The sequence below is a fragment of the Phodopus roborovskii genome, unplaced genomic scaffold (assembly GCF_943737965.1).
Source record: "Phodopus roborovskii unplaced genomic scaffold, PHOROB, whole genome shotgun sequence".
Classification (NCBI taxonomy): domain Eukaryota; kingdom Metazoa; phylum Chordata; class Mammalia; order Rodentia; family Cricetidae; genus Phodopus; species Phodopus roborovskii.
Window position 1 is genome coordinate 72270 of NW_026126618.1, and position 72089 is coordinate 144358.

Here is a 72089-nt window from a genome sequence, read left to right on the forward strand (position 1 = left end):
ACATGTAGAGGTCACAGGACAACTTTCAGAAGTTCTTTCTTTCCACATTGGGATCCAGAGACCTAACTCAGGTCATCAGTATGCATGGCAAGCATTTGTACCCAATGAGCAAGCTTACTGGCCAAATGATCAAAAGCCCCAGAAGAAGACGGATTGCTGAAGTATTTCCTCAAGACAGGCTCTGTGCAGAGTCAAATCTCTCTTGCCAGGGTGCTTTGCTTTCGATGGGCAGAGGTAGGAGTGGGGTGGGGTATAGATTGCTCTTCTGAAACCAGAGAGAATATGGAGTGTCCTTGGGTGTCTTCCCCCACCCCCAGAGACTTCTGTGAAGATGCTGTCGCTGCCATTTTAGTTTTCTTGCAGAAAAGTTTGTATCATTTTTCTTTTCTTTTTCTTTTTTTAAAAATATGACTCCAATGAGTAAAGTCCAATATATCTTCTTTATGACCATGCCAGGTTCTACATTTTGCAAAGCACTGAAGGTTTCCTTGGGTCTTAAAACAAGTGTCAAGGGTTTTAATTCTATTAAAATATGAAAGAACTGAATGTTCCGAAACCAGACCACATGGTTGCCACTTAAAAGTACAAGTTTATAGCAAGTGGCTGAAGCTTTCTGGGGATGCTGAAATGACTATACGGGGTCCTGTTTCCAAATAGTTTTCAGGATTCATTTGGGAATGATTAAGCTAACGTTACATCTTTTCAGTGTTATGAAAATGATGACTTTCAATCAGAGAAAGATTTCACCAGATCACTAAGGAAATAAAATTGACCTGATCCTCTTCCCCACCCAGGTTTGGGGGGGGGAATGGGCTTTTGATAATAGGGCATGTCAGGACACTCTGAGTGGCTGCTATGTGTCCAAAAGGAATGAAGAACATGGACCCTTGGGAGCTCTTTGAGTAGTTTAGGAGTAACTTTTTTTTTATTTAGAACAGGGGATTGCTCTCATGCCTATGACAATCTCAGAACTCTCAGAAGGCATGACACCAGTTGGCTGCACTGTGCCAACAAGGATATGCTTCATTGAATTATACAAATATACAAATGAGATGAGAAGGACTGGTCAGAACCATCTGGGATGGGTCAAGAGAAGAATCTGAAAGGCATAGTTGGCCAACAGCTGAATAGGTATTGTGAGGACAATATGCCTATTGGCAGGAACCCCTGAATGCATTTGAACAATCCCATGCTCACAGGGAGGTCTCTGAAATGTTTTATGAACTGGACTTACTTCTGTGAATTTTAACAGAAAGTCACTAACACATGATGAAGAGATAGGTCATCCAAGATAGGATGTAAGAAGGGACTGAACAAAGCAGACCGAACAGATGAGCCACAACCCTCCGGGTCAGGCTACTTATTTATTAGTTGGTGTGGGTAGAGACAGGGTGGAGATAAAAATCCTGGTCCCCATTGCTAGATGACATTTAAATACTCATTTCATATTAATCCAGATTAATATGACCATATAAATCCTGATGACACAATGCTGGAGGAGCATGTAAGCAAATGGTTGAGATTATGGAGTCTGAAAGAAAGAATATATGTCAAAATACCTGGGTGCAAATCATGGCAAGTGCTCTGCCATGTTTCTGAGATGAAACATTGAGTAGATCACTGAGCATCTGTATGCCTGAGTTTCCTTACAGGGTTGTGGTATTAACTTAGCGAATCCTTAGACAACATTCAGAAAGGCCCTAGTATATAAGTACTTAGTTAATATTGCCTATTAGACATGTAACTACTATAGCTTTCATCACTTTTCTAAACCTGAATCTTTCTGGAAACATATAGAATTCTGGTAACCAATAGCATGTGTGTATATATAAAATAAACACGATGTATATTTGGGGCTGACACTCTTCCATAGCCACAGACGAAACCACAGCAACGGGGTTAACAGATTGTCAATAGAATGCAGGGATGGGTTAACAAATTCAAATTACTAAGTATAACAATCATATAAATGGACCCAAGGGCAGAAATCACATGATTATCCCAACAGATGCAGAAAAGGCTTTCGAGAAAACCCAACATCGATTTGTGATTTTAAAAACATATGAAGAAATAGGACAAAGCACCAGCCATCTCTCCTCTCTTACAGTTTACAGTGTCCGCGTGGATTCTGATAGCCCCACACCCATGGCTTGTCTCTCATCCAACTGTCTGCCCGTTCTCAGCATCCCTGCCAGGCTTCTCTGCTTCCCACCCATTTGAAGTACCTGGGGGATTCACTCTGCTGCACTCTTCTGTGGCTTTTAATATCACTTGTATGCTTAGAGTGCCAAAGCGAAGGCCTAAGCACTACTTCCCTTTGAGCCAGGCAGGTATCCCTGTATGCCTGACATTAGTGTTGATCCTTAACAGCAATTTCCAACCTCATACACCTTACTATTTCCACTATAAATCCCCAAATCCTCGCCATTCCTCTGGCTCTCCACACCATCTTCGTAATTGCCATAATTGTTAGCTCAGGTACTCGAGCCAAACTCTGAGAGTTTCTAATAGACTTGTCTTTTATTTTTGTACTGCATACCAAATGCACCAAGTTAGCTCTGCATCGGAAACCTATCCGGTATTTCCCAACTCCCATCTATTATTTAGTTCAAGCCAGCATCCTGTCTCCCTTAGATCACTGCAGAACTACTCAGTGGTTTCCATGTCATTGGTGCTGACTCTAAGTATATTCCTTCATCAGCATCAATCGTGAACATGGAAGAATCCAGTAGGAATGTCAGGACTGCACTTGGAATACCTGGGCTTCTCCTAACCATCTGCAGTGACCTCGGGCTGGGTGTATGGAGCCCTTGTTATCTCTGCAACCTTATTGATACCATGTTCCCTCCTTCTACATCAGCCTGTGTGCATGTCTCTAATGTCTGATTCTCCTCTTTGCTCCCAGACCTGGACCTTGCTTCTCTTATGTTTTCATTCCACATTTGGTTGAGCTCTTCTGTTGCAAAGTCACATAAAATGCTCTGGCTCCTGCAGGGTCGTCAACAGCAAACTTATCTAGTACTTCCTACAGTTCCACTTTAAAACTCACCGACTTTTGTTTTTATTTGCTTTCTGCTCATATCTCCAAGACTAAGTGGATTCATTTTGTTTCTGCTCATCAGTCATTTCTTGAGCATTTGCTTTATTTCATAATCTGAATCAGATCTTGAGAGGATAATAGTGAGTATAGTAGAATGTACCTCATTGCAAGATTTCTTCAAGTTTGCAGAGAAACAAACAGAAATTCATTAATAATTGACAGAAATAAATGTATAGCCATAAGAAGTAACAAATGCTAAGAAAGAAAAGCATAAAACATTTTAAAAGGTCACAGGACTTTAACTTATATAGGAAATAAAGGCAGATTTCTCAACTGAGTCATGTCCCCTTTTTCAATGTCAAGTCTAAACTCTCCTGACACTATCTTCAATTTTGACTATAAAACCCCTTGGCCAGGGTTTAGATATTCAGAAGTTTCTGGGAAATTTTTGCTCTTGTTCAACTGTTTTTCTTACATAGCCCAGGCCACAATGAGGTGGGCTCTCTCTCACATCAATTAGTAACGATGAAAATGTCCCACAGACATGCTCATGTTATTCTTGGCATTTTGAGATGTTATGAGAGTCTCTGCATTAACTGCTGCCAACTGCAGCAAGAGACTGCCCAAAGGAAGGCTGAGCACAGCATTAATCTATGGACATTTAGAATTCTGTTTGGAAGCATGTCAGTTTACCTGAACAATAGCAGTAGGTTTTCTTTAGGGCCTCCTGGCCATGGGTAGACTGACATTTTAATAAATGCTAAATGAATGACCATCTGGAATCTTCTTCAAACATATCCATCATTTCCTCTTTGGAACCTCCCACCAGGAGAGACTATCACGTCCTAGCAATTCACCTAAGAATTCCAGCCGTTCTCTATTACAGGAGGAAACCCACAGAATACTCAAAAAAACATTTCCTGGCTTCATCATGAAGGGTAGGTAGACTTAAGGATGTCACTGACTAAGACAAAAGAATGTGCCTTAATGAGAGGCTGGCCAAATCCCAGTGAATGTAGACAGTCATGCAAAGACATTATGCTTGGAAGATGGTGCGTTACGACAATTTCTCCACTGGGAGAGGTGGGAGTGACAAGCATGGAGGAAGGCACGGTTGACAGGATTCGTTTGTAGGGAAAAAAGTAGGAAAGAAAATAATGTGTCAGAATCAAGTATAAGTGACACAAAGATTTGATTGTAATATGACCTGCTTGTGAGGCTCATGTGCTAACAGAATAAGCATGGTAAGGGCATAGCTAAGAGGAGACTAAAGATTTATCCTGATACAGTAGCTATTGTAGGTCTACTACAAGCTATGATTGAGCCAGGTCGATTCTCTAGGGACTAGGAAGACTAGCTCCTATAGTATGCATGTCTAGCTGGTGCCTGTTGGCCTCACTTAGTCAAAACCAAGACAAAACCATTGGGAATCTATACTTTCCCTTGCCTTTGGAAGGCAGGTAGGAATTATACTCTTCTTACACATAGGACACAAAAGATCATCTCCATCAAGTAAGCATTTTAGAGTCACAGCTCTGGTAAGTGACTGAACTTGGAACTTAGATTGAAACCCAGGGCAGCCAAACTCAAGTCACTTCATTCACTGACTCACCCCAGAGTCTGAATCAATGTTAGCTTTCTAAACTGAGCATTTTGGTACACTAATTTACTCCCAGGATCTCTTATTTTATTCACTTAATACCCAGTTAATTATGTTAAAGAGAATTTGAGCACACACAGACTTTTGAGAACAATAAGAAAAAGTCCTCCAGCCTTATACTTGGTAGCTTCATCTTAGCCTAAGGGAGAAGATGAGAGGAGATATATAACAGCTAAGCTGTAACTGTTCAATCTACAATTCTGTCCTGGTGACAACCCATGCACACTTAGCCCTAGCTGAAGTGTACAACCCTATAGTTCATTGTTTCTCATTATCCTTCACTCAGTTTCCTGACTCAGATACAAGACAGTGCTTAAAAGAACACTCAGGTGGAGATCCCTGACCTTACTCCATCAAGTGTCTGAGATGGCAATGTCTAACCATTGGGAGCCCAAAGCCAGGTATATAACAAGGAAGTTGCCAAGTATTCTCAGATGGGGAGAATCCAGCAGGCAGCTTTGTAGCTTGGTAAGTGTTTATGCACCGTGCTGGGTTCTGGTTAAACTCAGGCTTTCTAGCTGCAGGCAAACTATGCTCAATCTAGTCTAGATGGATAGAGCAAGCAACGCATATCGGTGTGTGCTCAGGGAGAGGTCTTGTAGGAAATGCCAGGGGAACGAACATTAAGAAGGGACTGCTCCTATCTGAGGGTGGAGGGTGAAGGCAGCACTAGGTGTGGCTTAAAGGGGAAGCTTTATTTCTTCCCTGGAGACTATCTTGGTCTCTCAGATCCACATGCTATCTTGCCTCGCCCATACAAAAGCAGTATGCCTTTGCAAAATCAATAGAATGTGGCCCCTTTCCACAATGTTCTGTAAGGACTCCCCAGTCTTAGTCTTCATGACCATGCATGACCCAAGTGGTTGGAGACCTTTCTTCAGTTTTCTGGTCTCACACCCCAGTTGCTACTCTGAAACTCCAGCCACTCTGGCTTTTCCTTATGCTTATAGATGTGTTCTGTTTTTAGTATCACACTCATAACAAACTCAATATTTAGGCCTTCAAAGCATTTACCATTGAGAAAGAATCCAATAGCATCGACTAAACATTAAAGAAAGCATTCCCTTGTCTCATCTCTGGACCTTCCATCTTGTCCCTTGTACTTGGATTATGCTACTCCAGATCTCTACAAAGCTGTAGCTCTCTTCTTGAGCTCTCAGTGATGCTCTGTACCAGTTGCTGTGGCATTCTCCACCATCTTAGCTAAGCTCCGCTTTTCACCTACACACTGACTTCTCTGCTTCATTACCTTTTCCGTCTTACGCCACTCAGCTTCAGAATCATTCTTATTTATTTGTGTCTACTCATCTTCGGAGTTATAAAGCCAGGTCCCTCCAAGTCAAAAGCAAATAATCAAGTAGAAAAGATGCAGAGCTTCTAGTAAGAGTTCTTGAAGCCTCTCTCTAATCTAATAAGTTAGGTGTGTTGGTAGCAGAAGTTTAGGGGGTTAAGCACTAAAATACTGGTCTAGAGCAGCTCTAAAGTCCTTGCCCATGTGACATCAGCTCGCTGTAATGTTTGAGAACCCAGGGAACACATTTATCCCCATGTAGATTATTAAAATTATTTTTCAAAGTAAATCTTGGCATTTCAACTTTGTTTTCATTAAGTTTCTTTGATTTTTATTTTCTATTTTTAATCAGCCAATTGTCTGACCCTCCTATAAAGCATTTTAAACACGGTCAACATGTGTTTAGGGAAACTGCAAGCATAAATCTATATTGTCGTAGATTTTCAGCAGTCAGTCCCTACAAAGTCATAAACTCCATGCTCCTGGCTGTCAGAAACCCCAACCAATACCTTATTGTGTGCCTTGTAAACCTTAAAAGACCTTTTACCAGCTTTAAACATAGCCTATGGTCTCATAAAACTCCTATACAATCCCCAAAGAAGCCATAAATGTGGCAAACTTCCTCTCCATCTGCTAGGATTATCACACAGCTTTCCTTTGTAAGGTTCCTGGAGATGCTGACTAATCCCTTGTGTCCCTTGCATCCCTAACCACAGATGAAAGAAGGTTACAGCCTGGAGGAGAGATATCTTCAGACCTGGGGTAAAGAGAAGCAACCTAAATATAGCTTTCTGGCTTGAAGAAATCTCACCACTGTGTCTTTCCGGTCTCACGCCCTTCACTCTCAGTTGAGAACTGGAAGCAAATGAATAAAGAAGATATATAAAGTGATCAGCAAGATGTTCTCTACAGTGTCAGCCAATGGGAGCAACTAACAATTTTCACATAATAGTTAAATGGCACTACTTAATTCATGGCATCAAGATCTGAATGTTGTCTGTGACACCAGCAGAATGGACACGAAAGGTCAGGGGTTGACTTCCAAAGCATCAGAAACTGAAAATTTGCCTAGAGTATATTTGTTACTCAAATGAAGTTGGATGAAGAAGACAGAGCATAGGCTCCTGAATGCCACTTATCTCTGATTAGCTGTGAAACAGTGAGTAACTTTGCTGATCCTTCCCAGCCCTTACTGTCCTCATTTGTAAGAGGAAGGGGTTAGGTTTTATTCTCTCTAAAGGTCTCTTCCAGTTCTAACATTCCATGGCTCTGATAAGCCCAGTTATTAGGATACTCTGGAGCCAACATTTATTTCTCTGCTTGCACAAAGACAAACTGCCTAATCTGACTTACAAGCAGACTGACTGACTGTACCGCAGTTTATCAGTTGTCTTACAACCCAGAAAGTGTGGTGGCCATTGACATAGATATTAGTCAAGTACGGCCCTGATCACTTTGCCCCACTCTACTTACTAACCGCTTGTATGGACGTGGTCAACAAACCATTACTTGACAGTTTAATGCAAAATGGCTTTGTTAGCTTCAACAAATAATTGTTTTCCCACCTACTGAGTACCAAATACTGATTAGATTCTACAGAGACAGAAATATAATGAGAAAAATTAAAACATGCTAATAATAACACACCTTGATTTTTAATACTTCCTCAAAGACATATTTTGCACATAAAAAATAGCTACGTCTGGATATCCGGGTGGCCCCAGGTTTTCTTGCTTTGTGTCTTGTTTGTTTGTTTGTTTGTTTTTGCAGCTGTTATAATAGAATACTTGAGGCTGAGTATGTTGCAATAAGTAGGACTTTATTATTTGATTCCATCAGCTGGATGACCCAATATGAAAAGAATAAGCGCTTGGTGAGGGCCTTCTTCCTCTGTTACTCAATAGCAGAAGACAAATGATGGGGCCAGGGGAGGGGAGGTAGAAGAAAACTGAGGGGGAGAAAAGGAAAATGATCTCCAGGGAAATAAAAGGAGACCCAGCTTCTGGTTCTGTGAAGGATATTCCCCGATAATGAGCCTATTCCAAAATAACAGCAGTAGTCCATTCCTTCCACTCATTTGGGATCACGTTTTAAGCATGGGAATTGGGAAAACACATTGAAATAATACCACAGTATAAGAAAGTTGGTATACAAAATTATTCTTCACAAGGGACAAAGGAGCTTATTTATTTATTCATTTATTTATTTTCAAGACAAGGTTTCTATGTGTAACTCTGTAGACCAGGCTGACTTCAAACTCACAGAGATCTGCCTGCCTCTGCCTGCCGAGTACTGGAATTAAAGTTGTGTGTCACCACCACCCAGCTAGGAGCTTCTTCTTTTTTCTTTTTTTTAAGGAGAGAAGTTATAACATCTTTATCGTCCACAAATCCAGTAGTAAGGATAGCTAGAAAGAATTGGAGAAATGGGACACATAGCTTGGATGCAACTTCAAACACATCAAGGGAGTTCAAGTGATAATTTCATGGTTAAGAGCACTTGCTGTGTAACCATTAAGACTGGAGCTCAGGTCTCAGCACCAAGCGATACACCAATGCCCAGGGTACACCAGCAATCAAGCTCTGAAGGGGTCAGAGATAGAAGGAGCACTGGAACTTTCCAGAAAAGAAAATGAGCACAAATCCAGGGAAGCCCCTGCCTCAAAGGCATAGATGAAGAATGGTAGAAGAGAATATCAGACACCCTCTTCTGGCATCTGTGTACAGGCACAAATATGTGTGCTCACTCACACAAAGACACACATGCATAAAATGAATGAATGCATTTTTTAAAGGGTTGGGAAATAACAGGGTCTTGAGATAAGCACAATTGGTCCAGAATAGAGGTAGGGGGAACCCACAACTTTCATAAGAAGGACTGATATTTGACTTCCACCTTGTGTTTCTAAAGATGTAGAACTAAAATAACCATCACAATTATAGATGATTGGAAAACAATAGAAAAGAATAACAGGTTTGTAACAAATGTCTCATGAAATTTAAATTTTAGTGCACAAAGCAACAATAAAAACCATCTTATAGATTACCCTAGGTTATCCATTTTCTCTCAATGTTTGAAATGAAAATGCAGAAGATTTGGTTTTGGTTGGCAATTAATATGTGATAGCAGTTAACATTCAACATGGGTTACTGAATGCCAGGTGCTGTGCTAAGCTTTGCATGCAATGTTCCATTTGTTTCTGTCACAACTCAGGGAGGATGGTGCTATAATTAGATCCAATTTCTTTTAAGATAAGGGATCAGTGGTATAAAGAATGCTCAAGTCCACAGTAGCTAATAATAACATAACTTAATTTCTAATTCAAGTCTGTCTGATTCCAAGCTGCTCCATTAAATCCCTAGGCTAGGTGATAATCGAGATAGTCTAAAAGTTCATTTCATTCTCAGCAGAGTTAACACTCATTGTCTGCCCTTTGAGTTATCGCCTTCATTTTCCTGCTTGTGATGCATTAAAAATGCTCCTGTGCCCTGTATCTTTATCAACGCGAACTGAATTGATCAAAGCCTGCGTGCATCTAGAGAGGATCTGTATGGTTCAAAACTGAGCAATTATAAAGCCTCTCAGGGAATATAAAGCATCATGGTTCCTGTTTTAAAGATTTTACAAGTATGTTGTGAAGGATGATTTCACAAACAGAGAATGATATAAAAGAATTATGGGGAACAAAACTGAATTAAAATCAAGGAGGTTTGCGTGGTTCATATACTGGCATATTGTTCTGTTTCAATAGCATAGACATGCTTGCTGGTCAAACCAGACCGAGAGGACATAGCTGAACTGTATTTTAAGAAGGCAAGCATTTTGGTGAACTTTAAATAGAAGAGACGGATTTGAAACAAATCACAATACTGGACTCTGAGTGTAGCTAACAACAGCCAGCAATTTTCCTCTTGTGGGTGATAAGGCAAGAGGTCCTTTCAAGATGAAGGGTTAGAATGAATTTCCCAGTTACCCATAACTGTCTTAAAATATGCTGGAAAATGCTGACTACTGTGGCGCATTGAAATCCAAAGAAAGAAGGAAAGCATAGATACAACTTTACCACCAGAAATGAAAAAGCCACCAGCACTCGGTGATCAGACGGATTGGTGAAGATTCCGAAAACACTATTACTCAAGATGTCCACACCAGCCCTTGCAGCACAGACCGTGCTTACTCAAGATGTCCACACCAGCCCTTGCAGCACAGACCGTGCTTAAATTTGGAAGTACTAGTCATATCGATTCTCCCAAGGGCAAGAGATATGAATACATAGATATGAAACCGTACAGAAATGTCAAAATAGTAAGGGATATGGTGATGAGAATGAGCTCCGTACCCCAGAGTCTGGTTGAAGTCTTTTCCCAGGACAAAGTCAGGTTCCTGCGCAATTAGTAATTTTTCTGTGAAGGACTTCCTCAACAGAGACAATATTCTAATTACACAAACACATGTCAAATAAGAATGCTAAAATAGCAATGAATCATACTTAAGATCTAAGTGTCTATGGCCTGTCTCTTCTTCCAGCTGTAAACTTTTGGTTTTCTAGGAATCTTACAAGAAATTCCATTTACAGTAAGAAGATGTGTCTTAAAACTGCTTGTGTAATTCTTGTGACCCATGGTTTATAGTATCAGATTATTCTAGTGCTTAAGACCTATTCAGAGTCAACTTATAATCTTGCTTACAAAGATATAGCCTGAGAGCCATATAAATTGTATTTGACACTGCTTCAACACTTTAGCATAACTCTACTTTGAGATGCCCACCCCATGCTTAGACATGTGTGTTCTTTCCTCAATCTCTCTTTCCATTAAGCTCCATGCATAAATCGGTGTTAAATTTTCATCTTAATAGGTTCCAGATTTGCTTTATACTAGTTTTTCACAAAATTCTTCTCTGTGACAAAGTCAACAATCTCTGGCCAGAATTCTTCAACTGTGCAAAGCTGTGTGTCCAGCTCGTGCCCTACTTTGACTGACAGAAGGAGACATGTCTTCCCCATTTCAGTACTTCAGACCCCTTAAATAAGTCTAATGATATCTAAGAATGAACTGATTTATTTAACACCCATTCCCAACCTCCCTTTACCTTACCTTCCCTACTCCTGAATCTAATCAAAGAATACATACCTGGCCATTGCTTCCCTTGCAGCCATGACAAACGAACGATACAGTCCTAGACAAGGAGGGAAAATAGATGTTCTCAGCGAAGACATATCCCCCCCTAGACAGGGAAACAAAGACAAATCATTAGAAGAGAGCCCTTTTGGTTGTTTATTTAAACAAAGCTGCACGAAGCTGACAGGCACATGTCTATCTGTGGACTAACAAAGCCTAACAGAATAGGCTGAATAATCAAAATGAGGAGTTGGGATGTTTTCTTTGTTTTGGGTTGTTTTTAATGAACAGTTAAAAGGAAGGGACCATAGATGCAGATGCTCCAACAAACTTCTGAAGGGGACTTTTGAATAAGAGGATGGAATCATAGCAAAAAAAAAAGCAACATTTAGACGTTAGTAATTGGGTTCGGGAGATTGGCTGTGTGAGCATTTGGACACAAATGCAGGCATGCTTTCTTAGCATTTTACTTTGTCTCCCTTATTGAAAACTGATGTTAAGCTCTTTCATTTGATTATTTCACATCTATGTACCTTATTTGGTTGAGGACTTTTGCATATTTTAAAATTAGGCTTTCAGCTTTCTTATTGTTTAGCTTTAGAGGATTTTTGTACATATTGAAAAATTTGTACTTTACCTGATACAAACATTTCTCCCTGAGTATGCCTTATTATATTAACACATAGAAATTTTTGATGGAAATTAACACTAATAAAATCCACATAGAAAGACTGAAGAGATTACTTAGCAGTTAAGGGAAGGTATTCATCTTACAGAGAACCAGAGTTCAGTTCCCAGTACCCATATCTGGCATCTCATAACCACCTGTAAGTCCAGATTCAAGAGGATGTGATACCCTTGGTCTCCTCTAGCACCTGAACTCACAGCCACACACCTTCACACAGACATAATTAAAAATAATAAAAATACCCAGGTATGGCATCTCTAGTCCTGGCACTCAGAAGGCAGAGAGAGGAAACCAAATTTTTCACAGAATTCACAGTTGGAGGTCTGTCTGGTTTATATAGTGAGTTCCAGACCAGCCAGGGCTATATAGAGGCAATTTGTCTCAAATAATAATAATAATAACAATAATAAATCCTTAAGCACAAGGATTGTTAAACTGTAATTAGGACATAGCACACATAGCCCTAACACAATGAGAGACAGATCTGAGTAAATGTGGCTAGAACTATATTTAGCTAGACTCTTGATCAAGAATACAGATGAGTAGACTAAAGAGATTTTAATATGCAGGGAATGAAGAAATTTTTAATGTTCATTTACCTTAAGAGAAAGATATTCTAGAGGTTCTTATGGAGTCATAAGAAACCAAACCCAAAAGGATAGAATGGAATCAGGAAAGGTTGGTTAAAACATCACAGCACATCCCTGTGTCTCCAGCCCTGGGAAGGCCAGGTCAGGGGATCATTAATCCTAGGCTAGCCTGCGCTACATATCAAGTTCTTAAACTGAGTAGGCTAATTAAGTAATTAAATTTTCCAAAAATATGGGAAAAGAGAATAAAATATTGATATCAAAAAAGATACATCATTATTCTAGGTAATAATAAAAATGGGAGAGATGTGTTAACAATCCAATGGAATATTTTCTCCCAAAATTTGTAACTTTTCTTCTAATGTTGTTTATTAACAAACTTAGGCACTAAAGAGAATTAAAATAACAGCAACAGCTTCAATATATATTAAATTATGATAGAAATATTTATTTTTATATTTCCCATATCTTTCAAGCACGTTAGTAGCTTTTTGCCAAAATAATTACACTATTTTAATTATGTGACTATACTTTTAAATTTTGTTTAAAGAAATCACCCTTTTCTCTCACCTTTTCCCAAAAATTCCTTGACCATTTTTATTCTTTATGTTCTAAATTGAGTCAGCACGTGTTATTTTTTTAAATACAGCCATAATAAAATTATTATTTTGGAATTTGATAGCATACAATTTCCACAACTGCTCCACTCTTTAGTTTCTCACAAAAGAAACTATAAACAATATGTAATAATTGAGCATGACAGTGCTTCAATAAAGAGAAGGCAACAGGCTAGATTTGGCTAGTAGGCACTTTGTCAAATTCTCTGATTTTCAATTTTCTCAATGCTTTGCTTATAGAACTGGAAACTGTAATTGCTTGTACCAGTTCCCAATGCCTTAATACTTCACACCATGATGGTGTGGTCATCCATCTTCGAAAGCTCGTGTGTAAAACTTACCCTGTTGAGGACAGGGACAATCTCTTCCCTCCTTTGGATGATTCCAGTGCTAAGAGAGTTAGTATAGAATGGGAGCTCAGCTTCCATGGTTAAGCCAAATCATCCAACCATCTCATTTAATGCCACGGAGACATACTGTTCAGATTGAAAAATTCAATCAGAAACAAAATGGGAAACAAATCTGAAAATAATTATAATGCAGTAATCTAAGATCTGATTTGAAGTTAGCCTAAGTTCTTTGGAGCTTTTGAGTGGCATATGGGGTCAGAAAGAAAGTCATACTCAATCAAAAATATCAAGAATGATCAGAATTTAACAGGGAAAGAAAAATGGCCATGCTGGAGATAAGGGGGAATGTACAAACATAAGCACACCTATGCCTATAATGATAACTTGTGGTCTGAGCTCTGGGGAAAGGTATGATGAGGGAGGAAGCCAGAGTTAGATGGAATAATAGACTCAAGTGAAGCAAATACCAGGCAGCAACCTGACTAAAGCTCTAGCATCAGGGACACACCCATCATCCATCAGATATCTCGGGCTGAGCAAGAAAAGCTGTGACCAAAGCAAATGGTATAGCTATAGCTAAGCAAACAGATGCCAATCTTGTGTAAATTGTGGCTAGCCTGGAACACTGAGACAGGGAGCAGCACTGGGGTAAGGAGCCAGAGAAAGAACAGCCAGTTGTCCAGTCAGAACATCTGCTCATGACTGGAATGGGAACAAAGAGAGGAGGAACACACTCACGCCCAGAAACTTGCCTGCCAAATGGTCATCAGTGTGGGATTCTCTTACGCCGCTCATACTCTCCTGATCAAACACACAGCAGCAACACGATGTGCTCTCTGGGGTGGAGAAAGGTTTCGGCAATTGGGAGTTGAGGTGGGGGGGATTGAATGGGAACATCTGCTCTGTGAAGCCACTTGAAAAGTAATCTAATTGCTTGGGGAAAACATCTGGGCTGCACACCCCAGACCACCAGTGGTGCAATAAGTGGAGAAAGATTGAGGAAGGAGAAAGAATGGATGTAGGATATGCTGTGAAGTAGAGGGTCAGGAAACGGACTCAGGGAAAGTGACCTCTATACAAAAGCCAGGCTCTTAGAAACTCTGTCTATGAGGTTCACAGAAAAGGCTCACTCTTTGATAGTCTCCACGGACTCCTCTGTCCACAAGATGCTTCGATAGGCAGAGAGGAATACAGCCTCTGACAGCCCCTTCCCTTGGTGGAAGGTGAGATTGGCCCTCAACAATCTTCATATGAGCCGACAGTATTCTTTGAGCATGGCATGCTTCTCTTACCTTACCTTTCATCTCCAATCAACCTACTAACTTAGGAAACTAAAGCTGACTCATAAAAGGGTTGGAATAGACTGGGTTGCATTCATCTTGCAACAGCATTTGAGCATCTATTGGCTCCTCTCGCCAAAGACTGTACGAGTCTCTGAAGAAAATCATGAGAGATGCCTCTTAACAATTAGGAGTTGTATAGAACTTTCCAACTCTCAAAAATCAGAGGTTTAAGGAGAATGACTCAGAGGACTTTTTAGGGTAATATGACTGATAATACATAGACTCTAAGTGAAAGTAGAGTTTCCTGACTTTAATTCTGATTTTTCCATCAGCTATTTATGTTTAATAAGAGATACTTGTTTCTAGTCATGTGATCATTCAATGTAGTATATTGACAGGGAAAGATTATATTGGATGAGTATAACATGGGTAGAGTGCTCAAGGCTAGAATTTCCTTAAATGTGAAGAAGTTTTGGTCCACGTACCTTTTTATGTTCCCTTGTCTATTTTCTGGGATTCCAAAATCAAACAACAGGGCCCCTTTATATACCTGGAGCCTCGTGAGACAGGAAGTAATGGCTCCAACAGAAAATTCTAGCTCCAGTAAAAGGCATAGACACTCAGTATGGTCCAATCATTGGGAACAGAGTTCTGCTAAGTTCTTTGTATCTTCAGAACAACCACAGAAGGTGGGTATTATCTCCCTCACCTTACAGAAGAAGCTGAAACTCAACAAAACAGCTAGAGGAGATATCACAGATGGAATTCACATGATCAAGGCTAAATTAGAGGTTCTCAGAAAGGTAGGAACAGCAGATGTATACATAGACATGCAAATGGGAATAAGCCTATTAGTGGACTTAACTCATGTGAATATGAATCCTTGGAAAACCCAAGCAGGCCATCTGCAAACTGGAAACCTTGGAATGAAGTCATGATGGCTCAGTCTAGGTGCAAATAACCTATGAGATGTGAATATAACACCTGGACAAAGAAGGCTGGAAGGCCTGGAGTTATGATGTCTAAGGCTAGAAGAGTGTCCCTGGTTTATGAAAGAGAAAACCAAACACATTGCTTTCTGGTTTTATTCTATCCAGCATCCCAGCCAATTGACGATACCCACTCACATTGAGGGCAGATATTCCCACACTTATTCTGTGGAGACTTGCATGTCAGCCCCTTGTAGAAAAAAATCATCTATGGGAGCTACCATAGAGTACTTCTCAGCTACATAAAGAGTTCAGGGTCATACTGGAATACATACATACAAGGAGATCCTCTTGAAGAAAGAAGAAAAAAAATTGAAGGAAGAGAGAGACAGAGAACTTCACAAACACACGCTAAAATGATCCTTCATCAGTTCTGTAGATATTCCTTAATCCAGTCATTTTGGCATAATAAAAAAGTAACCATCACTAGAAACTATAATTAACACCATTCCTGATGGAATTCATTGCATATGGTTTCTTCTTATAGAAATGCAGACCCAATTCATATATTTTCATTTTATGTAGCCCTAGTTTGTCTACCCAGAATTTTACAAGGGAAAGACCCAGTTAAGGTGAACCAACGGAGGGCAGCAGAATCATACAAATTCCCCAGGTTGGGAGCAGTCTGGCACGCACTTGAATGTTATGCTTTGTAACTAGTGGTACAGACTGCTTGGGCATGGGGCAAAGTGTGAGTATCACCTCTTGTGAAGCATGAATTCAGAATAATGTCCAGCTGTAGGAGCTTTGCTGCTATAGCATTCAGTCCCATGTGTGGAACAGCATTCTGACCAAATGGCAACTGACAACAGGTGTTTGTGAGTCAGTGCATTACTGGACACCAGAAAGAGCCAAGGCACAGCACAACGTGTCCTAAACCATGGAAAAAGCATAATGGAAAAGAATGTTGAGAACATGCAGAATGCACACTTGAACTTGACTGACTAAAAGATGGGACTTCTGCCTAAGCATGCACAACTTCAAAGGAGACCCATTTGGAACAGAAAAGAGTTAGTAGACTACAAGTACAGGTTTCCCAGGAAGCTCAGCAAGGAGGTAGAAGCAGCTGGAACGAGGAAGAAGAGGTCTGCCCTCTGAGGAGGAGCACTCTAGGTTTTGAGGGACAGCCAGTAAACCAATGAAAGGCCCGAAGCAGTGGAGAGATTCCCAGCCACAAATGGGATAGGAATACCCCTAAAAGACGTTTACCTTCCTCACCTGCATTTAGTTCATCCCTAAAAGTCTGTTGGAGACTAAGCTTTCAGATAAAGGGAATCTATTATTATTATTATTGGTAGTAGTAGTGGTGGTGGTTGTTTTTTGAGACTAGTTTCTCTGTGTAACTTTGGAGTTTTTCCTATAACTCACTTTATAGACCAGGCTGACTTTGAACTCACAGAGATCCACCTGTCTCTGCCTCCTGAGTGCTGGGATTAAAGGCATTATACATCACCACCAACTCACTATAGTCTATTGTTTTAAGAGATAATAAAAATGATGACTACATCCACTCCTCTTCTTTAAATATCAACTTCCTGATGTCAGTAAGGAGTCACATTGTAACTAGTTAATGATTTCAACGTAATATCAAGTACTTTAATACTTTTCCTGCTTTCTTGTGTATAGAGAAATTCAAGCACGGCCTATGGGGTGAGGTAATGGTAAACAATTTTTTAATAATCACCTCTCAGAATTCTATATGGTTTTCACCATTTCACATTGCCAATGAAAGGTATTCCAAAGTACCTGCAAATGTCTCCATAGGATTTTCCACTGTCTTAAAAGCTATCACTTAATATGAAGGAAATGACCATGGTAATACATAACACAGTTAAGTAATGAGATGCTAGTTTGCTAGGAGAGCTGAGCTATAACTGTGACTCATTGTGCATGCTCTCTCACCCACAATCACATCAAACTCCAGAAAGTTTCCTGACATATACATCCTGATCATTTTGGTTTGGGATGATGAAAATTCAGAAGGCAGAGGCCTCATGTAAAAGCAAGTGTTCTTAGAGACTGGTAACAGGTGAAATAGTAGTTTACAATTTTTGTGTTCTTTTTATGTGCCAGATATAGTGGGCGACAGGCATGCCTAAAATCCTACTTCAAGCAGAGTCAAGAAAGCTCACCAAATGCAAGATTGAGTACGCAAATCAGCCTATCCCGAAAACCAGGATGACTGCATTAGAGTCACTCTTCGAACAGCCACCTCTGAGCCAAAAGAGCAATTGTGCCTTTTTAACTATGAGCACAGAGTCTGCTATACCTAATATTATCAGAGACCACTTTCTCGAGGGTTTGCATAGTCTATGCACTCTTCAATCCTTTCACTTTGAATCCATCTATATCATTACACTCAAAGCAATGCTTCCGTGTATACTAAATAGTTGTGTCCTCTGATTGATGTGACCATTTGCACGTTAACATATTGCTGATAAATGGGTTTATTATGTAATCCTTTTTCTGTTTCCTCTCTGAAGACTTGTTATTTTTTATTGCATGATTTCTGAATATTTTAATTATTCCATTTTAATTTCTATATTGGCTTTCTAAATATGCCTCTGTATTATTTGTATAGTACCTGACCGAGAGATAGTGACATTTATAAATAGCCTTTCACAGTATGTGCCCAGTTAATATGTAAACCACAGAAGGCTTGCAACCAGTTTGATTTACTTATATTCCTGTCTTTAATATTGGCATAACTATCTAGACTATCATATATATTGAGACACTACAGGACAATGATACATTTCTCTTTCAATGGTCATGGTTTTTACTGGTTTCTGATAAGGAAAATTCTTTTATATTTACCCAGCTATTTGCCATTTTATTCCTTTTCCTTTGTTCCCTAGATTTTAAATTTCTGATTCATTTTTTTTAAGTCTGAAGAAATAACTTGAGATTTTATCTAAATAGATGTGCTGGTGACAAACATTTTAGATTTCCTTCCACTGAAAAAGCTTTTGTTTTGGTTTTACACTATCAGGATGTTTTGAATATCAAATGTTCACTGGTAGTTTTTTGTTGTTGTTTTGTTTTCTTTCTTTAAAGAAGCTTTCCACTGTCTTCTGATCTCTGTGGTCTCTGTGCCAAGTTCACAGTTGTTCAAATTGTCCTCCTAGTCATTGTATTATTAAGCCTTTGAATTATTAAATAGGATGATATATTTCAATAGATGGCTAAAATCCTTCAAGCCAGACACACCTATCTAGTCATTCTATTTCTTGTGGGACTTTGTATATATTGTTCCTCCTTTGTGAGTCTGTCTGTCTGTGTATCTATCTATCTATCATCTATCTATCTATCTATCTATCTATCTATCTATCAGTCATCTAGTATCTATCTATCTAAAACACACACACACACACACACACACACACACACACACACACCCTGTTTTATGATTCTCTCTCTCTCTCTCTTTTTTGAGACAGGGTTTCTCTGTGTAGCTTTGGGGCCTGTCCTGGCCTTGAACTCACTGAGATTCACCCACATCTGACTCCCTAGTGCTGGGATTAAGGGCAAGTGCCACCACCACCAGGCATTATACCATGTTACAGCTGTTTGAATCCCTGACCTGTAAGTCTCAAGTTTTAGTCAAGCAGCTCTCTTACACATTCTAATGGCTGAAATGTGCTATTTAAAGGTAATCAAATGTGTGTGTGTACTCACTATATACTAGGCATTGCTTTAAATGGTTTGTACAGATGCACAGAAAACCCTGTAGTTGTCCCTATTTTTACACAATGGAAGCTAAACAGCAGCAATGGTAACTTACCTGCCTGTAATCATAAGACACAACAATTAGAATTTGGACCTAGATTCAACCCACACAATCTAACTTAAGAGCTGTGTCTATGGCTATTTTAAGCTGCCTCTAACTTACCTTATTGTATTATAATGATTTTATACTGCTCTCAGTATTTAGTATTAATCCTATCTATGTATAAAAACACAACAAAATAGACCTACTTCGTTCATTTTGTTATCTAGTTGCTTATCACAATGTGTGACACATAAATAGCAGTCAATAAATATTGACTTCATGGCATAAAATAATTCTGCTTTACTTTTCATTTTATGTGTGTGTTTCCTCTGTAGCAAGCTTCCAGAAGATTTGGACCTTCAGCTCTCAGCCATCCACTACATTTAGAAGCCTGAGATGTGGCAGCATCTCAATAAATGTTTCCTGACTATGAGTCTGTTGAGTGAAGAGAAAATTCATAGGACCTAAAAGAAGGCAAAGAGAGCCTATTGCTTCCGGAATAAACTCGCTGCAAAGGTCATCCAACTCTTCAGTGATATAACTGTCAGTGTTAAAGATCCTACTCTCCATCCGCACTAAGTTAAGGAACTGGAAGTCAGGGGTTATGACATTATGCACGAGCTACCGTGTTTGTGGAGATTACAAGTTGTATGTTTGTGCTGTGTGTTATTTAAAACACCCAAACAATAGTAAATGTAATTACCTCTTTGAGAATCAATTACCAAAGACTTCCTAAAGACAGAACAAGAAAAGTGAGCTAAGATGTAGATGCGCACTTTAGTTAAAATGCTTTAAAACTCAGGCTCAATTGGAATCATGTCAGCATTAAGGTTTTATTTCTGAAGACATGGAAGTGTGTTTAGTAAATAGCTATATTTTTTTTTAAAAGCACCGAATAAACTATCTTAGACACAGACAATGATTTTATTTGCCATGAGTGGTAGAACTGTGAGTGATATGGATTTTCTTTTTTATGCTTCACTGTCTTTTTCAAACTTTTCAACCACTGGCATGCGTTTTTTCCTTAATCAGATGAAAACAATAAATGCTACCCCCAAAACTGCAAACTAAGTTCGCAGCTGACCACAAGGGCCGTCACAAATAAACAAGCTGGAGGGAGCCTTTTCAAGAGAACAGAATAATAACGGACAGGGCGGTGGGAAAGCACTCCAGCCAAAGGTCCTTCTCCTTCAGCAAGGAAAGATTGCGTTGCTTAAGACGCCCTGGGAAGAGTTACAGTGTGAGCATTGAGGGACGTGAGGCTCCAAGAGTTGCTGGAAGGAGAACATATAGGTTTACATCTGCCCATTAAACACGTCTTGGAGGAAAGTTTAAAGCAAACAAATCCCCACTCTGCAGTGGTCTAAGTAAGCTGCCAATCCCCATTCTGAGCCAATTCAAGCTTTGGACCCTTGTCTTGAAGGCTCTTAGTGGAAAGGGAATTAGAGACTTGAAAACTGAATTCATAGCCCACACCTCTTTCATGTATACGGTGTTTGGCCTGAGTTCTACTGAGGATCCGCCTGGTTGAGATTTGGGTCATTGACTTTGTGTTCCTAAATCCCAGATCTTCTCTTGCAGCCAGGACATCAGGGTGGATGATGAGGAGCTCTCTCATCTCTCTGTCCTTGCCCTTGTACTGTTTTGCAGGGAGCTAACGTATCTCCATATGTGAACTTCTGCCTCGTTAAAAAGTGGATCTCACTTCGTCTTGGATCTGCACTGCAGTATGACTCCTTCTTAACTGGACTAGAAGCACAACACCCACAGTTCCTCCTCATTTTTCTCGTGCTGAGCCTGCATCTGGATAATATTTTGAGTAGAAAGTGATTGGCACATGTTAGTCAATTAACTAATTTTACCCACTCATACACAAATCGGGTGGTAAGTGCATTTGCTATACTGGGTTTCCTATTCTTCCTCCAGTACCAACGTGAAGAAATCATACAGGGCTGACTCGGTCAATAAAATGATTGCCATGCAAGTATGAGGACCTGAGTTCAAAACCCTAAAACCCAGCAAAATATCCAGTGAAAAGAAGTTGGCATCCCAGCACACTGGGGAAGTTGAGGCAGAAGGATTCTTGTAGCTTGCTGTCTAACCCGATTAGTAAAATTAAGGCCAATGAAAGACCATTTTCAAAGTAAGGGAACAGTCTTCCTGAGGGTACCCCCAAGGTTATTCTCTGTCCTTCACATACATGAAGACACTTGCTCATGCACCTGGACACACACATGCACACACATTTGCTTGTACGTTAATATATGTATGATATTTATATGTACATGCATTTGAATGCAGGTCCTTGTCTACTGCACCATACACGTGGAAGTCAAGGACAAACTTTGGTGTCAGTCCTTGTCTTCCACCTTCTTTAGGCAAGGTGTCTCTTTGTTGCTCTTCACTGCACGAGCCAGAGTAGCTTGCCCAGAAGCTCCTGGGAATTTTCTCATCTATCTCCCATGACACCCTAAGAGCACTGGTCTTATAGACAGGTGCTGTAGTTTGAATTTAAATGTATTTTGGAATTTGAGCTTAGATCCTCACACTTGTACAGCAACCACTTTAGTCAAATAGTTTATAAAGCGATTGGGGGGGGGCACCATCAGGCTTCGCAAATGGTGTAGGTGTTACAGAGATAGTGGCACACAGACTGTTGTCTGGTTGACTTCAATTGTCAAACTTTCTAGATTTCAGAAGTCTGAGAGCTGTTGCAGCTTTGATTTACAACCTTGGAGTCTCATCATGTCTGAGGTAGCATTAACATCTCAAATTCAGACTTTCTTTACCTTCAAACGTGCTCACACATTTCAGCATCAGTGTACATGTCTTAGTTTCTCCTGCAACTCCAATGTTCAATACAACACATTCCTACACGGTAGGTGTGTGGGAAATATTTATTAAATGAGTAATTTGGAAATACATGCTAATGAAAAGTATTGGGAACTGATATTTTTCTGAGTTTCTATTTCAAAAATAGCACATACATATCTAAATAAAAATAAAAGTTCAAAATTATGCTAAACTTTCTATCTAGAGGGATTTTTCTGGATAGTGAAATATTTAATATAGTTATGTATGCATGTTATTCAGATATTACTAACATCCGAAGACTCTGAAGACAATAAAATGTACTTACTACAGGATTTAGGCCGAAAGTGATTTCAGTTTTCTTTGATGATTCAGAAGGTACTCATGACCAAATAATACCCTAGGGCCATCATTATGCATCAATTACCCTTCCCAGCAATAACTGTTAATAGAAATTTCTGGTAGTTAAATGCCAAATTAACAAGCTGTTCCTGCCTTTGGAGCCCATGTGCACACAGACTCTGCCAGAGACAGATTGAATGAAGTATTTTTTTTTTATTGTACTGCTTTTAGGGTTTTCCCAGTAGAGTAATACAAAATCTGATTGCTTTTGGGTAGATTTCAATGGATTTCTAACATGGCCAGTTCCTGTACCTGCCTCCAAAAAGTAAGATGTCATTTATTGAACATCATGGGTTGGCAGCAGTTAACAGGTCTGGTCTCTGTTGTTTTTGTGACTGTGTATGGCTTTAAGAAAGTCACTTAGCTTGTCTCTTGAGAATTGGTTTTTAATTTCAGATTTTTAATTATTGCTGTTATAATTATCCTTCCATCAAAAATGAGGTAGGGTTTCGCTATGCATGGCAGCCTGGCTTTGAGCTCATGATCATCCTGTCTTACTCTCCCCAGCACATTATAGGCACATGCCACCACGCCCAGCTCCCCTAATGCTTAGTAGATATTATAAAGATGCCTTCTTCGATGTGGTTAGCTTTCTGCTCACCACTAATCCAACATCCAAACCTACAAAATCGTCTCTTAGCATTGTTCAATTCACTAATTTGGTTTATTCAGCACTTAGCACTAGTACCCACGGTATTCTGATTTCTAAATCAAGCAACGTCTATCTTAAAAGAGCTCATGGTTCAGTGAAGAGACAGATACCCTCGCGGGGTGGGGGGGTAAGTAAAGTTATCAAGTGTATATGTAAATATATAAGCAAGACAAGGATGGAGTGGCCAGACTCAGGGAGGGCTTTCTGGGGGAAATCTTAGCAGAAGACAAGGAGTCAGGAGACTGAGAGGAGAAATAGGAGCAGCTTCTGGGAAGAGCAGCTTCAGGTGAAGGATCAATTACTCCAAAACAGCCAAGCAAGAAAGGATATGGATGCTTGAGCAGAATGGTGGCTTAGAACTGATGAATGATAAAGTATAAGGCAAAGAGTAGAGAGCGTAAAATAGGAGCATGTGGCAGAACCTAAAGGATGAGAAACCTTCTACCCGAGGTTCTCAAACTGTGGGTCACAATCCCTTTGGGGGGTGGAATGACCTTTCCTCGGGGGTCCAATATCAGATATCCTGCATACCAGATATTTACATTACAATCCATAACAGTAGCAAAATCACAGTTACGAAGTAGCAATGAAAATAATGTTATGGTTAGGGGTCGCCACCACAAGAGGTCGGAGCGTTTGGAAGGTTGAGAAGCACTGTGTTGGATCACAAGGCAAAGAAGGGTAAAGCCACCTCACACCACACAGCATCTTCCCTGGAGTCTTCTTGCCCTTTGCACATTAACAAGAGAAGAGCTTGTTCTTTAACTAATGAGTGTCCAGCAGGAAGACTTTGGACTGAGTTTGGATCAAGACTTTGAAAAAGGAAAGACTCCGGAAATGTCCATCTGGTCAGGAATGCCTTGTTCTCTCTGCTAAAGAAAGCCCTGAAGCCAACCAGACAAATGAATGGGTATAGGCAATGATTCTCTAGATCTTGGAAGAAACCCAGAAGTGACCCCTTACTTCACAGAAGCCGTGTGCCCTAGCCTCAGTTCAGGCATGTGAGCTGTGTTTAAGGTCCACAGACTACCCCTTGGGCTCAGGGTCAGCAGGAGCCACAGGATATAGACTTACAGACCAGAAAGGGTGTTTTAACCACAGGTGCCTTAGGCTCATGACCCATGGCTCATAGCCTTGTATTCCAAGAAGTACTGGGTCCCTGTGGCGCAGCTGAGTTTGAACATTAATGTCCCCAAATCAGCAAATAAACACTGTATTGTGGCCAAGGCAACCGCAGCTGCTTCTGAGGGACACAAAGATAAATTCTCTTCACACAGTAAACAAACTGGAATAAAAAATCAATTAAACCTCCAATGCATTTTTTTAATTCTTATAACCTAAAAACGATATATGCACCCCATGTTTGTACAATGTGATACATACAATTGAGTTTTTAATCTAAATTATTTCACACAAGATTTTTTTTTCATATTCATTAACTGTTAAATTTGGATAATTGTGCAGAAACTTCATTTACTGTTTGAATTATCTGAAATCCTCTACCCCTCTTGGGTATATAGACACCGATATGAATTACATTTACCTCAAAGAAAATACCAGAAATGCTGATTTGAAGGAAATGAAATAAGAAAATAGCTTGACATTTGAGAGAAAGAATGAGCCTCTTAAAGCATTCCAAGATTTTTTAAAAGCAGCTTTAGAAAAATCAACAAGAAAGTGAGGTTGATATGGAGTGTGCTTTTAACCACCCTGTCGGTTTTGAGTATGTACAGATCCCCCATCTCCATGGAGTAGAAACATGCTCTCTCAAATTTAAAGCAGACCACCTGAATGGCCACATTTAAATCCCCTTTATTGCAGAAGAATGTGAACGATACACCTGCCAACCCAGAAATAATAAACTTGGTCTCTTGGGCCTAGAGTAAGAAAGTCATCCAAAAATCAAACAAGGATATGGTCTTTGAATGCGGCTGTGTTGGAAGTTGGCCACAGTATGTTAAAGTTCTCAGATACGTTTTCCTGACACAAGCCAGGGCACAAACAGATTCGAATGTTCAGAGAACAGATAATCCAACCACTGAGGGACTTCAGCTCAAAGATTGTCAGGACCAAAGCCAGGACATTAATAATCTTCCCTCAGTATCTCAGGTCATTCACTTATCTCAATATTTTACTAAAATTTCACTTCATGAACAAACATGGAGGGGATATCATGATGGATCACGGGACCTGGTTTTCTGTCTTTTCCATACTCATACTTAAGTTGCCCCATTAATATTCCCACCCCCTCATATGAACATTCACACACACACACACACATACACCAAACAATATTAACAGTTGCAATTACTTCAAACCTTGTTTATATATTATACCAAAGTATAGCATAACCTTTCATCTGTAATCTCTAAGAATCTTCAGACTGTGACTTCAGATGCTTGGAGGTTCTTTACCTTAAACCTCAGCACTGTTCATTAATAACACATTTGCCTACTGAGGTTACACCTAACCAATCAACTGGGTTTTCCAGAAAGACAAGAGACTGGGGTTCTTTTCTGTCATCTCCTCCATAGAAAATGACTGGGTGGTGTATGAGAGCAAAGTGTGTGAGCTGGCTTACCAATGCTCTGACCAGGCACAGTTGTATAAAAAGACATAAATCTACTGATGCCTTCACAACTAAGGAATTGGATTTGGGATTGATTGAGCATCCTCAGTAGACAAGTCAATTGCTTGGTGTGGGTGGAGACCATAGTGCTGAGCTCCCTATGTGGCTCTTACCATGAGCTCTCAGATCACTACAGACATAAAGCTAAGTCACAGCTCAACTTGTAGGAATGGAGTGCAGCAGCCAGGTCTATTTTCTATCTGTCAGATTTGGAACATTCTACCATGAGAACATAAGCACTGAACTCCCCAAAGTAGCCCAGAAGATTAGGAAGCTAATCAACAAAGCTGATCTGGCTTGGTGCACAGAAGGGGATACATCCTGGGGAATTCGCCTGAATATATGGAGTAAGCAGTTCTGGTGATTTCAAAGAGGCCAAGGGAAACAAATAGGGCTTGATTTGGGGTTATATAAAATGAGACAATGTCAGAGCCATGAATCACAGGGGAAATGTTTCAAATCCAAGGTAAACTGTAAGCAACTGCTCTTTGTCTGGACAGCCTGTTCTTCAGATGATCCAACTTTTCTCAAGGTCAAATAAAGACCAAGGTCAGAAACAGGATCTGGAATTAAATTCTTCACTCACAGTTTGCTCCAAACTTAGGCTTAATATTATAACCAAGACAAAGGCAAATCTTCTATCTGAAATATGTCAGCCTTGAATGAAATAAATTGAGTTCATTGAAATAATATAAAGTTTATCTTTAAAACAGCTTGTTTTTAGACTGAATGGAACTTTTACTCTGAAGTGTGAGAAGGGGTCTTACTTGGATGGAAACAGCTTGCCAACACAAGAGCAACACCAAGCAATGCTAAAATGCATTTGCTTGCCCCTGTAGGAAACACAAAAGTCTTCTGGAAGCATTGCCTAATTTAATCCTCACAGGTACTTTGTGAAGGTCACTGTCCCAAATGCAGCATCCTGAGGTCATAAGGAATCAAAGGAAATTCAAAACTGTGCTGGTTAACAAAGGGTGGTGTAAAACTTAGTGTCTATCCACCATGTCCATACAAGTAAATGAGAATTCGGTGAGCTTGCTGATGGGTGTAAAGCACAGCCGGCACAATGGCCTGGAGGAGTGACATTAGGGCTTATAATAAATAATTAAATTTAGGACACTCTCAAATTCTCAAACAATATATTTTTCCAATGGCACTAAAAAAAATGGGGGAAAAACATAAGGGATGCTAAATTGAAGGATGACAAAGATGAAGGATACATCTCAAATTCTGGAATATTGCCATATATATATATAAAATGGGCCTCTTAGAACCCATGAGCTAATGTGATGGAGACATGACAGCACCTGGTGAACATCACCCTTCAGATATACATTTCTTTTTAACCTTGCAGATCTCTAAACAGTGTAGAAAGAAGGTAAGGTGAAATGAACCTGAAGTTCCCAAGTTGAAGTTCAAATTCATTTGCCTTGGCTCATGGGGGTCTATGGGATGTAGTGGCAGGAATAAAGCTGTGTTATTGGGTTCGACTCTTGTAACATCTTCCAGGATTACTCAGTAGGAGTCTCTAAGGAGTGGAGAAGTCATTTGCTGCATAGTATGACCCATAGATTAAGTTACTCTTCAGGGGACTTTAAATCAGTAGGGCTTCATGTTGATATGATGTGTGAGCACTAAACAAAATGAAGTAAAAATAGGATTCAGGGTAAATGAGAACGTGGCATCAGGCATGTTACCTAAAGCTGGAAATGACAACGCACCAAAAATAAACAGAAGTTTTGGAAAGGTCTTGGAGAGTTCCCATATTTTATGAGCCATGGTCATCTTTGAGGCTTTGCAGGAAATCTGTCTCCGTGGCTTTCTGCTAAGAGTCTGCCTGGGCAGACAAAGGCAATCCAGAATCAGTGGGAATAGGAACAGCTTGACAGTCTGGTTAAATAGGAGGGAGGAGAAGGAAAGCTTTCTTCCAAACTGAAGACAATTGATCATTTAGCACTAATACTTAAAAATGTGTTATTTCTAAAAGCAGGCATCACCAGGCATGCCCTTCCAGACTCTCGCCCGGGGGCTAAATGTATCTGATAAATTCTGAATATTAGATAGTCTTCCTGCAGAATCACAGTCGATGTCAATACAGACTTGTCAGTGCCCAGCTCATCTGAGCATTTGAATTGGCAGAACTGGGGTTCAAATCAGATTAATTTTGAATCATCTGTGCTTAACTGCTCTGACATACTCCTTTCTTTTTCATTTTTTTCTTCTTACTGCAAATAGATTATTAACTCACCCAGTATGCCCTGACTATTGTTTCCTCTCTCTCCACTCCTCCCAGTTCCTTCCCATTTCCCCTCCCATCCAGATCCACTCCGTCTCCCATTAGAAAAGAAGAGACATCAACAAAACAGGACAAAATAAAATATAATAACATGGAGCAAAAATATCATATTGAAGTTGGACACTGCAACCTAGGAAGAGAAGAGTCCCAAGAGCAAGTAGGAGTCAGAGACTCACAGTCAGGAGTCTAATATTAATAATAAGCTATTAGCTTCAATATAATATATATTCAGAGGATCTGGCACAGACCCATGTAGGTCCTATGCTTGTAGCTTCAGGTTCTGCAAGCTCATATGTATCTTGCTTAGTTGATTCATAGGACATTGTTCTCCTGGAGTCCTCCATTCCCTCTGGCTCTTACAATCACTCTGCCTCCTCTTACATAGGGTTTCCTGAGCTCTGAGGAGAGGGACTTGATGGAGACCTCTCAATTAGATTCTCTCTCTCTCTCACTCTCTCTCTCTCTCCCTCTCTCTCTCTCTCTCTCTCTCTCTCTCTGCCCTCTTTCTTTCTATTCCCCCCCCCGACTCTTCTGCTTAATGTCTGGCTGTGGATCTCTGCATGTATTCCCATCTGTTACTGGAGGAAGCCTCTCTGATGATGACTACTGGATAAGACACTGTTCTATGAGTATAGCAGAATACCATTAGTAATTTTTTTTTTATTGATCCTTGTTTTTTGTTTTTGTTTTACCTTAGATCTCTGGGCATTTTATTCTCTTGTTCTTAGGGTGGAGGGAGAGAATGTGGGGATAGCCAGTTGTAATTTGGGGTGAAATATAGTACAATGGAAACTTCCTGGGATGTATGAAGGTCTCAACTGGCCATCTCTCATCACCAGGTGAGGCTTCCATTGGTGGGACTGGGTTGCATTCAGTTGGGTTATTGGCCAAGGGGGTCCTGTGGAAATTCCCAAACAACCCAAATTGTTGCTAAGGCAAAGGGTTGCTCTCAGCAAACCCACAGTGGGGTGTGACGGGGAGGGCATTGCCATGGGTAACACCCACACAACTCAGAGAAGTTGGGCTCGTGCTTATGTGAAGTCTTCACCACTATGTTCTAGTGTCTTTGGTGCGGGAAGGTCCTCTGCAGCCTACTGAAAGGAAATTATGGGCGACAAGCTCATCACAAAATCTCTGACCTGCAATCTCTCCTGCCTGCTAAACACGCTAGGTCAATGGTGATGCAGCACTTGTGGGAATAGCCAACCGATGTCTGATTTGACTTAAGGCCACTTCACAAGTGAGAGCCCATGCCGGACACGGACACAGCTTGCCATACTCCATTCTTAATGGTTTTCTAAGCTGCCCCATTGTTTTAATTTTGAAAACCTGAAATTATCCATCAAAAAGAAATAGTGAGTAATATCTGTATGCCCAACACCAGTCATAGAGGAATGGTAACATTTGTTTCTGAATGTTACATTTAAAAGAAGAAGATAAGAACAACGATATAAAGGTATATAAGATGAAATCTCCTTTCTCAGCCTGTCAGGTTCTCCATTTCCTTGCAGCAGTGAATTCTACATTGAAATCGGTATGCATTTTTAAAGGTATTCAACATTACTGCCAATATATGTATTTTACAACACTATAGAGCATTCAACTTTTACAATACTTTATTCATGCCATCTTCCTATATATACCATTCTATTATATTTTTCATTCAATAGCACATTTATGAGAGTGACCTGCAGCTTTAGCTGTATATAAAATTTTGTCACACAAAGAGAACAGGGTATTTACGCATTCTCCTACAGACGACACTAGGTTGTTTCCAAGTCTCTATTACCCAGCAATGCTGCAGTCAATGTCTTTGATCCTCTGCAGTTGAACACCTTTGGAGACAATCTGTAGAAGCCAACTCAATAGAGCATGGAGTCATCATGTTTTCAGTTTTTATAGAAGATTGCAAATTACTCTCAAATTATGTCCTTCCTTTAGTCTGTTGAGGCCACACACTCTCCCAAAGCACAAGACACTTTTTAAGAAAACTAAAAAGTAAGTGAACAAAATAAAAAACTAAAATCGACAAACTTGAACTCCAAGTTCTAACCGTGGCATTCAGGCAGCCACTGAAAATCTCTAGGCCTTAGTTTCCTCAAGGAAATAATGGGGATGATAAATGTTTCTCAGCTTCTTCCCTGGGTTTTGATACAGGCACAAATAAAACTGTGAGAGTGGATGTTCTCTATAAAGCAGGACGTGCTAAGACTTGCTGATTACTGGGTTAATAACCATGCATACACAAAGCAATTCCCGTCATTGTTCAAATCTCAGTGTCTACTGAGAGATGGATGTTAGACAGTTCTGGCTTCTACTTGAAAGAATGTACATGTGAACAGCTATATAAGCGCTAAGAACTTTGTACATACCTCCCACTTATGACTATAAAATTTAAAATTTTAAAACAGAATTTTCAACAGGACAATCTGATGTCCAGGTGATTTCCATCCAAGTCTATAAATTATTTAAGAGAAAAGGAGCTCACATACATGTGTAACCAGTGCTATGCAGCAGAAATCATATTAATTGTTTAATGAATATAATCTCTATCCTCTCTAAAGTTTTACTAATATCACCCCACAAAACAAGGCTTCATGGCATAGTGAAGTTAATTGACCTACTTGAGATCACAAAAGCAGAAGACATTGGAATTAGGTTTTGAACTCAATACTGGTGCTGCAAGTGCTTTAAAAACAAACAAACAAGCAAACAAATACCACACCACATCACTTGATCGCAAGTAACATCACCATGTCTTCTATGGGAAAGTGAACACCAATGAATAAACAGCAAGAAAAAATATCAGAAACTGAGAATGTGTGTGTCCTGGACAAAGCCATCTCACCTCCTACTACCTCATAAGCAGCCAGCAGAGCAACTGAAGCTACTTCTCTTTCCAGCAATGATCTCAGACAGTATTAGCAGAAAGGAGGAGCCACAACGAGCACATATTTCCCTGGGATTACAGACAGAACTGTTTCTCAAGCTTGTCACAGTAGAGCAGCCCACCCTGTAATATCTACCATGTGTCTAGTGCTCTGCAGCTCACATTCGGAAGGTATTTGTAACATGTACAAAGATAAAAAGGAATCTTGATATATGATGGTTATTGAATTAAGAGAAAGTTTTCCCCAAATCTATTTTTCTCCCAAACAAATGCAAATAATTCAAAGTGCATGTCCATATCACATAACTTACTATAAATATGAAGCTTGAGACACCTGTTGAAACCAAGAATACAATAAATAAATAAATTCTCCCCAAGGGCAAGATACTTTTCTATCAAATGTTTATAGAATTTTTTTTTAAATTTAGGGTTTTATTTGAAGCAGCAATAATCAATTGTTTATCCACAGTTCAAATCAGCCACAAATCTGCCACTTACCTACCAATAAGATGAAGGCTGCAAGAAAAATATTGTAGGCCGCTCTCACAGTGAGCATAGTCTGATTTTGACATCACTGTTTAACTTTATAAAATAGATTGGCTAGCCTCCACATTTTTATATTGTTTGGAACAGTTTGCTTAAGCTGGGAGTTATCTATTCCTTGAAGGTTTGCTAGAACATTCCCACAAAAACAATGTCACCTGGTCTTGGTCTTTTCTTTTGAGAATTGTATGGCTTCTGACTCTATTTCTCTTATGCTTATTGAACTATGGTATTGAGCTTATTTTGACAAATTTCTAGCTTTCTTAAAATATTTTACTTACTTGGGTTTAAAATTCTTCAGTTCAAAATGGTTCATGAAATTTCCATATTTTTTTTTTTGGTACAGTTTTATTTCTGATCCTACTGTCATTTCAAATCCTATTTGTGTCTTCCTTTTTCTTCCAGTTATTTTTTTCCCAGAGTTTTAATTATTTCATGGGATTTCTCAAAGAAGCAGTGCTGGGTTTCACTTAGCAACACTATTACTTGATATTTGTGCTGTTTTCTAATTTAAATTGTGGTTTCTATTGATAATACCCATTTTACTGTTTTCTTTATTCCTTTTTTCTCTAGCTTCCAGGGTGGGAAGACTAATTTATTTTTAAATGTTCAAATGTTTTTAAGCTTCTAATAAGCCACTTATGGGCATAAATTTCTTTCCAAGAACCATTTGACTAGTATCATTCAAGTTTTATTTTCATTCAATTCTAGACAGTCATTTTCATTAGATTCACAAATTAAATTAATTCCTTTTTTGTACTTGTTTTGTTTTAATGTGAGAATATATGCTATATTTCTATATGCTATATTTCGTTGCTAATTGTTAGTCTTCTGCTACAGTAGCCACTGAATAGGATTCACACAGTGTTACTCCAGGGCTTTCCTGTATGGTCAGAGTGAATTAATCTGCAATTGTTCTATGTCAATTGTGTTAAAAGTCAGCTCATCCCCACTTATTGAATTCAGAGTCCTCTTTTTAGTATTTGGACACGCTTGCTAATTGTATGGTTTTAACGACTTTAAGTACTGCTCTTTTTTTCCACTCTATTCTTATATCCATTTATGTTTTACCTTCGCTATGGCGCTGCTTCATCTCTTTTGAACATCTGTTTGGATTGTGCAGATTTTATCTTTTTGTTCTCACTGCTCTAACGTTGTGCAGTTCATTTCTCCTCAAACCTTTATGCACTTAGCTTAACCGAGTGTTTGGTTTTTTTTTTTTTTTTTTTTTTTTTTTCCTTCTTCTTCTTCTTTTCTTTTTTCTTCTTTAAAATCACATAGAAACAATTGGTATTTACTTTCTCTCCAATCGCCAATAGGACAAGAACTTTAGACTGTGATTCCACCCACAAATTCTCAAATTTAGTTTTAGTTACAGTGTGAAAAATGAAACTGAATCATTCTTTTAAGTACTAAGTGTTTGGGTCTTTTGTTTGTTTTTTAATCTGGCGACTCAAGATGTTGATTTTCCTGGGTCTTCTCAGCGAAGTTGAGCCTGATCAACAACACTGGAGATACAGGGGCCAAAATTTGTCTACCATCTCTGTGAAGGGAAACAGGACCTCTGGACAGGTTTCCTGCCACTGCCAGGTGACACAGTGCTGGTCACAGTAAAGAAAGAAAAACCAGAGCTAAGAAAAAGATCCACCCAGCAGTGATAATTTGACAGTGAAAGTCATATCAAGGGGAAAAAAATGAGGCATGTCTTTATTGTTAAGACAATGCAAGAGTCACAGTAAACAATAAAGGTTCAATGAAAGGTTCTGCCATCACAGGCCCAGTTGCAAAGGAATGTGCAGCCTTGTGCAGCCCAGGATTGCAGCCAAAGCAAGCAGCATCACATGATTCGACAGTGTATTTGTAAACTGTATTCTTTACAAAGTCCTTGCTTTAAAAAAGAAAGCATTTGGACTACTTTGTTCCTGTCTTAAAATGTCTCTCCTTGTGTGCACACATGAATTGGGAAAGGTGGTCCAGAAGTACAGGTTGGGTGTCTTCTTCTATCTTATTTTAGTGAGATATGGCCTTTCACCAATCCAACACTGGCCATTTTTGCAAGACCAGCTGACTAACACGTCTCTGAGACATGCCTGCCTCCTCCAAGCCTGTGCTATGGTTATAGATAGAACCACTTCACTCAGCTTTTACAAGGGGTTTCTGTGAACTCATGTACTCAAGCTTACACAAGCAGTTGCTCTACCCACTGAAATACCCCACCAGCCCCCACTTGTTATTATTGATTCCTTTTCTTGGATTTACTTTGTTGTTGTGTTTAAGCTAATTGGTTGTTCTCTCCTGTCCCTCCAAGGACTTGGTTGGCCAACTCCATGTACCTTGCTGATTTGAGAATGTCCTCATTTTCTCTTTGTTATTCCATGAGAGATTGCCCACACAGAAACACTCCAGACTCAGCAGGAATCAAGAGGGGAGAAGGAACTCATGAAAACAGGAGGGAGATTATTATTAGGGAAGAGAAAGAGGGCTCAGGGAGGTGAGCAAGAAGGGGTAAATGGGATCAAAGTAAGCATGTCCGTACATGAAATGGACGCAATAAAACTCACGGCTTTGCACAATTAATTTAGTCAAGTACAATTTTTAAGCAGTTTTCTGTCTTATTTTCTATAGGTAAGGTGGGATTTCACAGGTGTGAGATCTGTGTGGCCTGGCAGCACAGTCACATCTCACATGTTCAGAGATGCTCAGTTGTGACTTCGTCTTTTACAACAGAATTCTCACTACTCGGTCCTCATTTCTACCATTTTCTTCACACTGCGGCTGTCTAGCTTGTACTCTTCCAGCACTTGACTGACTGCACAGACAGTCCCAATTCATTCCTTGTGCCTATATCCTGTCCTTTATTGTCTGCAGGTTTTGTTTTGATTGGACAACCTTTCTCTTTCCTGCCTCTTATTTCTACTTAGAGCTTCGCACACCACCCTAAGCTGATGCCAAGATCCTTTCCAGGGTAGAATGTGATTTGTATTACTTAAACGTGAACTATTGCTTTTAAGTGATTTTTTTTTCTGAGTTTAGGCTGGGGAGAAAATATTTCCATATGTGTACATTTAATTTTACTTGTACTTCTAGCTGTCTGCATTCATTTAAAACTCAGCTCCTAGGCTGTGGGTGTAGTTGAGTAGCAGGTTTTTTTTCTAGCTAAGGAGTAAAATTTCCTGAATTAAATCTCATTTCCCACTACTTAATGTTACTAAAGCCCTTTATTTCAGCACATCTGTATGTATATACATACTTTCACAAACAAATTCATGTTTTTCTAGGCTCTGGGAGTTGCACTGGGGAGGGATATGAACCTGGATTCTCAGGAGGCAGTGGCTATAAAAGGAGATAAACCCCAGATGTTTCTGACAATAAATCAACTGCCATTGGAGACATTAGGTTTTCCCCTGTGGTATTTACAGCTGGATGTGGTAAACTGATTGGATGCTAAGGAGAAGAAAGAAGGGACATTTAGGTTCAACGACTGGATAGATGAAGAAAGTGGAATTGTGAAGGAGGGGATGATTTGGTTGGAAAGATGATTTTGGTTTCATGTGAGCTAATCATGTTACCCCAATAGAAATTTCTAGCTGAGAATACTCATCCCTCTATAGCTGTGAACTAAGCATGCGATGTAAAAATACCAACTCCTGTCCATGAGAGCAAAACCATAAGCCCAAGTTTGGCTGAGTGGAGTGAGAAAGGAAGATGGGAAGAAAGCTAAGGAAGCCACTGAGTGAGAAAAAGAAACAAAGGAAGTCCATGACAAAGATGAGAGGGAAGAAAATGATGAGAATTTAGTCACAGGAGCCAGAGGATGAAAGTTCTTCAAGAAAGGGTTACTCTCCCACGGGCACAAATGCCATTTAGAGGTTAAGCCATTGGAAGCAGCTCTCTTGTTCTGAAATAAAGTTGACTACCAGACTCGATTTTCAATGTTATTGTGAATCATTTCTAAATCCCTTAATTTACATGTGTCTTTGGTGGGAAATCAAGAAATACTGCAGTAACTTTGAAAGTCCAGTTGACTTTCAAAACAGACGATTATACAGCTACTGTGTTTTTATTTTGTTTTGTTTTTAGTGTTTTTGCAAAAACTACTTTTCTTGTCTTTCTTTTTGGTCAAGGACCATTTAGTTGCAAATAATAGTATCCTATTCAAATTTGTGTGTGCCAGAAGAGGGGTGTTTTTAAAATAATACAAGTGTAATTTATAGAAACCAAAGTCAGGAAGTCTAGAGAGGCCTCCAGGGAGATGGGAAGGGGAACTGGAAAACCGTCAAGAAGTAAGATAGCAGCATTTACTCTATGTCTATTTCTCCAAAGACCGGTGCCTTGTCTGCTCCCTTGTTCATCTATTCCTCTCTGCAACCCGGATGGCTATTCCCCACACACAGGGATGAAAATGCCCCCAAAGGACTTCTCCCTGTCCTCTGTTAGCATGACCTGAGCTTGCTGAGTATGCTTGTGGCTCTATTCCAATTTTTAAAACATGTATGCATTTATTTCATGTTGGGGGTGTGTGTACTTGCCACAGTGCAAGCGTGGAGGTCAGAGAACAATTTAGCAGAATCAGTTCTCTCCACCACAGGGATTCTGGGAATCGTGTCATCACGCTTGGCAAGCAGCTTTATTGGCTGAGCATACATCAGACCTAGTGGAATTGCCAGCTCTCTGCTCTGCTCTTTACAAAGCCCCTCTTCCAGTTGTATCATATTAAAAATAATTCTAGTTCCCACCAAGTATCATTTCTGGAGATAATGAGTGTCAGCTGCCAAGCATTAGAAATGCTACCTCCTTTATCTCTCTGCCATCAGTTTCTGTGTACCTAGAGGGTTCTCCTTCACAGAATTTGTCTTGTATTCTCAGAGGTTTCTCCTCTTTCTAAATGGAGCATGTCATAACGAATGATCGTTTGACTGTGGGATAGAAAAATCTCACTCATCTCCTCCCATGAAGGAGGACTATTTCTCCACCAAAATACTGGGAATGGAAGGCAAGTTCATGACCAAAATGCCTCCCTTCCTTCCTCCTTTCGTCCCTTTCTTCCTCCCTTCCTTCCTTGGCTTTTCCCATTTGTTTGTTTGCTTTTACCTTATTTTTATTAAGTACTATTATTTACTATTGTTGTTATTATTTAGATGCAGATTTAGATGTATTATTTAGGTGTAGATTTGTGTGGGAGGAGAAATGGGAAGGATCTGGGAAGGGTGAGGGGAAGGGGAACTCTAATCTGAATTCATTGTATGAAAGAAAATCGATTTTCAATGGAAAAAAATTCAATAAACAATAAAAGGAGCTACTGGTGATCATGAATCAAGATGAATCCTTCTGAGTGAAGGCTTTATAAACTCTCAAGCTTCTTAAAAATTGATTAAAATAACTACACACATAGAAAACCCATAAAAACCAAACCAGACACCACAATAGATAAGCAAACATTATGTAAGGGAAAACAATAACAAAGCCTAGACAAAACATAATAAGAAAAAAAATTCCTAAAATACCATTGAGTAATTTTTGTGTTAGCCATATACTACTGGACCCAGGAGTTGCCCTTAAGTGTGGTTTGTATACCCATTGAGACTCCGTTAGAGAAAACTTCGTTTTCCTGGGCAGCAGTTATCAACTGGCAATAGTCCCTGGGTTAGAGATGGGGGCCTATGCCCATTTTCCCTCTCAGTGTTGGGACCGCATCGACCTTGAGCCTGTTCAGGCCCTGTGCATACTGCCACAGTCTCTGTGAGTTCATATTGTGTCAGTCCGGTTGTGTCAAGAAGGCCTCCTTGCTTCGGTGTCTTTCATCCCCAGTGGCTCTTACAATCTTTCCAATGCTGTACTTGGAGACAAAGAGGTAAATAAACTGTGTGCTCCTTGAACAAAGCTCATTGTCTTCAGACTTTTGTGTCACATGAGCCAAGAGATAAATACATCACTCAAGTAACACACAAAGTATGTAGTGAAAGATGATTTCATCATTTGTCAAACACTCTTAAAAAGCACTCTTATACCTCATGGGATCCTTCAAATACCTTCGAGAAAACTCTTACAGACCCATTTCACAGATTCATCAGTGACTTTCACTTCAGTGACCAAAAAAAAAAAAAAAAAAAAAAAAACCCACCTGGCAAAAACCTCTCATTGGGGAGAGAGTCTTTTGGCTCAGGATCTCAGACTGTGGTTGGTGATAGGTTCATGACAGCAGGATTGTACCGCGGGGGCTATTGTTGCAGGGGTGGGCCTAGAAGCAGAAAGTGGCTGGAACCTTCGAAGGTCCTTCCTTAGTTACTTACTTTACCAGCCAGGCCCCACCTCCTAATGCTCCACACTCTCCCCAAACAGCCTGGCACCTAAGGAACAAGCACTCCGAATGTGAGCCTGAGAGGGGCATTTCAAATTCAAACCATAGCAGACACAGAGCCTCCTAAGGCTCAAGAGGCAAGACAATATGCCCATGGATTACCCTGCCAAGGGGTAATGAAAATAGCAAGCATACCAAAATCTCCCAGAGCCTTTGCTTAAGTGTTGATTTCACTTAACCAGTTAGCAGAGAAACTGAAGTAGCATATACATTCTACAGCTCAGTTCTCAGAAGGCAAGAATATTGGTAACAATTTACAGCCGTTTGGCTTACAATTTATGTCCTATTCAGAAGGTCTCACACCCTTTTGTTTGCTTCATGTGACAACACAGTACAATGGGCTGGATGTATATTCTTATGTTTTCTGAGAGGATGAAACCTCTGAGGTCTAAAGATACTGGGTGACTTTATTCAGGTTGTGCCAGCTTAGTGACAGATCAATTCCTGATTCATTTCCCTCATTAGCCAATGTCTTGATAGAATGAAAGGGCTCGGTAATAACAAGAGAGTGAATAGATTCTGGAAGAAAGAAAAATAAATAAAAGCAATTAGTTTCCCGTCTAGACAGCTTCGGAACTGTTTCAATAGTTTTGGCAATGATACAATCCCCTTTGTACAGATTCCTTAAGGGACTATACAAATGTCCGGCTATGTTTTCTTCAGAGAAGTCAGATTTTTTAATTAAATGGGAAATCATACACTAGTATTCTCTCTTAACTGAACTTTATGGCTGGTATTATTTCCCTTCTGTAAGCACATGTACATCAAAAAAAAAAAAAAACATTTATTTTGCGTTCACACACACACACACACAAAAGCAAGACTACACCAAAGTGATATTTCATAAATATCCATTGTGCATAAACACACACACACACACACAATCTCACACACAAAAGCTCAAGTTCAACATGCATAAAGATGCATGTCAACTTTTAGGTTCTGAATATGTCTACTATACTTAAACTTTCCACTCTTGACTGAGACTCCCAAGGGATATTTTCAGACTCTGCAGGAGAGAGCAGAACCATGGGAGGCAGAATCAGACTTCTCTTTCAAAAAACCAAAAGCTATAACAGTGTCACAACCAAGGGCAAATATGCACAAATGCCTTCCCCACAAATGAAAAAATCCCCTCAGTGAACTGAGCAGAGTCACCCTCAAAGTCTGTCTTCATCCTTCAGAATGTCAGAAACCCAGATCTGTCTTTTGTGCTCTCTGGGAGTCAGCATTCTCCCATGCAAGAAGATGACAACATGGCACACTTAGTATTGTAGAGAAGATTAAGTGAAAAATGGTGTCATAGACAAAGTCCCCTACCCACCCTACAACACATGGTAAGCTATTAATTCAACATGGAATGGTGGATATTCCACTTCAAACGTGTATGGCATTACATAAAGACACTTATTTAAGACATGTATGCAGGGTGTTGTATACAAAGAATTAAAACCTCACCTGATTTACTATTACAACATTAAAAACATTAGAAAGAATAAAAAAAACAAATTTTGGATTCTTTTATTTTGGTGGTGGAGACAATGTTTCTTTGTGTAACAGCTCTGGCTGTTCTGTAACTCACTCTGTAGAACAGGCTGGCCTCAAACCCACAGAGATCTACCTGCTTCTGCCTCCTAAGAGCTGAGATTAAAGGCATGCATCCCCACCACCCCCAAAATTCATAATCTTGATTTTAAAAAAAAGGTGGCTCAAAATCCGATCATTGTTGGCACAAGACTTTGAATTCAAGTATCTTGGATTTGTTTCTACTTCAATGTAACCATAGAAATCAAAATGGCTTTGTTTATTAGGAGAGATGGGGAGCCATAGCCAAGAGCCTTAATACAAATGTTCTTTTCTAAAGCTCAATCACCTGAAATAAGACAAGAGTAGAGTGAACATTCATTCACACAGCAATATCGAAAGGTCAAAAACTAGCTAGTATGGATATAAACTCACAACATACTCCCTCGATAGTCATTACACTGCCTACAAGAAACCATCTTTGTTCAATAATTATGCCTAACACTCATCAAAGCAAGAGAATTGAAACCAAGATTAACATGTAGGCACAGCTGAAGCTCCTAACCTTGTGGGATCACAGAGGACTAAAACCTCCCAGAACAGAATTAAGGTAAGTGGTATGAAATGTTTACCAATGAGGCAAAGCAGCACCTCATTGCCCAGAGCAGTGTGCTTGTACACATGCATGCATGAACTCCTCCACCCACGTGTGTGTGTGTGTGTATGTGTGTATGTGAGAGAGAGTGTGTGTGTGTGTGTGTGAGAGAGAGAGAGTGTGTGTGTGTGTGACTGTGTGTGTGTGAGAGAGAGTGTGTGTGAGTGTGTGTGTGTGAGAGAGAGAGAGAGAGTGTGTGTGTGTGTGTGTGTGACTGTGTATGTGTCTGTATGTGTGTGTGTGTTTACTGCCTCCTGAGTATCTGACCCCACAAAATTGCATGCCATCTCCACACTCTCGGGTCTTTCTCCAGTCATGAGGCTCAAGCACAGACTATGTCAATCGCTGGTCTGACTCTGCTCACATGGCTCTATACTGGTCAGACTTAAAGTAGGCTAGAACCTTACATCTGACATCCAGCCAAAGGGAGAAGTCCACATGCCCAGTCACATTCCAAAAACACAAACAATACAAAAGATCAGACAGTATGTCCCTCTCAAATTCACTAATTCTGCAGACATGATCTTCAGACCTTCAATAAAAATTACCTAGATGAAACCCGGGATGCACAAGGAAACACAAATATGTGACTGAATGACATGATGAAGACAATTCTGGATCTGAAAACTAAATTCTATGAAGAGAACTCAAGTTGAAAGTGTGATGGAGCTGAAAACTCAGTGATTAATTAGAAAACCCCAGGGCAATCCTGACAAATAGAATGGACCATGGACCAAGTGTCAGTACTTGATGTGAACTTGACCAGTATTTGGAAACAGAGGAAAGAAGCTGAATCAGAACAAAGAACAGGAAACAAAACAAAAAATTGAAACATGGAAAAAGAAGCTTCAAGAACTGTGGGCATCATGAAAAGATCAACTCTTCAAATTACAGGCCTAGAGGAAGGAGAAGAATCCCAGGTCCTTAGCAGAGAACAGAGCTTCACTGTGATTGCAGAAGGTCTGCAGAGATAGCCCAGTGGTTAAGAGCACTTACTGCTCTTGCAGAAGTCTCAGTTCCCAATACCCACACACTGACTCACAGCCATTCAAAGCTTCAGTTCCTGGAAATGCTATGCCCAAATTAAGGAAAGGCAAACATATACAAATACAAGAAGCACATAGACACCTAATAGAAATGACAAAAAAAAAATGAACTCCCAACAGGATATTTTTGCTAAGCATTAAATATAGGGAATAAAAACAGATACTGAGAAGAACAAGAGAAAAGCCACAGGTCAAAAAACAAAACAAAGAATGACATCAACAAAAACTAAACAGCTATCAATTTCTCAGTTGAAACATAAAAAGCCAGAAGAGCCTGGGATCGATGCATTTCAAGTTGTAAAAGATCATAATGGTCAACCAAGATTATTGTACCCAACAAAACTATACAACACCGTTGATAGAGAAAGAAAAACTTTCCAGGATTTTAACAAATTAAAAGGTGATACAAACATATTAAAAGAATTCATATCTACCAAACCAGTGCTACATAGGATACCAGAATCAATACTTGAAAATGAAGGGAAAAACAAATACAGTAGAGATACTATATAAAGAAAACAAACACAACTTTACCTACAGAAATGCAAACCAGGACTAAAAGAATAAATAGAAAAAAAAATAATAAATCAAGATGCACCATTCAATGATAACTTTAAATATTAAAGGCCTCAATTTCTAATCAAAGGACACAGGTTAGTTAAATGGTTTAAGAAACAAAAACCCATCCACCTATTATCTACAAGAAACTCGTCTTACCTCAACGATAGAAAATACCTTAAAATGAAAGAGTGAAAAAAATATCCCAAACAAATGAGTCTAGGAAACAAGCAGGTACAACTAACTATCTTAGTATCTGAAAAAATTTGCTTCAAAATAAAACACACCAGAAGACATAAAGAAGGTGCTTACCCAATGAAGAGAATATCCAACCAATAAGACATTACAATCTAAACATATATGCAACAAACTCCGGCACATCCAATCTCATACAAAGTATACTAATAGCCTTAAAGATACAGATTAACTCCAACTCATTAACAGTAGGTTATTCAATACCCTGCTTTCTCCAAAAGATAGTTCAACTGGACCAAAACCAAACCCAGAAACATCAGAGTTAAATTACATCAAATATCAAATGGACCTAACATACTGCAGAATATTCCACCTAACCATTTAAGACTGTATACTCCGACGTGCAGCCCACAGAAGGTTCCCTACACAAGCCACATTGCTGTGGAATATTCCTTTACACTGTGTGAAAATGTGTCGCTGTGGCTGGTTTAAGTAAAAGCCAAAGAGCCAATAGATAGGCAGGATTTCCAGGCAGAGAGGACCTTGGGAAGGAGAAGGGAGAATTTCCCAGCCAGATGGGGAGGAAGCAGGCAATAAGCAGTAAAGGCAACAGTGTCACGTAACAGCGTCACGTAAAAGAATGTAGATTGAAAGATATGGGTTGCTGCTTTACGTTATAAGAATAAGAATTAGTCAGGAACAAGTCCAAGCTAAAGCTAAGCTTTTATAATTAATAATAAGGGACTGTCACTTTTGGTTTTTTTTTTTTTTTTTTTTTTTTTTTTTTTGAGCTGGCAACCCAAAGAAAAATCCTTGTACACCACATTCTAGGACACAAAACAAACCTTAACAAACTCAGAAAAACTAAAACTAAACTAATTCCATGTATTTTACCTGACCACATGCAATAAAACTTAAAATCAACAGTAGATAAATGAATCTCCAGTGATCACATAAATTCATGGAAATTAAACAGCACATTGCTGAATAATGAATGGGTCAAAGATGAAACCAAGAAAGAAATTTAAAAAAATTCCTGGAACTAAAAAAACAAAATGAAAACAGCACAGCAAAGCCTCTGGGACACATCGAAAGTGGTCCTACAGTGGAAATTTACAGCTCTGAACTTCTACATTACAAAACCAGAAAGACTAGAAGTAAATGGCTTAATAATGCAACTCAAGAATTTGGAAAAATAAGAATAAACCAAGTCCAAATCCAGTAGGTGGTAAGAAATAATAAAATTCAGAGTAGAAATTAATGAAGTAGAAATAAAGAAAAAAACACAAAGAATCAGCAAATCTAAGAGCTAGTCCTTTGAGAAAACTGACAGACACTTGGTCCAAATAAGCAAAAGAAAGAAAGAGAACCCAAATAGACAGAATCAGAGATGGACAGGGAAACATTGCAACAGAAATTCAGGTTATAAGAGAACACTTTAAAAATCTATACTCCATTAAGTTAGAAAATCTAAAAGAAATGGATGGATTTCTAGATTCATCCAAAGTACTAATTTTAGACCACGAAGAGATGAACTGTTGAATTTAAACAGCCTCCTAGCAAATAAGGAGATGGAAACTCGGACAAAAGCCTTCAAACTAGAAAGAATCCCAAGCCCAGATGAATCCACAGGAGATTCTACCAGACTTTCTTTCTTTTTTTTAAAATAAATTTTATTGTACTGAAAGTCTTGCAAATAAATATAAACCTCACACACCCAAATTATCCAGTCCCTAGGTCTATACAATTAAGTGGATTTTAATACAGTAAGATTTGATATTCAATGTATAAACTGTGAAGCTTCCCATTAAATTTTAGACTTTCAATGTCAAATCTATTTTATGCACCCATCCACCACACCAGAGACTTGGAGAATCATGGAGAACCATGGAGAAGAGCAAGAGGAAGTCAGCTTAGAGATGGTGTCTTCTCTATATAACAGGAAGGCTGCATCCTTGAAATCTTAATAACATGGTTGCCTAAACAAGACATGAAAACTGACAATTCCAGTTTACAAGCCATTGTTGACGGGAGAAATCTCCCAAGGCCACACCTTAGTTAAAAAGCTAAAGGCAATTAATAGAGCCAAAGGAGGGAAAATTGTTGTTTTCTAGAGATGGGCCCTGATTGGCTGTTCAAGCCCAAGTGATTAGCTTTAAACACATATGAGAAACGTTAAATGAACCCAGAAGGAGGTATTCATCAGTTTATATGTATATACATACATCAGAAATATGAAAGAGAAGTTAAAAATAAGAGGTCATGAATTTGAGAAGAGGGGAGCATTGGAGGAGTTAGAGAAAAGGGGAGGAGAAAATATGTACAGTATTCATCTGTGAAATTATGGAATGATATGAAAATTGCTTGGAATCTGGCTTAGAACACTCTGGTAGTGCTATACATTTGTTTTTATCTGCCACGTAGTTTTATTGTAAGCAAGATAAAAATCCTGTGAGATATTACTTTTAGCTTTATATAACATACCGTAAGTCAGCCATACACCCTTTGAAGGTGGGTAGCTCCTAATTCAAATGTTTTGTTTTTTTCTTCATTCAATTGATAGCCATTAAATTTCTCTTTCTTTTTTTTTCTTTTGCATGTAAGCATTAGTATGTCACATTTGTCCTGCTTTCTCTTGCTCTGACTCCTCCCCCTCCCATCCCTAACCCTCAGCACTGTTGAAGATAATCACTCCCACCCACCTGTACATGTGTCCAAATAAAATACGAATTTACCCAGCAACTGCTCACTAACAATATTTATGAAACATTTGTGCTCATCTGTCAAGTTTTTTGGCCAGATGTGGCTATCCTATGAAGCTGTAATAAATCATGAAATAAGCCTTTCCATAAAATGTTTAACAAAGCTGTAAAAGTTAAATAGCTCATAACACGCAGCTGTATAAAAACTTGGAGCTCGCCTCTCCATCAGAATCTTCATTAGATCCTGGAGCAAAGCGCAGCCTGGTCCTCAGGATGCCCCGCTTTATAGTATGGGGTTGAATCAAGGGTAGTGTTCCCAACACACTCTTTACTTTGAAACCAAAGGTCACAACTATTTCACTGAATTGAATCTCAGATGATCATATTCCCATCTCATTCACACACGCACGCACACACACACACACACACACATATATATATATATATATATATATATATATATATATATATATATATATATATATATATGGTTTATTAAAACTCTTGGGATTTATGTATGCAAGTGTAACTTTGTGCCTATTCCCTTGAGGGTGGTGGTAAGCAAGGGGTGAGTGTTTGCTTTCCTGCCCACTATCTAGTTCTTCTCATCAGGGTCCTATTTCCCTTCAAAAAGGTCTGTATTCACAGACTGCTGAGGGTCTTTAGGTCTTGTGCAAATCAGCTTTACCTTGTGCCCCTGAGGACAGAACAGGTGACCAGGGTCACATGTGACACAGACCTTGTCTTCCGAGACTGCAGTAGACCTGGACCACAGTAATGGCCACAGTGCTGAAACTGGGCATTAGGAGATGCTAGGGACTGCTTTTTGTCATTGTTCAGTAGCATTCTGTTAGGATGGCTCAAGAATCCCTGCTCCAGCTCACAAACCAGCCCATGGACATGTCCCCATCCCCCCTCCCACCAGTATCATTCTTCTCTGTCATTATGAGTCCCATATCGCCCTAAGACACGGCTCTTCTCCTCAAACTTAATTCCACAATTTCTTACTGTTGCTTGGGCTAAAGGATCCTAATTGCTACAACTATCAAGTGAAAAAATGTCATCAATTCCCATTTATTTTTGAGAAAATAAGCAAAGTACAGAAAAGACTAAAAATTATGAGACATTAATTTGTTCATGTGAGCATTCCTCATTTCAAAAATCCATCTACGGTATGACCAGATCAAATTATGTCTAAAACAAATCAAATAAAATGATTCTCAAAAATATGTAAAACATTCAACAAATGGAAAAACATAAGGCCTATATTTAAAAACAAAATCAACCAAAAAGGTATGGTTTAGAAGCTTCTATTGTACCCAAAATTATTCTTGAATGTCTTAACATCTGAGAAGTTCTTATAAATGTTTGCCTAATGGCCCAAAAGGCACCACGAGGTAACCAAATCTCTGTGAATTGAAACCTTATAGATTACAGTTGGTGGCTCCAACTCGTTCGAGGTTAAGAGGATTTATGATTTATAAAAGCTCATATTGTTACTCCTTGCATAAAACAATGACACCTCACAGACTCGGTTTTAATGGGAGCTGTTCACTGGGGCCAAAATGATACAGAAAATGGAATGCCTGCCTCTAGACTCTGTTTAAATCCTTTTACCATGCAAGTTAAGTCACCTGAAGTGAAAAAAATATCAGAAATTTGGGTAACAAGTAGGTATTTAGTACAGCTCTACCAGCTTGTTTTCTCCTCCTCACCTCAAATTTCCTTCCCACTAGAAATCTTAATTAAGAAGGCAGAGAAATGCACTTGTAAGGTATTCCATATTTGATAGACCATTTGAACCTTGTGTACACATGAGAAGCATGGGAGGGCCCAGCCTGGCAGGAGGCTCATCAGAGGTTTGAAACCATCACTGCAGAATACTGGATACTGTCTTTTTAAAACTCTCAGGGCTCACATTGTAGGTCAAGTTTCTTCCAGTTCCCAGTGGTATGGGAGACATGGCCAGTATAAATCTTGTTGTCACAAAAGAACAAGTTATAGTATATATCCAACCACACACACACAAAAACTTTCAAATAACATTAAGTTAAACCCACAAACCAAGGGGAGTCTGAGGCAAAGCTAGAGCTCTGTCCTTAAGTCACCCACATGTGTTTAGATCTCAGATACCAAGGCCACCATGTGCATGTCAGGACTGTATAGTAACAACAATAACAAAGAGTTTAGACAAGCTAAAATGCAAAAAGAAGGGGGAGAAATAAATATCACAGCATAAGTCTAGTTGACAAAAGACAAACCAGTTTCCTGTTGTGATTTTTTTTTTTTATGTCAGTGTGTAAATGCAGACACCTCTTGGTCCTTTGGCCAACGCCAAGAGCTGGAAGCAATTGAAAGGAGACCGTGACTGAAGCAAGTTGGACACTTTGCCCCTAGTACAATGGGCTCTAAGCTGCGATTTTAGGTGCTTGCCAGTGTGTAACCTCTTGTGGTTCATTCATGAATAGTCTCTAATCTTTTCCAGGGTCGCCAGATCCAAATAGGTAAGACACCAGGATGTCATTGGAAATCTAATCTGTAGGGAGTGCCAATTTTGGGGCAGGGATGGTGTTGAAGAAGTGAAGTCTAGGTGACTTGGGTCCTCTGATTTATAATCAGAATGATTTTTTAATCGTGTATTTCTTTCTTAACTTTAATTGATTCTCTGTGGACATCACATCAGGAACACCCATTGTGTTCATCTCACCATCTCCTAGCTTCTACCCTCTGCCCATGCAACCTCCACCACAAAGCAAAACACAATTTTAAAGAACCCCGCCCCCCAAAAAAAACCCACACACAGAATAAAGGAGAAGAATCTCATTGTAGAAGCTGTAGTGTGGCCCATCGAGTCAAACAGTTTACCCTTTAGTCCATACATCTTTACTTGCAAGGGTCCATTGCTATGAGTCCTTGGTCTGACTTGAGGCCTCTGGCTTCTGCTACACTTTTGATAATGGGCTCCCACTGGGACTCCTCTTGGATAGCCTATTGTTTTTCTGTGTTGTGGAGATCCCACAGTTTTGGATCTGTAGAGTTGTACCCTTCCCATGCTCCAACAGTTCATAGATAAGGTGGATGTTGGGATGAACAACTCATAGCCTTGGGTCTGGGCCTGGGTGGTAACTGGGTTGGTCAGCCCACCAGATTTCCCTCATCATCTATTACTACCTAGGTGACATTACTTTAGCCAGCTCACCTGATACAGCCTGCAGCAAGGGGCAGAGCCAGTTTTCTTGTCCCCATATCCTACCACAGACCCAGACGTGACCCTATGCAGCAGCCCAGGCCCAGACATCTCCAAGCTCCCACTTGGCTGCACAGGCTACTCAGATACCATGGCCCCTGCAGTGTATGGGCCCTGGACAGTGATGTGGTCACAGGTGGCTAACCAGACCCTGGTCATCCATATGGCTGTCAGTGGTAACAGGAGCTGTGGATATCAGCTCAGACCCTGGTTGCAATAGGACCACGTGCCCTCAGCAGTAATCCTGGTCCAGAGGACACTGTGGTCCTGGGTGAGCGTGCAGGCCATTCAGATCAGCAAGGCCCTGACAGTGACACAGCCCTCAGACACCCACCTGGCCACAGGTTGCATCTCAGACTCCAGGGATCTGTAGTCTTTAGTGACCTCAAGGGCCACGGATATCAACACAGACCCTGGCAGTGTCAGGGCCATAGACCCAAACATGGTCCTAGTCATTGGCCTGGGTCCAGACATCACCCAGGTAAAAGCCCAGGCCATCCAGATCAGCATCCCTACAGCAATATGGTCCTAAGTTACCATCAGGGCCCCAGGTAGTGACACAGACTACAGGAGCCACAGATATCAACACGGGCCCCTTGGCTGCTTCAGAGCCCCAAACCAAGACATTGCCCTTGGCAACAGCCAGCCCTGGACTTGAATAACAAGCTGGTTGGTCACATCAGCCTGACCCCACCAACCTCACCTCTTTAGACACACCCTTCTTCCCAGCCTGTCAACAGCTCTGCCTAGCCTTCTTTTCTACCTTCCTACCCTGCATTCACTCCCTGTAATGGTCCCCTGCTGCCTGCCAGGCTGCCGGTTGAGTAACAGGTGGCACTTGGCACTTGATTTAGTCCTGCCCACCTCAGCCCCAAGGCATGGTGAAGAGGTGTTGCTTTTCATCTGTCGCTCAAGTCCCTGGGCCTAGAAACCACAGGCTTTAGTATAATGTTTGACTGCTGACCATCCAGTATCAAAGACTCCTGGATAGTTCTGCACCCCCCCCCCACTCCCACTCCCAGACTGATGCCTGATGCTCAGGCCTGGTGTGTGTGTGTGTGTGTGTGTGTGTGTGTGTGTGTGTGTGTGTGTGTGTGTTAACATGGCTTAGAAGTTATCTACTGGCTATGTGAAACCAGGCAAGGAATTAACCTCTCAGAGTAGTCAATATTGCACCTATAAAATGAGTCAAGGATCAGTCATGTTATCAGACAAGTAAATGAGGCTTCTGTAAAGTCTTCAGCATTATACCCACTGTGTATGAAACGTCAATACATGGCCAGGACAGCTAGGGTTATTACACAGAGAAACCCTGTCTCAAAAAAAAAAAAAAAAAAAGAGTGAGAGAAAGAAAGAAAACAACAACAACAACAACAACAAAAATAAAAGTCTCCCAAGACAAGAATAAGAGAACACATTAAGATGAGGCTCAAGGTTTCTTTATACAGGAGGTAATTTTCAGACAGGAGAAAGGCTTCAAATGTAAACCTTTCATTCCTCAAATCTCCCAATCATGTGGCAGGCATGAAGGCTAGATTCAGAGATGAGCAGAAGAAAACTATCCCTGGCTCTCTGTAAAATACCAGATAGAGACAATGAAGGCATGAGAAGCAGAAAATCTGTCCGTGGTTCCCAGCTGTCTTCCACAAAGGCCTCGTGGCCTAGCTCCAGAAATCCCACGAGATCCCCATCTTCCATTCACACCCCACTGCTTTCTAGTCCCGTCCTCTGTGTCTGCCCTGGGCTGCAAGAGCCTATATGATAAACAAAACATCCCCACCAGGGACTGAGAACTAGAGCCCACTTGTCTCAGGCTGCAGTCACAACTCAAACATGAGCTACAAATATCTGATTGTGACTATGTTTGGCCTTTATAAAGCGATTGAGTTAAAAAGAGGCCGTGAGCGCAAGCACTCACTCAATCTGATTATAATCTTTATAGGAAGATGCAGTTTATGCATGCAGAAATAGGTGCAGGTTTGTGTGCACAAGGCAAGGCCAGATGAGAATACACCAAGGAAGCGCTTGTGAAGCTGACACGTTGCTTTAGCAATTGTGTAATGATGGGAGATGCCATTCTGTATATATGCTTCTGTTACTGGGTAATGAATAAAGACCTGTTGGCCAATAGGAAGACAAGAGAGGCGGGACTAGGAGACAAGGAGAATTCTGGGAGATGTAGGAGAAGATGTCAGAACCCTCTCTCCAGTACCACAAGGAAACACTTAGATTGATAGAAATGGGTTAATATTTACTGTTTTGTTACATGTAATATCACTATGTTAAAGTTAAAGCCCTTCCTTTTATTTTAGACAGAAAAGAGGAGATAATAGGAAATGTTATTCTGTAAATATGTTTCTCTTAGTGGTTAATGAATAAAGCACTGTTGGCCAATAGGAAGGCAAGGTAGGTGGGACTAGAATACAAGGAGGATTCTGGGAGGGGTAGTAAAGGGAATCAAGATGTAGGCCACGAGAGAAAAGGTCCAGACCCTTTGGTAACATAAGACCTTGTGGAAACACTTAGATTGATAGAAATGGGTTAATACTTAAGATTTAAGATATAGTAACTGGACAACAGTTTCATAATTAATAGAGTCTCTGCATGTTATTTGAGGCTGACGAGGCTGTGGGACCAGGCTGGTGGGAAACCACTTGTGACCGTGTAATTGTTGCTTCCCAGAGGACCGGAGTTTGATTCCTAACACTAACTCCAGGCAGACCACAACCACCTGTATCTCTAATACCAAGAGATCCAAACCCCCCTTTTGGCCTCAGCCAACACCAGGGCCCTTGAGGCATACACACATACTGCTTCTGCTCACAGGGCTCCCAGAGGCCTTTGCAACATCACCACCAGTAAATTTCTTGTTCTCATGGTGCCTGGTTGTAATAGTTTCTTCCTAAGCCTAGTCTTGAGAAGTCCTCGGGACCATGAATTAAGCTTCTTTATTTCTCATCACCAGCATCTAACACAGGACTTATGAGAGTGAGGACACATGACAAGTGTATGCATGATGAATGGTTGAGAAGACTCATGTCAGTGTGTATATAAACTAAGGCTTGACTGTCCTTCCACAGAATCCAAATTTCAAGTGATGAGGCAACTTCCTGGCTTTCAAAGCCACCCAAGTGCAGATGTCACATAACTAAGAGGAGTCCGAAGCCAAAGGCAGAATTGCTAGAGTGTGACGGAGGCTTCTGCCTTGCTCCAAGCCCCTTTTTGTCTGTGATGAGAGAGGGAAATAGAGATGAAGACACTGGCGGCTCGATCCCAGCATTGAGGACTTGCTTTCCATAACTGACACAGCTTTATAGCTTTAAAACAAATCACATCTGGAGTCAATTGCAAAATGAATAGGTCTCATTTACTCACTCATTTAATGTAATTAGTGATGACAGTGTGGTGTGGAGTGTCAGTGCACGGGCCTTTTAATCAAAGAACTCAGACACACTTCAGTGTCTCTGGTTTCTAATAGGCAGTTCAGGCTTGTACATGCAGATACGTGTGTGTGTGTGTGTGTGTGTGTGTGTGTGTGTGTGTGTGTGTGTGCGTGCGTGCCATGTCCTTGTCCATTTCTGTGGTCGCTTCACAGGAAAGTACTCCAGAGCTTTATGGATGCACATGTTCTAATTTTCATTCCATCTTCCTTCCTGGATATGTTACATCTTTAGTGTTCCTTTCCTGCTCTTGTCCTATCAGACCCCACTATGGTAGACCATGCTGAGAGCCACTTTCTTTATCTTAAGCAGTCCCTTCTTCCCCTGATGGCTATTGACTGCCCAAACTCCAAGTTTCCACCTCCTACCCAGCGGTCTTCCAGTCTATTCTTTGGGAAGTATCCCACACTGTGTGTTCAGACTTTGCTTTAATGTGCCATGCATCAAGGGAGCAACATTATATCTATGTAGGATACCCTTCCATCCAATCTCTCTTTATTTTTAATTTGTGTTTTGATATTAGCCTACTAACTATTGGGTTTCCAAAAAAGCTTTTTGATAAATCATTAGTTTTGGTTAATCCACTCATTGCCCCTCCATCTTCCTACCCCACTCCCCCCATCCTTGTTTAACCCTTTAACCAGCAGTAACTGGACCTCTTATTTCATGGCATATGTATTCCATCTCTTCAATTTTTTAAATTGGGCTTTTAGATAGGTTTGCATATGGTTTCTATAACCCTTTCTTTGGGTTAGTCCTCCTTTCCATGCCCTGGCACCCAGACACTTGAGGTCCACCATGTTTAACCATTTACCCTGAAATAAGGGGACTACTTTGTTTCACCATTCACTGTAGTATTTAATTAGCTCTGATTTATTTTTTCCTGTTTGTGTGGTTCCTTCAGTTTACCAGGCCATGGGGTGACTGAGGGCCAGTGTTTACTCCTGGCTTCCTCTGTCATTTTCCCCTCTGAGAGCCTCTGTGGTACACTGCCAGGGAGTCATGATAGACAGAATGGCACTGGCTTGGTCAGGATTTCTACTGCTACAATGAAACACCACGCCAAAAAACCTAATAGTTGAAATGGTTATTGATGATTAAAATTATGGTGTTGTTTCAATGAATCTGGATATGTGCTTCCTCTAAAATAATTTATCATTCTCAAAACAGTGTTGGTATTTTCCTGATGGAGCCCCCCCACCCCCACCCAAAGCTGGGTGTTGAGACCTCCTTTCAAAGTGTGGTCTCCCAATTCCCATAGAACCCAGAATCCCAAATTCCCTAAAATCTAATTCTGTGCAAGACACTTGGCACTGTTTCTGAACTGAGGGGAAAAAAAACACTACTTTATTGACCTAGGTTCAACACAGAGAAATTAGGGCTAGACCAGGAAACATGTCTCCTCTAGGCAAAGTGGGAAGGAGAGCATTTCTGCTTTGAGTGAGAAACAGCCTTACCTGTTTCACATGTTCTTGAAGTGTGTATGTAGTCTAAGTACTATGCCAGAGTGGAGCTGCTAGAGAAAATATAGTAACAATCCACACGTAATTCCTCCCAAATACTAAGATAAGCTTATATTGAAAAATAATTCATTTGAAACTTAAATGGAGCTACACTTGTGTCTCTTCTAGAAAAGCTATATAATTGACTAATAGAAAAGGAAGCAACCTCGTCACTCATTATTAACCTGTACTGTCTACCCTTTGCTGTAGTGGTACAGGGAAGGGGAAAAAGCTCCAGAAAATCAAGACCTCTCAGACTGCATTTGTGAATGTGCTGGTGAAAAGCAACCTTCTCAAATATAAATAGAGAAATCTCTTATTTCAAAACTAGATACAGACATTGAGCAAACACACATGAAGAGAATAATTGTTTTTCTTCAATTAGGGAACTTGGAACCAAGAGAGAATAATTTTTGCATGAAATAGTAAATGTTATGATAACATGATCTCAGAACAAGATCATCAGAAAAGAGACAAGGGAGACATGGCTAGGAGTATGGCGTGGTGTGTAGAGTGTCCACTGGGCATATGCAGACTCCTGAGCTGAGCATCTAGTACACAATGAGCCTGGTATAGTGGTATACACTTGCAATGCTCACACTTGCAAAGCAGAGGCAGTCTAGAGAAAGGAAGGCAGAATATAAATATTTGAGTATTTGGGCTAAACAAAAGCAAATACAATTCTCTAGCTATCCCTAGCTAAGGTTTTTTTTTTTTTAATCAAACTCTTAGTAAGGAAAAATTAGAAATTAATGTCATACATAGTGTACTCTCGTGGGTCATATATGACTGTGTTTCTGTGAGTTGTTCTATAAGCCAGTTGTGATTTTACTCTAAAGATCATGAGTTCTAGGTAAATCCTTTAATAAGAACTGTATGAATGGACTCTGGGGCTGAGTGTCTCTGTGTTCAGACAAGACTTGGGTTCCAAGAGTTGTTCACATGTGGCAATCTACAAGAGACAGCTGATTTCTGTTTTGCAGAGAGAAATGGGAATTTCTGAAAAATGACTCCTAATGATATGCTGCTATGCTCATAGATAAGTGCCTTCCACAGTCATCAGTGGCAAGGGTTTGTCCTGCAGCAGACAAGAACACATGCAGAGACCCACAGCCTGATGTTATGGAGAGAGAGAGAGAGAGAGAGAGAGAGAGAGAGAGAGAGAGATCACTGGGAGGTCTTCATCAGAGCTCAGAGAATCCTGCAGAAAAGGAGGCAGAGAGAGTGGAAGAGCCATAGGAGAAGGAGGATACAGGGAGAACAAGGCCCTCTGAATTAACTAAACAAGGTGCATGTGGGCTCACCGAGACTGAAGCAGCAAGCAAGCACGGGGCCTTGGTGTGACTATAGCAGGTTCTCTGCATATTATATCATATCATATTATAATATATTCTATTATAGCTATTAGTTAAGTGTTGGTGTGAGATGCCCGACTGTCAGAGCAAGTGGGTCTTGTACTCTCGTACCCTCCCTCTGTCTCCTGTTGCTTCATCTTACCCTTTGCTTCATCTTACTCAGTGTTGTCGTCTCTAGCTGTATCTTGTAGAAGCGCATTCTTTTCTAACGAGAGACAGAACGGGAGTGGATCTGGAGGGGTGGGAAGGTAGGGAGGAACTATTTTCAGTATAAGAAAATAAGAATGAAGGAATAAGTTACCTGACTTCAAGTGATCTACTGATTACTGACCAAAAGCAAAGCCATGTAAAGGATTCTTCAAAATAGAAGGGCGAGTCTGTGATCGAGAAAAATGACAGACTCTGTAGAGGACACAATTCTGTCCATTTGGGGTGATCACAGAGGCTTTTCTGAACTGATAACATCTGAAATCTATCTCAGACACCAAACAGAAATGAAGCAGAGAAAGGTGAGAGATGTGTTTCAGGCAGGGAGAGGAGAGAATCGAAGGGGGAGAGAGAGGAAAAATACCACCAAGATGGGTTGTTACCATTTTGTGCCTTCTTGTGGAGTGCAGATTTTCTTTCAAAACCATTATCAGATGGCAGAGCATTGGAAGAACCATGTCACAGGGCCTCCTTAAGATTTTAAGAAGGAAAGAGAAGTCCAGCAGCTGGGGAAGACCACACTCAGGGTATGGCAAGGGTCAAGGTGAAGAATGACCAGGGCACAGGCTACAGCAATGTGAGAGACGGGAAAGGAAGGAATAGATTTAATACAAGCTACACACAAACCAATAACTCACAGTAGTCACTTAAATAGGGGGTGAGGGTCTTGGATTGAATAAAGCAGTCAAGAGTGGCATCTATCTTGGATGACTTGGCATTGCCAACGAAAACAGGGAATACCAGAGAGAAGGGAATTGAATCTGGCCTTGGACATGCTCAGTTCTAGATGCCTGTGGAACATCCAGGCAGAGAAAGTCCAGGAGTCTGGCCTGCTTGTAAGACCTTCAAAGGCACAGTGTCCTTGTTTCTAGATGTCCCTCCCAGATAACATCAAAGCTATTAAAATCTACCCACACTCTATATTAAGTGTAACTTTTACAGAAAAAAACTTAGATTTATTTTTATAATTTTGATTTTTGAAATTAATACTCATTCCATTTTTTTTTAGTAGATAAGTGTTTTCCAGTTAAATGCAAACTGAACTTTTTCAGTAATTTTACTTTCGTAATGCAACTGACCTAATGCCATGTTTTGCATTATCCTTACTGGCTTTGCTTTCATAGAGGTTTTTCCCCCTTGTTTAATTTGGGATTGTTATTCTTTTACTGAGGTCTTCTTGATGTTAGTGGGTCTTTCTAAAGCTAGCAGGATTCAGGCGCAGAGCCCGTGAAGACTAATCTCAAAGACATGTTCAAGCACACACGATGTATGATGCTCAGGAAAACTAGGGTTGCGCAAGGCCGGTATGCACAAGTTCTGGGAAAAGCCCTAAAAGTAGAGTAAATGGAACTAGGAAAAGGAACAGAGAAAGAAACTGGCCCAAAGAAAAAACCCACAGAGTGTCCAAGAGTCAGAGGAAGGAGGATTCGCAAAAGAGAGAGTGACGAACAACATAGAGAGGGCAAACAGCCAACGCGACAAGGGAAAGCAAGCGGACTACTACCGGTCGTATTCCAGAACACGATCTCTTGTCTGAACCCCTACCCAAATACAGACCTGGGAGTAAGTATACTCTTTTAAATGTTTTACGGCCAATGGTGGCATCAAATGGAGAGGCGAAGTCAACGTAGTAAAATGAGGACTGAAAGTCTGCAGATGATGCAGTGACTAGTTACTGGGAAGGGTGTGATGTCAAAGGGAACATCATCCCTGGAGAAGAGTGAAGGTAACAGAGATGAGTGTGGGGTGAGAAAATGGAAGTAGTTTCGGTATAGTTTGGCAGGGGGAGGGGGTCAAACCAAGTGAAGAGAGTAGCTAGCAAGAGGCACTGTTAAAAATGAGACCAACATGTGCTCACTGTTGATGGCGATGCAAATTAGTCTAGCCACCATGGAAATCAGCATGAAAGGTCCTCAGAAAAAATTAAAAATAAATAGACTATATCACCCAGCTATGCTACTCTTGGATATTTACCCAAAGGATCCCAAGTCTCGGGTCACAGAGATGCTCACATGTCATTGTTTACTGCAGCACAGTTAACAAGAGTTAGGTTACAGTATCCAATGACAGAGAACGGACAAAGAAAATGTGGTGTATATAAACAACGGAATCTCTCAGCCATAAGGAAGAACAAAGTTATGTTATTTGAAGGAATAAGGATGAAACCAGAGATAACCATATTAAGAGAATATTCTCCAAGGACCAGCCCGTGTGTTACTTCCTGCTGCTCAGCCTGACTTCCTAAGTTTCCAGAACTTTCCTTAAATAGTGCCATGGTCTGGAGACCAAGCATGCCCATCTTCACCCTGAAGACAGCATTACATATTCAAAGTATAATAAGGGTGAAACAGAAACCCAAGGCATGAGTCTCCCTTGAGTGGGAAGAACGATGCCTTATTTTCAGGAGCCTGCCGGGCTACGGAATATATGCACATCATGCTTTCTGCATTTTGCATATGTTCATTTATAAAGAATTTCTCTGTGTTTCAAAGCAAGTCATGTCTCACCATGAGACTATAAAGCTCAAGTTATGACAAGTCTTAACCCAATGTTTTGTTCCATCAGGAAAACAAAACAAAACGAAACAAACAAACAAAAAAAAAATACCTTAGTCTCTTTAGGGAACTCCAAGAGAGTATTATAAAATTTCTTGCTCTCTCTGACCCCCACCAACTCCTGAGTCTCTGAGGCTCTAGCTCCCTAAGAAGAAATAATCAAATCTCAAAGAACACATACCCACAGCATTCATACACGTACATATACACATGTTTTCCATAATAATGGAGAATATTCTCCCAAGTCCAGGGCCACACATCTTTTTCTGGTAATTCTTGTTAAAAGAGGGGAGAGGGGAAAGCAGACAGGAAGAGAAATGGAGGGGAGTCTTAACGGAAATTGAATTCCTCTTCTAAGCCAGTTGCCGATCAATCATCTATAAGTCTGTCCAAAGCCTGTCAACCCTATCTGTGGTGCATTCATTCACTAGGTGTGGGAGAATTCCCATTCCCAAGCAAGACTAGGGACTATATGTGGCTGTAGAGAGTAAAAATTCTGAATGAAAATTACTTGATGTGTGCAGCAATTTCTCTCTCCCCGACAGCCTCCTGCCCTTCTTTCTCCTTTCCCTCTTGTCCTCCTCCCCTGCCTCTACAAACGCTTCCTTCCAGCTCCCAAGGCTGCCCTACAAAGCAAGTCTGGAATTTGACAGGCAGCTCTCTTCTGACCTTATCCCTAATTCCCTCCCGCCACAGAGAAGACACAAACACAGCCCACAGAGGAGCCTGGTTTGGCTCAGGGGTGAAAGTGGGTTTGGATTCTTTGTGCAGCTCAAGCTGCAGAAGATGAGGAATGAGCATACTGACGTGAGTCTGTATTAGTCAGGAAAATTCTAAGAAACTGCTCCCAGAGAGAGGGGGTAAGAGGGTCCCCCCCCCCATCAGACTTACATAACCTGTAAAATAACAGGCTGCCATTTTAAAATAGTTGGTGTTGGCATGTTGTTATCAAGGAAATTACATGAAACTATTCTTTTTTGAAAATATTACTTCAAGTTTTAGGTTAAAACTTGATGCCAAACACTGATGACCGGTTGGTTTATACAATTATCGCCCCCTTTTCTTTTTCTTAGAAGTAAGGGCAAAACCTCAAAACATGCCATGGCAAATTGGCTATTTCTGTCATTGGCTAACAATCGAAGGACATCCACAAACTTCTGGAAATTAATACCCAGGAAAATCCATTTCACAAAAGTCACCAGGAAGTTATTAACTAGAGTTAAGTCACTGACAAGAGATGTTATTAATGACCTCATCAGAATTTCAACCTCACTCAACTACAGCACTGAGGTCCCTATTACAGAAGACCCAGAGAATACAAAATTATCTTACAGCAGTTGCTTGGCTACAGATCAAATGAAAATCTATGAAGAACTTAGTTCTAGGCAATTCCATAATTCCTGAGGCTTCACACAATCCCAAGCATTATGATCATTAGCCTCATTGTGTTTCCCATCTATAGAGTCACTGACTGGTAATAAGTTGGTTTTGTTTTTCTTGCTAATTGTTCCCTGTTCCTCTTCCAAATGCTTACAGAATAAGGACAAGGGTCAGAAAAATTCTCCAAACTTTGCTTTTCAAAAGTGGTTCAAGAGTGCGGCTTACTTTTGGGTTGGAAGAGACGCTCTCAAGTACATGGAATTTTTTTTTGTGGTCCCTAAAAGACCTTTTCCATGAGGAAAAGAGGTATCTCATTCCTGTTCAGTTCTTTCAGTCAGGATCCTAATTCCAGTGACAGGCGAAAGCCAGAGATGGCTGTGCAGTTAAGGTCCTTACAGCCTAGCTGAAGGAAGGAGTATGCCCCTGGATCCACACGGTAGAAAACCCATTTCCACAAGCTGTCTTCTTACGATGCGCTTATGCTCACAGCCACACACAAATGCACAGGCACATGCATGTGCACACATATACAGGCATGCATACACATATACTAACACACACGTGTGTACAAGCATGCATACACACATGCACCCACAAAAACACATGGATGGACACATTCACATAAGAATACACACATACTCTCCCTCATGTGTACAATCAATAAATAGTCTGAAAAAAACATCCGTGTCTTTATTAATATCCCTGATGAATGTTAGAGCTCAGCCAAGCACTGATGCAGGAGCATACAGTACACATGCACACGCACACACACGCGCACACACACACACACACACACACACACATACAGGCATGCATACACATATACTAACACACGTTTGTACAAACATACATACACATACGCACACACACATGCATGCACACGTGCACATGCACGTGCACACGCACACATACATACACACACACACCATGTCTTTGTTAATATTATCAGGTCATGAAGTCCACACACATTTATTTTAAATGTTTTCCAAAATGATTTATTTTATCGCCCTCTCTTCTAATCACAAGTGAATCTGATTACCTGAGGTAACCATTTCTCACTGGAATATGGAGCTGTGCTGCTTTCCAAGTATGCACAAACCACAGTGCCCAGGGCTGTGAAGACAAAGGTAATGGCAAGCAGCCATGGCTTCAAAGACCTCTGCAAATAAAGCCAGCCATCTAATACTGTCAACTAAGAGTTAATATGAGGGATCAGGAGAGTGGAGGACTTACCTCAGAGTGGAGAGAATGGGGGTGGGGAGCATCTGGAAGGGACTGTGGTGGATGCTAAGCCTTGAAAGAGCAATAGTTAAAATGGAAGGAAATGAGCTCCCGCCAGTGACTATAACTGAGATGCCTTCTGTGTGGTGTCGGGAAGCTCTCTCGGTGCCCATGTGATTATTGCATATTCCATACTTGTAAAGGAGGAAGCAGGCTTGGAGATTGTCAACAGCTTTAATCAACTTGAGAGTGACAGTCTTGAGACCCCGATGTCACCACCTCCACGGTCTCCACCTGCCATTGTCTCCCACTTGTGAGATCCCTCCCGCTGTCCTCTGCAGGACCTTTAAGTGATCCTTCTACATAGACGCACAAATCATTTTCTGTCATTTACACCATTGTCCTCGTGGTCACTTTGGGTAATCACTGGACACCCAGTGTCCTTTCAGACAAAACCCCCAGCAGGAGCTAGCTCTCTCTACTTTTACCAATAAAATAAAGCATGACATGGACCACATGGACTACATCCTCCAGTATTTCATTAAGTCATCATTTGCTTATCATTCATTCATAATAAGATGGAAAAGAGGGCATGTCCCCCCATTAACAGCCGATTTGGCTGTGCTTTTTGGAGAAAGGACTGTCCTAGTAATAAACTACCAGGAAGCCAACTTGAGATGTGGCGTTGTTGAGAAATATGTATAGATGTTACCTGCTGCCAGAGCTTCTGAGAAAGAAGTTTAGTAAATTCATGTCAAACTAAGAAACAATAGTTAAAACTTGTCTCTTGCCATTATTCTCTATGTGGCACAGCACAACAACCACACACATAGTATTTGTTCAGTGTTGTGTATCCTAAGTAATTCGGAGATGATTTAAAGTCTGTAAGGGCGTTGGCTGGTTATAAACATGCTATACTGTTTTGCATATGGAGCCTGAGACTGTGTAGATTTGGGTACTGCAGGAGGATGTTCTTATCGCCAATCCCATGCACATACCAAGGGTGAATATATTTTACAAACAAACTAAGCCTTCCAAAACTAAGGTACAGTGTCTAAAAGCCAGCTTTCTGTAACTGAGAACAGGGGTGTGGGGCTAAGACCTCAGGCTCTCAAACATTTACCTTTTCTGTGCTATGAAGTTCACTGAATATCCTGCTGTATTTGGCCACATTTGCCAGTCTAACTGCCTAGGGCATCTGGGGACAAGCTGTGTAAAGTACTCTCCGGGTGTGTTCAACTTCTCTTGATGTGACCAATTATCACTGGATTCTTGACAAGTCAGACCCTTCAGGGGCTGCCCTCTGAGTCATCTAGCTTGTAAATCCATGTTCCATTCTATATAATATATTCAAAATTTGGATTGATGCTGGGACAAAGGGAGCTGTCAATCTTAGGAAAAGTTTCAATCATTCAGAACAATGCCTACAGAGCAACCCTTGGGTAAAATGAAAAAAAAAAGAGTCAAGATAGCAGAGAAATAAAGGAGTGGTTGTTTGGTAAAAGCAGAGAAATCATGAAGAAAGGAAAGATGCAGAAATGGGAAAGAGAGAGAAAGTGGGTGGGGAGGAAGGAAGGAAGGAAGGAAGGAAGGAAGGAAGGGAGGGAGGAAGGAAGGAAGGAAGGGCTCAAGTAACTGAAGGGACAATTGGTCCTAAAAATAACTCCTTCTTAGGAAAGGATTTGCAGGAGAGAAAGAAAGGAGAGGAGAGAGAGACTTCACCGTGACAGATAGAAGCCCTCTCCATTCACTGCCACCCAAACGGAGCAATGGAAATCCTTCTCTGATCTGTGACATCAGTTTCCAATGACTTCCTGAGTTCCCTTCTCAGCTCAGATCCACACAAGCCTCTCCTTTGCTGTACTGGCACCAGGAACGAGCTTGATAGTTTTCAAGACTTTACTAAGAACCAGAGGGACATATAAGGAAGTAGCTAGCCATGTGGCAGGTTTCTCACAGTAGAAAAATGTGTTATACATGCTCCCAGATTCCAGCTAAGTCCTGTTCAGTTGATATTTATTGAATATTTATTATGTGCCAAGCATTATTTCAAGTGGTTGGCATAAATAGTGTGAAAGACAGAGACGTTCCTGACCAGACACCTCTCTCCTGACATTTGTGATCATAACAAGCCCTGCTACTTGACCTGCTTAGATATTTACATTTGCAGGTGGCTTAAACCAAGCTTAAATCAAATTGGGAATTTGTGGGGTCAAACAGAATGGTATCAAGCACAATGGAATTTCAATGCTTTTCTTCTGGAACTTGCTGCTTCTTTTCTCTCCTGGGCACAGATCTCCATGGGCATCCCTCTCAGTGTTTATCAGATAATGAAGCATTGCCTATCATTATTTTTCCTCTCCAAACACATATAATAACATCTACTTTCCCCGAGCCTTATAAAACTGGGTAATGTTGGTTATAAGACTCTTCAGCCTGGTTACTGATATGTGTCATCATTTAATGAGGACACCTAACATTGCCCTTCCTTTAGGCCAGTGATACTGCTGTTGGGAGACACAAGGAGGGACAGAGCGAGGCCCACTATGGCCCCACGGGCTTCTTGGAGGCATGAATAGCCACCCTTCTAAAGAAAGTCAAATTGCATTCTGGAAAAAAAAAAAATCTGCAACCAAAAAACTCAGACCATTTCTAGAACACCATCCAAACCAAACCTTTTTGAAGGTCATAACGTGCTCTGAGGTTTTAGTCCACCATTTTTCACTTATACAGTCCTCAGTCCTGCCAGGGCTGAGCTAGAATTTGAGCTGCACAAAGCCAAATACCACAGAGAGAAAAAAGCCCTTTGCCCTGAATGTAGTTCCAGCCCAACAGAGAACCGAAAGCTCTGGAAAGTTCCAGGCAGCCAGCATCCCAGCAGCTGCCTTTTCTTTCCAAGGACGCTGCAGAAATATGACCTGTGGGGTTTGAAAGGTCTAGTGGCCGCCTCCAGCTTCTTCTGGATTTCATAGGTCAGGGATATTGAGAGGACTCATGCTGCTCTGTGAGCTCATTACTTTCAGTGTAGGCTTGAGGGTGAGATTAACGGGAGGATGGGACTCGGTTCCCGAAATGGGTTGGCTAAGGTGGAAGTTTAAATTGCTCTCTCTCTCTCTCTCTCTCTCTCTCTCTCTCTCTCTCTCTCTCTGTGTGTGTGTGTGTGTGTGTGTGTGTGTGTGTGTGCGTGCATGCGTGTGTGTAAGAGACAGAGAGATACACAAATTTACATCAAGAACTCTAAATGTTTATTTTTATACTAGGTACTATGATTTAATCATTTGAAACCCTAGAGACAAACAAGTCTGAATCACATGCCACTCACTGGCTGAGTGACTTTGGGAAAACTGTTTAACCTCATTCTATTTTCTTTTTCTACAAACCGAATATAGACTACACCTGATTGGTAATTGTTTAATGATTTCTATGTGTACATGTGTGTGCCTCTGTTCCACTGAGTGCAAGTCCCTTGGACACCAGAAGAGGGAAAGAGATCCACTGGAACTAGAGTTACAGACAATTGTAAGCTACCGCATGGGTGCTAAGAACCCAACATGGATCCTCTGCAAGTGTAGTCAAGGCTAAAAACCACTGACGCATTCCTGAAGCATTTTGATTGGTAATTTGATGGTAAAAATCCGTAACAGGTAGTGCTGATACATAGCAACCATTCAGTAAGTAGTCAATTATACAATTATTATTAAGATAAAAGGATTCATGGTTCCAAATAAAGTTGTACCTCCCGGACCAGGGCTGTTGCTAAGGCCATTTGCAGTTGCAGAATTCTCTGAGTCCTTTGTACTCCAAACTCCCCACTAGTCTCAAGCTACAGGCAATTCTTACCAAGAAGATGAAAAGGAAGTGCTCCTCCTACTCTTGCCTTTCCCTTTGCACCTTCTTTTCCGATGTCTGCCCCCATTACCGCATACACGTGCACACCCCTGACCAAGTTTAGAGACTTTGAGAACTGTTGCCTTTCTGAACTAAGCATTACCCTAGTAGAAAGGTGGTAGGGACAAGACCACAGCAGCTGAGGTCTATGGAGGTAAAATTTGAACTTTGGTGAAAATGCAGTCATCTGAAAGGCTAGTGGGCCCTACTTAAGGAACTCTGTTCCCAGAGTATAAATTCCCTTTCCAAAACACGTACAGATGCTTTACGTGCTGATGTCTCTCAGGCACCACCACCAAAGCCAGTTTTCTTAGTAATGGAATTGGGAGCCCTATAGGGCTGTGTAGAAGTGGTCAAAGTCTTTGGAGATTCCACTCGAAATGCTAGATTGGGTCCTTGCAGCAATGGGAAAAAAAATGAAGATAACCATAAAAATCTCTATTTGTTTATGGATCTAAAGGCTGTGAGCAAAGGATATGCAGACAGAGGTGCAGAGAGAAGGATTCCCTTGGAGGACTTGTCTTCTTTTAAAACAGGAGGTCAGAAGATGATGTCTTCAGGAGTGGATATATTTGTATTTGCGGACAAGATGCTGAAGTTTCACAATACTTTCTACAAGTACAACTGCCTTGGCAATATCCCAAGTTAGGGAGTCAACTTTATTTGGAATCATGAATCTTTTTATTTTAATAATAATTTCGTAATTAATTACTTACTAAATGCTTGCTGTATACTACTACCGCACATGACATATTTTATCACATCAAATTAACAAGAGACTGGAGAGATGCCTCTGCAGTTAAAAGCATACCTTGAATCCTCCTGGAGAGCAGGGAGCATCAACTTTCTGAGATACATATTCACCCTCTCTTATTCATTACATAAACCTACTTTCTCCATAGTAAAATCTAATTCATATTCATGGACAGGGTGGTCAAAGGCCTCAGTAGCAGAACATCTGTCTAGCACACAGGGGCCATGGTTCAATCAATACTCAATACTGCACACAAAAAGGAAAAGTGTGTGTGTGTGTGTGTGTGTGTGTGTGTGTGTGTGTCTGTGTGTGTGTGACAGAGTTTGTGAGTGTGTGACTGTGTATGTGTGTGTGAGAGAATTTGTGAGTGTGTATGTGTGTGAGAGAGAGAGTTTGTGAGTGTGTGTGCACATTTGTGTGTGCACCATGAGCATATGTACACACAAGCCTTCATTAACATTATTATCAGTACATCATTCTATCTGGGCTGTAGTATGCAGACTGCTTGATGGAAGTCACAAATGTTTCCAGAGCACAAACTTAGTGCAGTGTCCAGAGGGTCTAAGGCATGGATTCTCTACAAACCATTCTCACAGTTGGTATACAATGAATCTAGCGCTATCCTTAGCACCCAGTGGATTCTCCAGAGATGCATTCTCCTTTCCAGTACCTGTTTGCCAAAGTGCAACCCTTACCTCCATTTCTCCTTCAAGGTGGCTAGCCCTCTACTCTTTGGATAAATGACTTCTGCTAGTACTTCTTGGAGAGGATCATGAAAGTTCTCAACTTCCTGCCAAGAAGCATAAATATATCCAGTTCCAAGCACACTATCTTCCAGTCTCCTGTTTTCAAAGAAGTCACATCCTCCAAAGGGGATTCTTCCACTGCCCCATTGTTGGCCTCCCCTTAGCTCTCCACGGGCACTTTGGTCAAAAGAAAAACATGCCATGTCTGTGTCTCCCTACATCTTGAGCTTCCCTCTTCCTCTGACTGCTGAGTGTCAGAAAATAGAGGGGAAATTAGGCTAAATGTCTCCACCAAGTCTCCTGCAGTATCTACTCCTTCACACCCCTTTCCAACAAGTTCTTGGAAATCTAGTATATTCCTTACTGATTTCACTTTCCTCCTTCGCCGTCCATGGCAGGCTGGCTTCCAGCCACCTCTCTACTTACTCTCTTCCAGTCAAGGTCAAGGTGACCTCTATATTTACAGATGCAGTGATAGCTCCAGGGACCTTACCTTACATGACCTCCTAATGAGTTTGGTACTAGGAGCCCTGTCTTCCTGGAGACTGCCTTTTCCATGGAATTCACCCTCTCTTCCATCTGTCTCCCACTCACCACTGCTGTTACCCTCTGAGCACTTCAGAGTGACAAAACTGAACTCAATCTGTCCTTCCAAACAAAACTATCGTGTTTTTGTTCATGACAATCTCACCCTCCTGCTCAAGTTCACCCAAACCAGAAACCTTGAAGTAGCATCGGCCTCTCTTTCTATACCTTCTAGATGCAGCTGGTCACTGAATCCTTACACTTTGAACATCTTTTGTATTCATCTGTGTCCCTTCTTCAAGTATTGTTGCTATTTGGTTTTGGTTTGGTTTTTCTTCCAGGATATTCCAGCGTTCACATGAATGACTACAATGGTCTATGTGGCAAAAACGACTCTCCAGCCTGTCCTTACACAAATCTGTCTTTAAGGCGATTGATAGCAATATGCTGTAGTGTTTGAACAGGTAGACTGAATGGGGCCAGGTTTATGTGCAAGTCTTTAATAACCATGTGATACTGAGGTGCTGACCTATGTTCTCTGTGCCTTGGTTTCTTAGCTGTATAATAGGATAGTAATCTTCCTTGTAGGCATCTTTTCTATTAGATTGCTTTATATTATGAGGAACAGGACCTGATAAATACTAAAGGTAATGAAGTATCTATTGCTGTTACTAAACATTAACACATTTAAAATATTAAAAACCAGTTTAATTCAACAGCCCATTCTCCTTGGATAAGTTCCACATCATTTCAGGTAGTGTCTTCAATCAGTGTTACCTACTTGTCCTTTTGACTTCGTATCTCTTGGGCCCACATCCAAATTCATATGCCAGTCACGTACTGTAAAGTGTGCCTTGTAAAGTTAGTGAAACCCCTATGATGAATATGTATTTGGCATAGTCTTATCCCTCTTCTCTACCACGTAAATTTCTGTTTCCTTCTCAAATCCCTTATGTTGTCAGTGAAGTCTAACAATTTCTACCAAGCTCAAGTAAAAAAAAGAATCATTACTTCTATATAACTTGCATAATACTTGCCTAGAACATGCTTTAGTGTGAATGTGTTTGTCTATACATAATACAAACATATATAAATACATACATGCAAGCCACATGCTCTATGGAACTTGCACTTATGTACATTTGTCTCTCCTGGTATGTAAGTTCTTATGGATAGAAACTGTCTGGGGCAGGAAGGACGGCTCAGACATTAAGAGCATGTAGTGTTTGCTCCGGCAGACAACCCCAGTTCGGTTCCCCACATCCATGTGTATGCACGTAATTCTAGCTCCAGGGCATGCCACTTTTTCACCTTCCATGGGCACCTGCACTCATATGCCTATATCCGTATCCAGAACACAAGCATATACATAATTTACAATTTTGAAACATAAAAGAATCTGTCTAAGATAGTGCACAAAACTTGACATGTATTGGATCCTTGAAACCTTACTACTTTACACTTCTTTGTGCCTGGTTATTTACAACATGACAGCTCCATCAGAATCCAGTCCTTTTGTCTGTTTTGACCAGGAGAACATGTTTTAGGAACAACATCTTAGAAGTCTTGATCGCGAGCTCTAGAAAGACTGGTAACTTCTGTCCCGCCCCTTTTAACTGGTCGTGGCGTGAGAAGTACAAATACAGACTTGGTTCTTTCCGGTCCTCCTCTTTGTAGGCTGATTCTCATGCCTCAAGGAAGTAAGAGTCTACTGACAACTAAGGGCATGGAGCAAAGAGGTGAGGTAGTTAGTTCCCTCTGCATCATCTTCCTCTCCGTAACCAAGAGAAAGCTGAGCTCTGTGCTGAAGGCGGTCTACTCCCTTTGCTTTGGATATACTGGCTCCCTCCTTGCTTGGGATACTCCTGAGACTTTCCTAGCACTACCGTGGTGAAAGTTTCACATCCCAGGAATCCTTAGTTCCAGTGGTCCAGGATGGTAGGCTGCTCTGCCTTCATAATTCCTACCAATGTCAAATCTCCTTGACTCTATAGAGTGAGCCATTTGGCTATTACAGAGTTCTCTGGGTTGGAAAAGAGCATTGATTACCTCCATGGTTAATTTCCTCAAAGCTTAAGAATCACTGTCTGTTCTATTTCCCATCTCTAATCATGCCCAGCCACATAGTCCAGTAGGGCTTGCCAGTGAACCCGACTAATACAATGAAGACCATCCCAGTGTTACATAAGATAAATTCCCTGTAATTATTCAATCCACAGTGAAATGTTAGCCCAAATGCAAAACCCCATTTTTAAAGCCCCCAAAATTAAACGCACAAAATGAAAACTTATATCATCTACAATTTATTTCTATGCTCAATCTGAGCCAGATGGCCTTTGGGTTTGCTCTGTATCTCTAAACTAGAGCCCTGAAACACCAGTAAAGTTCCTCAGCCTTCTACAGCACAGGACTTCAGTTTTGCCAGCACCACCATACACAATCACCACAAGTAATGCTGCGCATGATAGCCATTATTACACAGCATAGCAATGCCCTCACAGCCCCCTGGAAGGACAGCTCAGAGCAGCAATATTGCTGTCAATCACAAACCATCTTGAAAATGGTGTTGTCGGAGGGAAGGTGGCTGGGAGCAAAGAGTCACCAACGTGGGAACTTGAAAGACAGCACTGTTTTTCCACCTCAATGAGAGATAAAGTCATCTCAGAATCTTGACTTAGTTTGAGGCTTTCCAATTCCAGTCTCCAAGGAAGGTGGTGCTATAGTCTCAATGTCCCCGCCACGACTTACCCTGAAATTCATTGACAGTTTTACACTACAGAGAGGTGGGAATCTCTAAGCAGCAATTAGGCCATGAGGAATGAATCACCATCACACTGTTGTGTTGAGTTAGTTACAGCAGGAGGGGGCTTCTGATAAACGGGATGAGTTCTGCTCTAACAGCGCAAAGGCCACCGCGATCTCAATGCTATGTTCCTGAACTTTCTATTCTCCAAACCCACGAGCCAATTAAACTTCTAGTGTTCATAAATTACCTAGTCTATGACGCTCCGTTTTAACAACAGAAAGCAAGTAAGTCAATAACTCTACATATTTTCTGTCACTGGAGGCCCATAAAATTTATAGTTCAACTACTTTTTGCTCTATTCCAGCAGCCAGAGGAAGGGACTACAGGACCATTCTTAAGAAATTTGTCACTGGAAGATAATTTTCCAGAAGTCCAAACTCCCAGTGATTTAATTCAGTGCAGTACCATCTTACACAACCTGAGGAAGCTATCAAGGAAGCACACAACACATGAAATGGAAAAAAAAAAAATAGTTCTGGGAACGTAACTGCTAGATAAGAAGCATGAGGTGAATTTGTAAGACTTTAATCACACTTTTACTCATTTATTGATTCTAAAATATTGATCAACACTTTGGGATCTAGAAGAGCATTTCCATTTTAGGGGGTAGTTTCCATGGACATGTGTCATGGTATGATTACAGAGTGATGAAATTCCAGAGCTTCGGAAAGCCTAGAAATGAAGTTCTTAGTAAGTTGCCAAAACCGCAAAGATGAAGATGCACTATTGCCACAACATCCCTGTAGACACTTCCAAAGGACATGGGATTTTAACAGTATGAAGACTTGGCTATTTTAAGGATGGCAGGAGAGAGGAAAAAATTGAATCATATAAACACAGTGCCTGTCCCCAGATTTAACAACCTCATGGACATCAATCACTGAGACTAACTGGCACTTGTGAGCTCACCTGGCAAAGTGGAGACAGTGTTTCTGTCCGGGCCACATTCTGGCCCAAGTGTGACTGCATAAGCATTGCCTTAGCCCTCTGTTCTACAGTGTGAGATTAAGTTGGAATGTTTAATTAAGACTGTCTCGGGGTCCATAAGTGAGAGGAAGAAATAAGATGCTGGTAACACCTAGGGTCCCCACCTCACCCCTTTGTCCTAGAAAAACTTTTTGAAATTACTTTTAACGTCTCCTCTGTTGTCAGGCACGTGTTGTCTGCACTAGCCATGTGGAGGAGGCAGGAATGTTTAAGGAGCTTATAGTCTTGGGTTCCTTTGATGTGGCATTCCGGGTGTAGAGTCTGCCTTGTGGTTGAACAAGATAAGTCAGCATCTGTTCATACTCTTCCGATTGACTGTGCAAATTTGTGTACACACAGCACACAAGACGCTAGTATGCACAGTCTATACCCTATTAAAAACATTATATCAGGCAGGGGCCAAAAAAACTGATGCCTCATGTCATAAATGTCACACAGGTTGCTGTCCTTGTCCCATGCCTACTAGCAGCTGTGTAACCATGTTCTGCTGCATAGATGCACCATGAGGACTTCCTGTTTTCACTAGAAGGTCTTCCATACAGGTACAAAGTGGATTTCTAGAAATAAGTCTACTAAGTAATTCTGCTGAGTAAAATTCTCTCCACCGTCACACGGAAGTAAATAAAGGGGGATAGAGACATCAGAAACGCTAAAGACACTTTCTATACTGGGTGATGACAGACATAAGTTGTGGGCCTGCTATTGGGTGGTAAACATATGGAAACACATGAATATTTAAAAGGACTAAAACTAAGACAAAGAAGATTAAGTATTTAGTATGCTTTAGTATTTACTTGTTTAGTATTTAGCTTTCAGATTAAGTCAGGTCTATAATTCATTCAGTAGAGAAAACTGCATCTTTCCCAGTGGACATGGCATTGTCCAGTGTCCTAATCATAGTTATATGACACCTGTAATATTGTGGTCAGCCTCACTGGGGAGTGAACAAGACCCCAGACCAGATCAGTCATATGCTCGGCTTATTGTTGTGCAGTCTATGTCTTACACTTCAGGGTTTCCATTTTACACTGACCCCATAACTGGCATTGCTCAATACTTATGTTAGATGCAGAAATATATATTAAAAATATACACAGTGAGCGGTTCCCTTCCTTGCAGTGGTCCTTCTGCAGCGCTAGAAATGACGTGTGTCGTCAGTCTGACAAGCTGGCTCCATCAGATGACCCAATAGTTCCTGGAAATGCATAATAGCTCCCTTTTGTATCTCAGCTCCTTACAGGGGACGCCATGGATGTGCAAAACTTTGACGGCGCCGTATTCACTGTTGTTTGGCTTTAGAAGTCATCTCCCCGTTATTTTCTGTGAGACTGATGTCTGGTATGCCACGCCGTGGTCCAGCCCTGAATGTCCAACACAGCACATCCCTCCCGCAGCACTGCCCTACATCCAGAGCACACTGCAACCTTTCCAGGCTCCTCGGCTCTTTCTTGTGCCCACTGGGATAACACCCTTGGGCAAACAAGAGGCGTTTTTGACAAAGAGAGTCGTGGGGAACAGGTGCTTGGAAAAGCAAGGGGGTTTCTACGTGGTGAAAGAAACCAGAAACTGGAAAAGAAAAGAAGGCCCAGAGAACGTTTTTTGTTATAAATTAAATTTCATAATGCTGGCAGGAAGATGAAAACAGCAGAAAGGCTAGGCTGGGCTGGGAGGGTGACAGCTGTAGGCAGCTGGAGAGGAGGAAGAATAGGGAGACCATCAGTGCACAGCAGCGGGAGAAAGACCTGGAATTAATGAACGGAAAACCCCACAGAGGAGCGAGGTGACACAATTAGAAACGCATAATGGTCCAGTAACACAGTTACTTAGGGCCTTTATTCTCCACCAAAAAAGTTTTAATTTGCTACTAAGAATTTTGATGTGTTAACATGTGCTGCCTGAGGAAAGGAACATACTGTTCAACCCCAAGGCCATTGAAACAAGAGTCTTGAGGTTTCTCCAAGTAGAGCATATTGAATCCACCTCCGGGCAGGAGATTTGACTGAGGCAAGCCCTGCCCTAGAGAGCAGTCCTCCTGTATTCATGTGCGGTCATTGTTCAGACCCTGTGGATGCTTGGTGGTGTTTGGGGATTCTCTTTCTGTTGGAAGATTAAGTGGGGAGGGGGAAACTTACAAACTAGAATCCAGATTAAGGATCAGCCCCAGGGGGTAGCATCAGATGGGCAATGTGGATCTAGTGCAAAAACATCTGAACAGTCAGAGAAAATTTGAAAACAGAACCATCTGTTAACATAATCAGATCCAGTAGACTCTCCACTTTGTACCACCAGCTGCTGTCAAACAGGAGATTATGAAACTTTGAAATAATGCTCCACTAAGCCTGCTGTCTTGTTTCGAGGTTAACTTGGGGCAGCACAGCAAGGGTGTATGGGATGAAATCCCCGTGTCCTCTTATGCAAGCTTCTCCTGGTGTTCATCTTCCCATCATCTCAGTCATCCGCCGTGGATGCAGGAGTGACACGGAATCCAGATGTGAGTCTGGAAAGGGCACAAAGTGTCTGCCGCACAGCATCCCTGCCTCTTTCTTGTCTTCTCTGACATGTGAGTTCCACTGTCTTCTCTAGAGCTCTTCCACTACTTCCCATCCTGGACTCTGATGCATGGTGAAATAATCTCCAAAAAGACAGGTGAAGAAACATTCTAGTCAGGACTAAATAGACATAAAGCTCAGTATCCTAGGCTCCCCACTTGCTTTAAACTTTGCCTGCAGATAGGGAGGGAGTGACTGCAGTCAATATGGTCTCAGTGATAAGAGGAAATAAATCAGAACTTCCTTATTCCCTTGCTCCAACTGCA